The sequence below is a fragment of the Cimex lectularius genome, unplaced genomic scaffold (genome assembly GCF_000648675.2).
Source record: "Cimex lectularius strain Harlan isolate CLEC.00 unplaced genomic scaffold, Clec_2.1 scaffold147, whole genome shotgun sequence".
NCBI classification, from domain to species: Eukaryota; Metazoa; Arthropoda; class Insecta; order Hemiptera; family Cimicidae; genus Cimex; species Cimex lectularius.
In genome coordinates this window covers 983,763-1,038,421 of record NW_019392851.1, presented here as the reverse complement: position 1 = coordinate 1,038,421, position 54,659 = coordinate 983,763, and the positions used below count along the sequence as shown (strand labels likewise).

General features: G+C 33.6%; 9 protein-coding genes across 11 annotated transcripts; 4 read left to right on the top strand and 5 right to left on the bottom strand.

The window, feature by feature from the left end:
• Nucleotides 1-1,800: 1,800 nt before the first annotated feature.
• On the bottom strand, nt 1,801-3,167 carry LOC106670506 (splicing factor 45). The gene has a single exon (XM_014400943.2). It carries the CDS (start codon nt 2,939-2,941, stop codon nt 1,871-1,873), a length of 1,071 nt encoding a protein of 356 aa, XP_014256429.1. The 5' UTR covers nt 2,942-3,167; the 3' UTR covers nt 1,801-1,870.
• A 3,339-nt stretch (nt 3,168-6,506) lies between these two features.
• Nucleotides 6,507-11,922, top strand: LOC106668739 (tetraspanin-33-like). 2 transcript variants are annotated; one of them, XR_002910631.1, is made up of 8 exons: nt 6,507-6,875; nt 6,978-7,184; nt 10,253-10,426; nt 10,485-10,616; nt 10,681-10,728; nt 11,177-11,293; nt 11,351-11,494; nt 11,575-11,922. XR_002910631.1 is itself a non-coding variant. In XM_014397760.2 (7 exons), the coding sequence occupies exons 1-7, from the start codon at nt 6,789-6,791 to the stop codon at nt 11,420-11,422; spliced, it is 837 nt and encodes a 278-aa protein (XP_014253246.1). In that variant the 5' UTR covers nt 6,507-6,788; the 3' UTR covers nt 11,423-11,922. The 2 variants fall into 2 exon arrangements, 1 of the variants encoding a protein (XP_014253246.1); XM_014397760.2 differs by having other exon boundaries at nt 11,351-11,922.
• A 1,385-nt stretch (nt 11,923-13,307) lies between these two features.
• Nucleotides 13,308-17,900, top strand: LOC106668734 (lysyl oxidase homolog 2). Its single transcript, XM_014397731.2, has 8 exons — nt 13,308-13,716; nt 15,280-15,423; nt 15,478-15,759; nt 16,022-16,141; nt 16,199-16,327; nt 16,827-17,085; nt 17,147-17,399; nt 17,454-17,900. Exons 1-8 carry the CDS (start codon nt 13,560-13,562, stop codon nt 17,571-17,573), a joined length of 1,464 nt encoding a protein of 487 aa, XP_014253217.1. The 5' UTR covers nt 13,308-13,559; the 3' UTR covers nt 17,574-17,900.
• Nucleotides 17,811-22,456, bottom strand: LOC106668736 (general transcription factor IIH subunit 3). The gene is made up of 8 exons (XM_014397746.2): nt 22,136-22,456; nt 21,884-22,067; nt 21,637-21,828; nt 20,212-20,335; nt 20,017-20,139; nt 19,822-19,957; nt 17,969-18,005; nt 17,811-17,900 (listed from the first exon to the last, which is right to left on the bottom strand). Exons 1-8 carry the CDS (start codon nt 22,140-22,142, stop codon nt 17,837-17,839), a joined length of 867 nt encoding a protein of 288 aa, XP_014253232.1. The 5' UTR covers nt 22,143-22,456; the 3' UTR covers nt 17,811-17,836.
• Nucleotides 22,457-22,636: 180 nt separating this feature from the next.
• On the top strand, nt 22,637-28,259 carry LOC106668725 (nucleolar protein 14 homolog). The gene is made up of 15 exons (XM_014397707.2): nt 22,637-22,948; nt 24,734-24,883; nt 24,951-25,074; nt 25,150-25,451; nt 25,512-25,669; nt 25,742-25,818; nt 25,883-26,380; nt 26,527-26,702; nt 26,758-26,910; nt 26,980-27,144; nt 27,207-27,361; nt 27,426-27,609; nt 27,668-27,816; nt 27,885-28,031; nt 28,094-28,259. The coding sequence occupies exons 1-15, from the start codon at nt 22,772-22,774 to the stop codon at nt 28,194-28,196; spliced, it is 2,718 nt and encodes a 905-aa protein (XP_014253193.1). The 5' UTR covers nt 22,637-22,771; the 3' UTR covers nt 28,197-28,259.
• A 1,664-nt stretch (nt 28,260-29,923) lies between these two features.
• LOC106666938 lies at nt 29,924-31,793 on the bottom strand. Its single transcript, XM_014394491.2, has 2 exons — nt 31,347-31,793; nt 29,924-30,495 (listed from the first exon to the last, which is right to left on the bottom strand). Exons 1-2 carry the CDS (start codon nt 31,567-31,569, stop codon nt 30,023-30,025), a joined length of 696 nt encoding a protein of 231 aa, XP_014249977.1. The 5' UTR covers nt 31,570-31,793; the 3' UTR covers nt 29,924-30,022.
• A 157-nt stretch (nt 31,794-31,950) lies between these two features.
• Nucleotides 31,951-36,760, bottom strand: LOC106669717 (mediator of RNA polymerase II transcription subunit 8). The gene is made up of 3 exons (XM_014399383.2): nt 36,347-36,760; nt 32,165-32,678; nt 31,951-32,098 (listed from the first exon to the last, which is right to left on the bottom strand). Exons 1-3 carry the CDS (start codon nt 36,509-36,511, stop codon nt 32,019-32,021), a joined length of 759 nt encoding a protein of 252 aa, XP_014254869.1. The 5' UTR covers nt 36,512-36,760; the 3' UTR covers nt 31,951-32,018.
• A 465-nt stretch (nt 36,761-37,225) lies between these two features.
• On the top strand, nt 37,226-42,397 carry LOC106669703 (putative inhibitor of apoptosis). 2 transcript variants are annotated; one of them, XM_014399370.2, is made up of 8 exons: nt 37,226-37,816; nt 40,623-40,794; nt 40,859-41,028; nt 41,250-41,348; nt 41,411-41,568; nt 41,628-41,735; nt 41,796-41,881; nt 41,946-42,397. In XM_014399370.2, the coding sequence occupies exons 1-8, from the start codon at nt 37,385-37,387 to the stop codon at nt 42,137-42,139; spliced, it is 1,419 nt and encodes a 472-aa protein (XP_014254856.1). In that variant the 5' UTR covers nt 37,226-37,384; the 3' UTR covers nt 42,140-42,397. The 2 variants fall into 2 exon arrangements, with proteins under 2 accessions (XP_014254856.1, XP_014254849.1); XM_014399363.2 differs by having other exon boundaries at nt 40,859-41,193.
• Nucleotides 42,398-43,639: 1,242 nt separating this feature from the next.
• LOC106668611 lies at nt 43,640-51,242 on the bottom strand. The gene is made up of 7 exons (XM_014397521.2): nt 50,938-51,242; nt 48,569-48,849; nt 46,771-46,934; nt 44,674-44,866; nt 44,386-44,612; nt 44,015-44,102; nt 43,640-43,957 (listed from the first exon to the last, which is right to left on the bottom strand). The coding sequence occupies exons 1-7, from the start codon at nt 51,077-51,079 to the stop codon at nt 43,877-43,879; spliced, it is 1,176 nt and encodes a 391-aa protein (XP_014253007.1). The 5' UTR covers nt 51,080-51,242; the 3' UTR covers nt 43,640-43,876.
• Nucleotides 51,243-54,659: the final 3,417 nt, after the last annotated feature.

Below are 54,659 nucleotides of genomic sequence, written 5' to 3'. Positions count from 1 at the left end.
GGGCATATACAATGATGAACCCATCTGCAGATTATGTAATAAGGAAGAGGAAACAGAGACCCATATCATCTTCAAATGCGAAGCAACAGCTCAATTTAACCTAACATATGGAAAAATCTTAGGGAAACAAATTTGGTAGCAGCAATAAAAGTATCAGGTAACAGTCAATGACCTGTACTTTTAATGAGAAGGGTTGAGTCTATTGCACTGAACTAAGGAACTAGGAAGTATGATAAACCAGAAGGCTGCAGTGCCTAGGGAGCATAAACCCCACTCCTAGTATCCTTTTTACCATACCATACCATAGCTAGATAGATATAGAGAATGCTATATTGCTTACAAATTATTTTTATTCCTCATGAACCTTAAATGTTATTTTTTAATGTATTTTAAAACTGTATGAATGATTTATGTAGAATTTCTGCCGGTGCATTTCAGCCTGTAAGGAGGAATTGTAATTCTTGTAAAAAAAATTCCGCAGTCATAAGCAGATAAATTTGTTGGTATGAAATTTTAAGTATTCTTCTGGTTCCCTGATCAGGCTTTCGTGGTAAGTATCGCAACCTTACTTAATCGCAGTTCATTCTTGACCCGTGTTCATAAAAAAATACATAAATACATTATTTTATTGCCTTAAAACCTGCAGGTCCCTGATATTCTTTGGACTTTTACAATTTTCATTGGTTTATGTAAAGCCAGCATTACACAACTATATCTTTGTTGAAAATCAAATTTTGCAGGTGAACTATGAGCCAGGCCAATCATTCAAAATATTAATAAAGAACTTAAAAGAATAAAGCATATCCAGATAAAAGTTTAAAATTAACATTTCTAAACTAGGTGCATTATTTTCAGTAAGCAAAGGCCCTTGGTATAGAAAATCTTTAGATTGATCTAAAATGGTCACTTACCAAGGAATAACATGAAATGTGTAGCTTAATTAAATTATTAAAAGTTTCAACAAGAACTATGTTATGTTTAGGGACAATCAAACTAGAGGTCATTTTGCAGACAACTATTTTTTTCATTTGTTTTCCAATCTTTTATTACAACATATAATTTGGTAATAGATATTTGTACATACAACATATTTGTACTTCCTTGCATATTTGCGTTGAGGGGAGCCCCTAATCAATATTATTCCCCCCTTCACTACCTACTCCTCAGAAGGGATGGGTCTGTTGGACAAGGCTTGGGCAAGACTATTGGGGTGATAGGAGACATTATGTAAGAACTTGGTAAATTTTTGGACAAAGGATATTTTAAGGTTGTTGAGGAGGGTAGTATGGTAGACTAAATGGATTGAAGACATTGGATATCAGAAGATTTAGTGGTTCCCATAGTTCCATACTCTACATCCAAAATTGGTTGTAGTAGCATTTTGTACATTGTACGTTTGTTTTTCATCGATAGCTTGGATTGCCATCCTATAAGTTTGTACAGCAGACTGTAACTTCTATTTAGGTCTTGTCATTTCAGTGTTGTATTCCATGCTAAGTATGAGTCTAGGTGGAACCCAAGGGAATGAACACAGTCATATTTGGAGTAGAAGGTTGTTAGAGATTTGCTTCAGAGTGTAAATTTGACACGCTTGCTTTCACCGGATCAGGGTTAGAAAATAGCACAGCTGTGATCAGCAAAGGATACAAGAAGGGTGTAGTGGGAACATCTGCAGTATAAAGGAAATAGAGGAACCAGAGAACAGTATTCAGAGTACAGACTTACTTTTCTCAATTTCACTAATTATAGTTTTAATTATTTTTAAAACATTTGGGATGGCAATAAATACACAATTTATACATATATACCATGTATTAAAAGAAAGTGTGAAAATTTGAATATATACAATATTGTAAACAATTGAATTGAACTAATCTAGAAGTTGAAGCGCATCGAGTTTCTCATGAGGATAGAATCCTGCCTGAACCTGCCTTCCACCAAAAAACCTTCCGTTGAGATCAACAACTGCTTTGATTGCAGATTCGATTCTCTTGAACTCCACAAAAATCCTAACGGCTTGTTCCGCTACGACATCTGGCCTTTCATAAATTATAACACGTATGACATCTCCGTATTTCTGATTACACTCGTCCTTGACTTCGGGCTCGAGGTCATCGTCGACTTCACCTGGGCCGACCATATTCCTCAAAAGTACAACTTTAGAAGGCGTCTTCATTATTTCAGTTATCGAAGATATCTGCGGAGTCGATTGTGCAGGAGGTGGAGATGGTGGTTTGGGAGGTGGAGATAAACTCGGCACTACCGGGGGCGGAGGCATCATGTCTTTTTCATGTACGATTCTTCCTCCACGTTTAGATGTTTTTTCCACCTGCAAGGCCATCGCTATTCCTTGTTCTTTTTTACCCAATCCTTGGCCTTCTTTGAACCCGTATTTGGCCATGATTTTGGCAGCAACTGATGCACCGCTTGTTTTTGGTATGACATGTTCTACAAGAGAAGGTGGGGGCGCTATCGCAGCACCTAGATTACGAGGTTTCTCTTCTTCTTCTTCCGGTTTGTCTTCAACCGGCTCAAACCGGCTTTCTCGACTCTTCATCTTATCCTCTCTTTTCTTCATCCTCTCCTCGTCCTGCTTCTCCTTCTCCCTTTCCCTCATCTCTCTGAGATCTTTCACCACTTTCTCGTAATCGTTGGGCCAGAGAGGGTCGTACTCCTCACCAGTGAAGTCCCAATCAAGCTCTTCGCTGTAATTTGTACGGAGGTAGTTTTCTTTCGTTTCCTCTTCGTCCTCGTCCTTCTTGGAATTCAGATCGAAGACCGGGGCCAAAACGCTGGTCGTTTTCTTCAGGTTGTCTCTTTTAGTCGAATTGGTCGCTTTCTTCAATTGGAGGTGAGACTGGAAGAGTTTTATCCCGGATGACCATCCGGCCACTTCGTCCGACTTCTGCCTCAGGGTATCTAAGTCGTCGTAGAGAGACATTTTCGAAGAAAAAAAATTAAATACAGTCGTTTAAATTTTCAAACAAACGACAAAGTCGTTAATAAAGAGAGGTTACATTATAATTGAATCGACAGCATGACATTATGTGAACATCAAGCATCGATCATCAGTCGATCTCACAGGTCACTGTCAGGGTAGATCCTAGTAATGGGAAGGACGTCACCATCACTAGAACCAGTACAATTATGGAGTACCCTGTATATAGGTACCCTATATTTAGGTCTTCACATTTTTTTATAAAAAACTAAAACACATTCAAACCTTGTTGATAGAACTTAAAAACTTGCTGAAAGAAAGCCATGAGAATATTACCAGATTAAGTTATTGAAGAGAACGTATCGACCACTTGAAGTTCAATATGATGTATGATCAGTATTATGGTCAAGGGGTAGAATAAAAACCCAATATTGTAAGTAGTTATCTGTACCACAAATTAGTAATTGTTTGTTTTTATAAAATAATTGTTAATTGTTTTCAATTTGTTTGAAAATATAGGTACTGATGATGACTTTCAAGCCTGGATGAAAGCTTGGCAAAGTTGAAATTTTGTTTTTATTCCCTTGGCCATAATACTGATCATACATCAAATTAGAACTTAAAAACCATCTGTTAATTAAACCTTACAACATCTATAATATTTTTATTTATTTATTTGAAAGGTACAAATAATGCTTTAACCCCCCCTACATGTACATATCTTAAAAATAAATTTAGTTTTATAAACATAGCAAAACAATAATAAAATATACAAAAGAATAATGACAATAATATATTCTTTAAAATATATAATCGAATGATGACATCACATTAAGAAGAAAAGCAGAAAGAGAAAAAAAGATAAAAGGAAACAAGGAAAAGAAAAAGAAGATGAATAAAAGGAGATGATTCATGTTGTTTTTAAAAACTCCGATGCCATGGACCTGAAACAAGTTAGGGAGAAAGCAGAACGTACTACGCAGGGAAGCAAATTCCATAGTATTGCAATTCTGAACAATAAGGCTAAAGTATTATAGTAGTGTTGAAGGCTTGGGAAATGATTGGTGCGTTTGGATAAGGAATATGGGGAAAAGTTTATATATATTTTGATAACATTTGTTCATCATTTTCTTCAAAAAAAATTAATAACAAGTGTTTAATCACAATGGATGTGTTCTTATGCAATCAAAAGATGGCATATGAAAGTACAGACTTTAAAAAAGCCTGGTCTACCGTCTAAGTGAAAAGCGTCAGAAGATTCATGAACAGGATAACAAACATGGTGGTAAAAATGACACGAAAAGTTCATTTTAATAAATCTTTAAAACCATTCTAGAAATGAGAGATTTTTGGAAAAATGCAGTGCCAACAGTTAGAATGAAGAGTTTTAATATGTTACAGTAATGGATCCAAAATAAGACAAGGCTAGGGGCATCAGTGGCCACAATGGTTTAGGCGTAAGGTAAAGGCCCCGGGTTCAAATCCAGCGGCCCTGCATACTTACAAATGGGCTATTTTTCAAAAACACCGGCACCCTGAGGGTTGATATGACCTCTGCTGTTGCGAACCCTCGTAAAAAAAAAAAAATAATAAATAAGACAAGGAGTAAAAGCAGAAAAAATCCAATTTTTTTTTCTTAACCAAACCTATGGGACACTTCACCCTGAAAGTTAAACATTTTACCTCCATGCTCAAATAATTATTCACTCAGGAAGGGACTGAAAGGGACAAAGATGGATTACTGCTTGACATGTATAATCTAAGATAGCCAGGCAGTATTAAGGAATTTTTTGTATTCCTTGAGCTCAAAGCTGGAAGGAGGGTGCTTGAAAGATTATGTGGATGCAAGGAAAGAAGATAGAAGGATTGTAAAATTACTACAGCATTTGAAGGAAATAATAAGGCTTTGTTGCTAGAAGGGTGAATGGGACATTAAATCCACTTTGGAAATATTATAAATTTATCTCCCCGACACTGAAACTTAGTCTAGTTAAGATTCTTATTTTACCATTTTTTACTTCTTGCAGTTTTATCTACTCCTTTTATTTAGACACATTTCTACTAAAAAAAATTAGAACACTTTTTAATAATTACACATTATTTGTATTAAGTTTACTAAGAATAGAGCATATCTCAAAACATGACAAGTTCATTCTAGGTATTAATTTATTTGATTCCATTAAACTCCGATCTCTTATTAATTTTTTAAAATTGAAAATAAGCTCTACCCATCATACTTATTCATTATATTCAGCTTTAATTCTTCCCGTAGTTTAAATATATTTAAAAAGTACAGACACCACAGAGCCAAATTTACGAGTTATCATTTAGAGTTGCTGGGGCACATCAGTGGATTTCCCTTCTGCGGCATATTAGCTCGTCCCACCCCTTCAAGCTTTCAGTTGTGAAGCTTACAACGTTTTTTGCAAATAATCCTTGATTTGATCAAACTAACTCAACATTAATTTAATTGTTGGTTTAATGGTTAATCATGATCTTTCACTTTATAAACTAGAAAGTTTGAGAATCTGGCTAATTATTTGAAAAATAAAATACAAATTGTATCCTTTAATGCTGTTTTGTTTACACTGCTTCTCTTCAAATTTTTATAAATGATGTCTCAGATTGCTTTAAATATAAATTATTTGCTGATGATTTAAAGATTTATAAACTAACTACTGGATAAAGCAGTACCTAATCTCACAAGAAATCTCCTCATTTCAAGGGAGCTGTTTAAAAATTAAACCCAAAACATAGAGTTCCTTAAGAATTCCAAATCTCCTGGTCCTATTGTATGCTTTTTCCAGGTCGAAGAAGACAGCTAAAGCATATTATTATTATTATTATCATTATTTTTAATTATTATTATTATTATTTGGACAATGTGTCAATGGTGGTTTGTAAAATCCTTCCTATGTTTTGGAAATTTTTTTCCAGACAAGTAAAAGCAAAGTTTATCGACATACTATATGTTCATCTACATTATCAGCCAGACCATTTACCGCAATAGCAAATAAAGTGACACTCAGAACTGAACCCTGAGGAATCCCATTTTCTTGAATTAATGTACTGGATAAGGCGGTATGTAATCTCATCTGGAATTTCCTCATTGTGAGGAAGCTTTTTAAAAATTAAACCCCAATCATAGAGATCCTTAAGAATTCCAAATCTCCTGGTCCTATTGTATGCTTTTTCCAGGTCAAAGAAGACAGCTAAATCTTATTATTATTAATTATTATTATGATCTGATTGTTATTTTCTTTTTCTTCTTTCTTTTATACTTTTCTTTTATACCTACTTCTCTCCTTCATTCATATTCAACTATGTTAATGTCATAAAATTTTTGTTTATTATTATTTCTTACGTTATATTTTTTAACCTTTCTGCTATTTAATTAATTTATATTTTTCTATTTACAGTAAAGGGGCCAATCCCTATAGTTAAAATGTTTTTGATAAATATATTTCTATTTCTATATATAATAGTTTGAATATTGATGTGTACAGCGGGGTAAACGTAACCGACCAATCTAGATAGCGGGCCTGGCTTGCGCTTGTCAGTTGCATCTACTGTGTAGCACACTAGCACTGTTACAGTGTAGAGACTGTCAAACAAAAAGCTTGAAATGACAGGTCGCCAGGGATCTCGTGTTGTGAAATCTTAAACCGCTGACATAAGTGTTAACAAATTTGCCGTTGAACAAATTCCCTGCTGGTCAACGTTGTCATGCCCAGATGCCGATTTAAAAAGGCTCGCATCTTCGGAATATCGAATAGGAAGAGCTAACCTTTTTTTCCTCTCACTTCCGTCGTATTCTTCGCCCTCCCTGTTTGGAATTCGAGGAAAGAAAATGAACCGGAGGAGAAACCCGAGCAATTTCACCTACATCAGCCCTTGCGTCAAGTATATGATCTTCATGCTTAATTTCCTCTTCTGGGTGAGTCAGAGTTCCTTTATACAAGACAACTAATTACAAGACAATTTACATGGGCTGGTCCCACAAGAGAATTTTTTTTAACAGTTAATTATTTTTTTTTAGCTGTTTGGAGGGTTGCTAATTGGCATTGGGACATATGCTTTTGTCGATAAATGGCGAGGTACAGGGGGCCTGTATAAAGTCAATACAATTTATGATATATTACTTGACATATCTCTAGTCCTTATTATATTCGGGGGAGTTGTTTTTGTCGTAAGCTTCGCCGGATGCGTCGGAGCCCTAAGAGAAAACACGTGTCTCCTTAAATTTGTAAGTTCATTTATAAATAGTTAAATATATCTCTTGAATTTTTCTTCTACTGCTACTAATCTCATCTCCTATCTGTTCTATCAGAGAGTTAAAGCTTCAAATTCTCTTCTTTCTCAATTTCAGTTGATGTACCACAAGGCTCTATTCTTGGACCTTTACTCTTTTCCATGTTTACAAATGATCTTCCATTAGTTCTTAATTTCTTCCAATTTCATCTATGCTGATGACACTCAGCTTTACATTCAGTGTTTTGTAAACAACATCGCTGAAGCTATCTTCTGCTCAGCCATGATTTCATTCCCCAATCTATGATCAAGAAATAATGGCATTCTTTTAAACCCTAACAAGTCCCAGATCTTATTAATTTCCAATAAACCCATTAATAAATATTGCCTATCCCTCCTTGTATCAACGGCTCCCTTATTAATTTTTAACCAAAAGTTAAAAGTCTCAGCGTTATTTTTATCTCCAAATTTACGTGACATGACTATGTAAGCTCTATTATTAAAAAGATCTACTCAAGCCTCCATTCTCTTCGACTTAGCTTTTTTACTCAACAGAAAACTAGTTCTACTTATTTAGCGCTATTTTTTCACTTCCTTATACTTTTGTGTTTTTTTAGCGACCAGAAAAACACCTTTTCATTATTTTTATTTTTTTTTACCGACGTTTTAACCTTTATTCAGGTCATCTTCAGGGCCTAGGTGAATTATAAAACATATGTTGATTGAAAAAATACAATACATTTGTAAATAATATAAATTTTAAACCAAATAATATCATTTTTTTACATTAACAGAGACACATACAGCATTAATTACAGAACAGATATATGCAAACTCAGCTATGCCCACATCATAAAGCCAATAAACCATTAAACTTTTCCTTAAAAAAAACTATATTATCACATATTGATAATATTATTGTTGTTATTTTAGCCTGTAGATTGTTATTAAAATTTATTTTTTTATGTTGATCCACTCTATTCCAAAGACAGACAACCAAAAACACACTTTCATAAAAACTCTTAAGTGTTTAATTTTCAATGGGCATAGCAGCTGAAGAAGGGGAGTGGGCAGCACCCCTTTTGTTTTGTTTTAATAAAGACTACTTTTTATGGAAGTGTGTTTTTGGTTGCCTACGTCTATGGAGTAGCGTGGATCAATGTAAAAAATAATGATTAAACTGTATTTTTAAATTTCCCTTTCCTTCAATATCATCCAATCCAGAAAATCCCCATTCTCGACTTCCTTTGATTCAAATAAAACCGCCTATGATCAAAGAAAATTTCACAAGATTTATTGTGTTCCCCACCCTGTCACAGTCATATAAAAAAAGGAATACAAATTCACGTTTCACAACAATTTCACACGAAACAAATAAGACACCACAAGAATAGCACCCCACTTTATGTGAATATGAAATACTTGGTTCATTATTTACATCTTTACTATTTTTTCCAATCAACACATGCTTTGCAATACACCCAAGCCCGGAATGACCCGAATAAAGATCAAAACGTCAGCAAAACAATGAAAAAGGTGTTTTTCTAAAGTACTTCATTCCTGACCACTCCTCACCACTTCAACTAATTATTTCCTTAGACTCTCAATCTGCTCATCACCTTCAAATCGCTTATCATTTCTGCATTAGACAGTGTTATGATTTTAAACCAAGAAATCATATTTCTTCCTATATTAACTTCTTTAGTAACCTTAACATACTAAGCAATTATAAACCTAGAGTTTTAATATACATATTTATAATTAAATAAAATAAATTTCTTCAATATCTATAAGTATTAGAAATCGTGAGATGCGGTCTGGTGTGATGTAGGTTTCAGAAAAACGTTTTCTTTATCGTGCCAACGTTTCGATCTTTATTGAGATCATCTTTAGGGCTCAAAGTGTTTGTCTTCTGTGTACTTGTGCCATTGTGGGCACTCTCAACACAACACGCAAGAATGGCACAATTACACAGAAGACAAACACATTGAGCCCTGAAGATGATCTCAATAAAGATCAAAACGTCGGCACGATAAAGAAAATATTTTTCTGAAACCTACATCACACCAGACTGCATCTCACGATTTCTAAATAAATATCGATTAACGGCCATTAATCACCACACAAATATCTATAAACTTTTTCCCTACATTCCTTATCTAAATGCACCAATAATATCCCAAGCTTTCAACACTCCTCTAAAGCTTTAGCCTTATCCTTCAGAATTCAGAGGCAAGACTATGGAATTTGCTTCCCCAGTTATGCTTCCTTGCTGGCTTATTTCAGGTCCAAGGCATCTGAGTTTTTAAAAACGACATGAATCACCTCCTTTTCTTCCCTCTTCCTTTTCTTTTTCCCTTTTACTTTTACCTTTTTCTCTTTCTACTTTTTTTTCATAATATGGTTTCATCATTCAGTTATAAATAATTAATATTTTAAAAATATTTGTATAATAATAATAATAAATAAATAAATAATTTCACTAATTTCGTGGTCCGCTTGACCAATTAATACATTACAATTAATTAAGGTTTTTAGTTGAGATGAAAAAAAGTTAATGGCACGAGAGGGATTCGAACCCACGACCTTCGGCCCATGAAATTAGTGAATTTAATTAATTAAATGAAGTACACTTCACTAAAGCTCTCCGTCGCCATTTCAGTTGTCGTCGAGAATCCAAACCGATTACACGACATTTGAAAAATGGCAAAAGGAGGGAAAACTCATAAGGTGGGTTTGAGATGGGGAATTGATGTCCGAGTGGATCGAGGTCACGATAGCTCAGGTGGTAGAGCAGCGGCGTATCTAAGCGAAGGTCATGGGTTCGAATCCCTCTCGTGCCATTAACTTTTTTCATCTCAACTAAAAACCTTAATTAATTGTAATAAATAAATAATATTATTGTTCTGTATATTTTATTATTATTATTTTACTATGATTATAGAACTAAATTTACTTCTAAAATATGTACATGTAAGGGGACTTAAAGCCTTATTTGTGCCTTTATAATAAATTAAATAAAAATTTGTAGGATAATCCCAATAATTCGCTTGTCTGTTCCAGTATTCATTATGTCTGTTGATATTCTTCCTCCTGGAAATGGCGATCGCTATAATCGGCTTCGTGTTCCCTCACACCATGCAGACTATAATTCAAGATTCTTTTACAGTTCAAATAATACACAAATACAGGGATAATGACGATTTAAGAAACTTCATAGACTTTGCGCAAAAGGAGGTAGGTAAAGAAATGCAAGGATGCAAATTAAATAAGTCTTAATAAAACTTGTTTACAGTTCCATTGCTGCGGCCTGAGTTCAGGAGGGTACATGGATTGGTCGAGCAATGAGTATTTTAATTGTTCTTCCCCCAGTCGAGAACAGTGTGGAGTCCCTTATTCTTGCTGCATCAACGCAACAAACATTGCTGTAAATTATTTTATATTTTTCATTAAAACACAGTCTTTAAAAACTTGATTTTTTCTTATTTCAGGGTGGTTTAATTAACATAATGTGCGGATATGGAGCCCAAAATCTTTCAGTTAGTATATCTCATTTATACACCCAAAGATCACACTTGTATTTTGTTGTTTATTTCAAACTATATGTACATATTTTTATTGTTATATTAATTACAACATAGTTATTTTAATTTAATCCAAATTAAACGAGTTTTAATAAAAACAATATTTAATTATGGTTTGAAAAAAAAAATCACCAGAAAATCATTTAGTAATCGAATAAATTGTTAAATTTTGACTTTTAAAGTTAAATTTTCCGTCTTTTTTTTTTTAAATCATAATCAATTTTTATTTGCCTCATGAATTTCTAATTTTATGTAATTTGGTTTACATTAAAATAAGTACGTTTTAATTAATACAATTTTAAGAATAATATAGTTTGAAATAAACAACAAAATATGAATCTCAAGTTTAGTTATCTTGTACATAATAAAAAATAGTTTTTATTTATGTATATTTTAATTTTAGGCTGCTGAAGCGAGTAAAAAAGTGTGGACAAGTGGCTGTATCGAAGTCGTAAAAGCATATGCGGAGAGGAATCTGTACACAATCGCAGGTTTTGCATTGGGCGTAGCACTCAGTCAGGTAAATGTAAATTGTATAATAAAAATAATATTTTTTTAAATAATCTTTGGTTTCCAGCTGTTTGTGATATATCTCGGGAAGACCCTCGAAGGACAGATAGAGCTACAAAAGTCGCGATGGACGTCGTGAAACATAGTTGCCTACCGCTAAATCTTGACTGATTTTTCTTTTTTGTTTCCATACCTTTCTTCAGAAGTCTACGTATGAACAGAGTTGAAAAAAAAAAATGAAGATGCGGTAGGCATTCATAAATACAAAAACTAATGCTTTTTTATTTTCAGAAAAATGGTAGGCTAATGAATTCTCTTTGTCATTCCCTTGTTTCCAGTGAACAGACGATTTTTTTTCCTCCGTCTTGTCTTTTCAGGCAACTATTTGTTATTGAATATTTATTATTAATAAGAAGTTTGAAGAATAAGACTTAGCTTCAAAAAAAGAAAAACCCGTGTTTTTCTCATATTGCAAAAATCTAGTTTTAAAGTAATTTTTAACAAAACGACTGCTAAATTTTTGATACCAGAAAATATAGTGTAATAATTAAATATAATGTTTAGTGTAAATGCCAATACAAAAACGACAAACGTAACAGCTTTTATTTTACTACTTAACAGGCGTGGGAGACCAAGTAGCTTTTGATTCAAATAATTTTCATTTTCATCTTAATAAATTAAAACCATACATTTTAATATACTAAACAAAATCTTAAAGCGTAACAATTTGGTTATAAATTTTTAAAAAAATGTTTACTTTATTTTTACACATATTTTTGTACGTAACAGTAGATGATTTTGATTCAAAAAAACTCAAAATTCAAGGGATTAATTGCCAGAATAAAAACCTGGTGATCTGAGCTTCCAATTACCCACTTAGACTTATTTCCATTAAAAAAATAAATATTTTATTATTATTAGCTTTAGTTATCTAGTTCATTTCTATAATTAACAGTAAATGTACAAACTTGACATCTCTCAATTTACAACTTTGCAAATCATTTAATTTTAATATTCAAAGTATGATATAAAATCTATTATTTTAAAGTCGAGTCAACAGAACAGAAGGATGGAAAAACTTGGATTTACATTATTTAATCTCTCATTTATGTTAAGATTTTTTGAATTTTTAAAGGTTCAAAGAGTCTGCCGTCCTTTTGCAGGATGAACTTGAATTTAAAGGGGAATTTTTAGCAATACAGTCCAAAGAAAAATGCTGAATATAATTATTATTGATTAGGATTCCAATTTCCAATATATGTCTATAAGTTTCTTATTTGTAATATTTATGAATATATTATATATTATGTGCTTTAAGTTCTATCTAGTAAGGAGAAAATAACATTAAAGGCAAAACAAAAATTCTTTACAGCAGAAACAAAATTGTGCCAAGAGTTTTAAGGGAACATTTTAAATATTTGTACAAAAAGTGTATTTTTGGCTAAACTACATTAATGAAACGTCGAGAGTGTTTTATACGAGTATTAAAATTTTCTTCTACTTGCTCTTAACCAGTATTAGCCAACATTTGGTCTTTGAAGGTTAAAATAATTGATCAATAAATGGTAAAATAGATGAACCCATTTAAGAGAGTAGATTCGATGTTTAGTTATTATTATGTGTTATTTGTTTTTGTGTTTTGTTTTCATTTCAAAAAAGGCGTAAATGATTCTTCCGTCCAATCTATAATTTTTAGAAAGAAGAATAATGCAACTTGCCTTTAAAAGATGTTACTTGTTGAGATCAAATGTGCATGGATTATCGTTTTGTGTGTTTTTGGCGGAGTCAAGTTATTTCTAGATTGTATACCAGTAATTGATAATTATATATAATATACCCTTATTTAGCAGTGAAGAGAAATTGTAAATATAATATTGCGTTCATACATATTTGATTTATAAAGTTTTCAGTCTTGTATGTAATATACTATATTATTATGTTATGTTTATATACAATGTGTTATTAATTATTGTATGGAATTATATAATAAACTGTAATAGCCAGATGAATTTGTTTTAATTTTGTGTTAAACGCTTTCAATTAATATAGTAAAATCGGGTCAGTTTCTCAAAATGCAATTATTTAATTGAAACGCTTTGATTTCCGGTCGGGATTTCGCAATTCAATCTCTGTTAGATAGATTAAATGAGTCAAATAAGAAGGCTCCCAAGGCCCAGTGTGATCATCAAAGATACAAATCAGTCGAATTAAAAGTACTCCTAACACCAGTCTCATTCTTTCATCCACACGGTCATGATGGCTCTCCCTGTCTAACTATGAACCCGTTACCACTTTTATTGGCTCTAATATCCATTCTGGACTTTTCTGAAGCCAAGTTTCTCAAAAAGGGAGACTTGGTGAAGAAACTCATGAAGAAAAAGTACGTTAGGGAGGGAAGCCTAAGGCTCGTTGGAGGTCGAGGGAAATATGAAGGTAAAATTTTCCTTCTTTGAATTCTTACAAGTTTACAAAAACAAAAAAAAAATTGGTTCACACTTCTTATTTATATTATTTCTAATTAAAATTAATATTTTTATTATCAAAAGTATTGGTACTACTTTTATTTAAACCTTTTTTTTTTCTGAAATTAAAATATAAGCTGTAAGCTTATATTGCTGACAAGATCTTAATATGATAATTATTTAATTTTTTGACATGCTTCTAGAGCTCTATTTATACAGATGTGTCATCTGCTTCAATCTAAATTGAATGTGGGGCACTTGTCAGGGTTAAAAGTTGAGAGGTTCAACTAATTAATTGGTTCTTTAGTTTTGTTTGAATCACATTTCAATGAAGAAAAAGAATGGTTGACATCGTTAAAGAAGAAATTTTCAAATAAAACCATTACTCCTTTAAAATATAATCTTAGCTTTTACTTTAACTTAATTTTTAAGGTTTAAAACATTAAATTTATACATAAACAAATTTCTAATGAAACAGTCGCTTTGTTAAAAAAAAATTATGGCCTGCGTACTATGAAGAGTATTGATCTATTGTTCATCTCCATTGTTGTCAAGAGCTCATTAAGTTATGCCAAAGCTTTTTCAATTACTTCTGTGTGTATCCTTCAAGCCTGGACTTTTCCTCTAAGTAGGAATCTCAGCCTGTATAATCCTTCGCAATATCTGCACACGCTTGTTTCTGCAGCTCTGAGTTCATATGACTGTGGAGTATGCAGTGTCCAGACAGTTGTTCGACTATTCCAGCCCTAACACATCTTAATTCTAGTAGTTCTACCATTAACTTTTTAGTAGGTTGACTTAATGAATTTTTTTACATGTCCTAGAATGCAATCCTGTTTGACAGAGGGCTTATTATTAACCAATGTTTGATGGATCTACATTTGGGAAGTTAGGTATGCCGCAAAAGGGTTCAAGGCTGATAGGTGTTCTCACTGATTTTTGATGGCCTTTTCATTGCTCCTCTGCCCGGTTGCCATGGACAGAAGCCTTAAACCTTTGAAACCATGGTAAGGTCTAGGATGAGATGGACCCGTCACTTATCGTCCGTAATCATCCAGACTTGCCTATTTTCACTGGTTTTGTGAACAAACTGAAAAAAAGATAACATAATAATCAGTGATGATAAAGTTGCAAACAAAACTTAACTTATTGACAAATCATTCGACTTTATCTTCCTAATTTGCTAAGTAAAAACTTCGCTAAGGATTTACAAATTGTTTTTACATCACTTATAATCATTTGGATGGAGGAATTCACGCTTTATTAATTCTGACAGTTATAATTTGCCCCCTTAATAATTTTGTTATATTAATTAATTAACTGGTGAAGTTATATAATTAATGTATTCTGCACTTGTAATTTATTAAGATTTGAGGCTTTTAACAACTGAAGATTGTGAATTTGACAGACAAAACAAGCAATAAGTAGAGCAGGATGATCAGAAAAAAAATAATTTGAATAATCATAATTGTTATTGTATTGGTTATTTATTTTATATAATCGCTTGGAATCCTATCTGACTTTAATTTTAAAGGAAATGTTGAGATATTTCACAAAGGTAGATGGGGCAATATCTGCGATGACGAGTGGGATTTGAGAGAAGCCAGTATTGTCTGTTCAAAACTCGGATATGAGTTGTCCAGACCTACATACGCTTCTTATTTTGGCGAACCAAGAGGTAAGACAGCTGAATCAGTATTTTAAATGTATTTATACACATCTTACTTTTTAGGAAACTACTTAATGGATAATTTATACTGCGACGGATCGGAGAAGAATCTTTCCTCTTGCCGCTTCGACGGGTGGGGTAATCATGACTGTGAAAAGGATGAAGCTGCTGGTGTAGTTTGTATCAACAACGAAAAGACAAAAAGCATTATAATGTCAGACGCGACAAATACAGTAAAAATTGAGAAAGACAAAGTCAAAACGAAATACGGAGATCTGCAATTGAGACTGGCTGATGGGAGGACCAAAAATGAAGGAAGAGTCGAAATGTTGTTAGATAGCAAAGGTACATTTAATTTATTAATTTATCATCCAATCTTTTTTAACAGCTTGTTATTAATTGTTCTTTTACATAAGGAAATATTCATGAGTAGTGTATGTAACCAAAAATGGAATTTTTGAACACTAATTGCTTAGTAAGTTTTGTGGTCAATCAGCCATAAGTTTTTTAAAATCTGAGCTGTTCTAGATTAAAAAATATAAACATGATCCTAAAGCAATCTCACCAATTATTTTACTTTTTTTCACTTTATTATATTTCATGTTAGGTGAGCAAGGATGGTATGCTATTTGCGGAGACGGCTGGCGTCTAATTGAAGCCAACGTTGTGTGCAAACAGCTCGGCTTAGGGTTTGCTCAGACTGCGACACAGAACCATTTTCTTGGAAGTAAAAGGCTGAAATTGAAAAACAACGGCCGATATTTGACTTTTTAACTTTTTTTAGATGGAATTCTAAATATGACAATGAGTGGTGTGGAATGTGTCGGAAATGAAGTTTCCCTTTCTGAATGTACAATACCAAATAGTTTTTACTGTCCAGGAAATTTCTTCGCTGGAGTTATATGTACAGCAGGTCGAGATATTTTTTCTTTATTTCTGTACATATAGATATAAAAAAAAAGTTAAGTTTTTTAAAGTTAAGTCATTTCCGATCATCCTAATCTGCCTCCCTCCCTGTTTTGGTGTCATATCAGTGCCAAAATACATCTTAGATCAAAACGGCGAGGATAGAACATTGATTTCAAATTTCAAATCTACAAGTTCATCCTGCAAAAGGAATCACATATATTTTAAAAAAATTATTATATATTTTAAAAGCTGTATTGATTATTTTATTATTGATTTCATTGTTATTCTTTGCCATTCTATCCAAAATTCAACAAGTAACCTTTCATAATTGATGGCTTAGGTCTGACACCTAAAAGTAAAATAAGGAATTACAATCATTATAAAATTTGTTTTTGAAAATTTAAATGTTGTATATAACAGCAAAACTGTTTAATTATGTTATCTCAGTTATAGCCAAATAATCGACAAATTTGTACTTAATTATCTTTATTTTTATATTGAAGAAATGGCAGACTTGTCAATCGACAAAGACGAAATTGAAAAGAGCGCATATTTAGAAGACAGGCTCATGTATTTGTTACAATGCGCCATGGAAGAGAACTGTGTCGGGAGTTCAGCGTATATTAGACAAAAAGATTCTGGATATTGGCACCTAGAAACGAGAAGGCTTTTGCGGTTCACTGCAAAGGTGACAAACATCGGTAATGAGGCTTTCAGACCTTTCTTGCCAAAGAACCTCTGGCAGTTCCATCAGTGCCACATGTAAGTGAAGAAACTTTACCAAAACAACGCCACCTAAGTCCAACTTGGCTTTGTTTTAAAGGCATTTCCATAGTATGGAGGTTTTTGCGACTTTTGACATTATTGACCAAAATGGGTTCAAGATCGCCGAGGGGCACAAAGCTTCTTTCTGTCTAGAAGATAACGAATGTGCCAATGGCGCAAGGCCTGAATTTGCTTGTGCAAACTATGGCGACCAGGGGATATCGCCAAACTGCTCAGATATATACAAGCACAATATAGACTGCCAATGGGTTGACATCTCTGATATGGAAACTGGGCAATATTATTTCAAGGTGCTGTCATATTTCAAATCTAATAAACATTTTTTAACTTCAATTTTTTTTCAGGTGAAAATTAACCCCGAGTTTAAAATTCCAGAGATGCGATTCGATAACAATGAAGTCACATGCAATTTACTTTATACACCAAGTTACGTGAGGATTTTTAATTGTGCTCATACAATGTGAAAAGAAAAAGTTGTAAATGAATAAAATTATTAAGCACAGAATAAAATGTCTTAAGTAATCCTAAATTAAGCATTAAAAAACAGTGTGTTTTCTTACAAAAGAAGCAACAACGTTATATAATATTAAAAAAAAACTAAAAGAACACAAATTTTGTTTACAAATCATTTATTGTTATTGTATATACATGAATAGATTTAAATAATAAACAAAATATTTTCAATATGTAAAAAAATATATACATCGGCACACAAAAAATTGGTATATCACATAGTTTTTTTCTTTTTTTTCTGTTTTGTTGGCAAATGTGTTGGGTTTTTAAAAAGGGTGCTGTAAAAAAAGTAACCATTAATAAAAAAAATAAAAAATTTAATAGATAAAGCAAGTTCTTGACTTACTGGCACATCAGACAAATCGGTGAAAATTTGCAAAACACTGTAACAAAATTGAAAATTGTAATTTGAACAAAATAAATCTTGAAAATAAAACAACAATTATAAAAATAAAGTAAAATAAAAATTTAAAAAAGTCTTTAACACATCGTCTGCAGAGCCCGTAGGCTATCATAAAAATATAAGTATTCATTATTTTTATTTGAAATGGTGAGATAAAGAATGCAAAACGAAACTGATGTTTTATCTTTTATATTACAAATGGAAACAAACCCAATAAGTGTATGATTCTCAGAAATAAAAATTATGCAGATAAAATAATAAAACATTCACAATCAACAATTAAAAGATAAAAGCTATAATGGTAGGTTGTAATATCCATTTTTCACTTTTACGTGTTTATTAAACCTGGTTTTAATTTATTAAAACAAGACTCATAGAGGGGACCGCAGTAGCTGAGTGGTCAGCATGTTAGGTTCTCAGCTTGTAGACTCCGTGGTCATGATTCAATGCTGCCCTTGACCTTTTTATCAAGCTTCCTTCCCCAAGATGTGCGTTTTTTGTTGCATTGCATTTTTCGTTACTTTCTCTCTGGCTAATATTGGCAGATAATTTTTTAAATTATTTTCAATGATTTTTTTTTTAAACATAATAAATATTTAGGAAGAAATAATTCTAATAAAAAAGCTAAAATGGTTATTTATAATATATATTTTCACTATTCCGATAATATGTTCATCAGACCTAGTTTTTAATGAGTTGTATTTTCATAATCTTCCAGTCACTCTTAAAGAAATAACTAATTTAAAAAATACTGCGGAGCCAATTAGTCAGTGTGATAGACTCTTGGCTTGTAGATCCTGCCCACGGTCATGGGTTCAAATCCTATTGTCGCCTCTGGCCTTTTTTTCACACTACCCTTCCCCCAGTAAATGAATACATATAATATTACATACGACTGCTCTGTGCTCTGCCTAATACGCAAGGATATTATTTTAAACAAGAGAGAGAGGAGAGAGAAGAACATAACAGGAAATGTTAAACTTTTAAAAAAATAATATTTTGGTCTGAATTTTTTTTTCATTTTATTTAATTTAGTTTTTTTAATGGGGGCTAATGACTACAGCCACAATACACTGTGAAGGCATGGCCTATCCTCAAACTAGTGAGCATGATCCCTTTCTTGCATTTTAGACCATCAGAGGCCATTCTCAATCGTCCTCGTGTCTGAAGATCTATATCTTATAGTTTTGGCTTCCAAACTACCGAAGAATGCAGTAAGTAGAAAAATTGTTGCCTTCCAAAATCAAAATTTCCACTCGCATTTTGAAATTCAGACTGGCAAAACTCCGAAACCATGAGAGTAATTATTATAAAATTTTCAGAGCTTGTGAGGGTTGGTTTCTAGATGGTCCCCTATTAATTTCATCCCAATTGGATCAATGGTATTGCCTGTGCATGCGTAAAAATAAAATCCTGTACACAACTCCATCTCCCAAAGCATTTGTTTTAGGAAAATTTCAGGAATTAAGCGGATTGCTTTCTAGATGATCCCTTATGAATTTTATACAAATTGGATTAACATATGTGCGCTGAATAAAATATGAGGAGCTATACTGCCCACCCACTTGGGAGATGTTTTTTCAGTTATATATTTTAAGATCTTTATGATTAGATATACTACACCTTCAGACTAACAACCTCTGCTAAAATTCTGATCTTTTTTTAAATTAAACGGGAGTGGTCACTCACATGTGTGAAAGGCTTGTTTTTTGACAGCGGTCAACAAAAATTAATCACACCCATGACTACTGCTTAGAAAATGTATTAAAGAAAGTGTACATAAAAACGCCATATACCTGAAAGGCAAACTGAGCAGACAAAGCCCACATCAACGAGCATTCGATGGCAGAAACATGCTGCTCGGTAATCAACGTGCACTGGTGGTGGCAAAACTAGCTTTTTCCTAATCGGAGGTTCTGGCAGAAAAACCCACTTGAAAACAAAAAATAATATTTCAAATTTGAACCAGAATTCAATAACGTGTAACTTACCAGTAAATACTGCAATAGGCCTTGAGGTTGAGGTATCTTAAGATAGATTCCACCAGTGATATCACAGCCTTGTTGAAGAATCGCTAAATCATGTTCAATGCTCAACACATCTAGAATGACGTTCTGCAGAAGACGTTAAAATTAATTATTTGAGCATTTTTATTGATTTAATCAATTGCTTAAAAAAAAAATTACTTCTTTCTGTGCTGTAAAGAAAACATTCATGTAGTTCATGTATTGGGATGTACTTTCACCACTTCCTGTTATAACTAGGATTCTCGAATTCAATTTATCCCCTATTGGCAATTCTCGTACTTTTCTATGAAACAAATGATGATTAAGCATATAATCAATTAATTACACACAATTTTTTCAAAATGAAAAATTTGTGTCAGAGGCGAGATTCGAACCCATAACCTTCAGCTCAATACGCTATTGCTCCAACCACTTGAGCTACGTGACTTCAATCGTCCATGCCACAAACTTCTCATTTCGATTTTTATTCAAGTGGTTGGAGCAACAGATCATGGGCTCGAATCCCGCCTGTGACACCAACTTTTAATTTTGATTTAAAAAAAAAAAATCTAAAATTCCTTAAGTTATGTATAACATATCCTGAGCATATTCCATAAATGTTTGTTTTGCTTACTTTACTCTAGCAAAATGTGTACAAACATTAGAACATGATGATTGCTAATTTTAGGTATCATTAACAACACACATAATGTTTGTCTCTCAAAGTTTCTGTTCCAAAGTTAAACCAGATTCTTTCTTGTAAACTAAAGGTATAAAACTCAATTCAGGCCAGAAAGTCATCCCATATAATAATTTGTTCATTAGAATACCTCAAACTTCACTGAATGTAGCTTTCACAATCAAATCAGAACCATAGTTACACATATGACATAATGATTGACATTAAAGATTAACACAGCATCTTGAGCACCGAGAAGCAACACTCAATTTTAAAGAAGCTTTAGCGCATGACAATACCATAGAGGTATTCCTCCTACAAGCTGAAGTCATTCATTCTTTCATTTGCGAAAGCTTTATATCCAACTAGCTTTACGAATTATAAACTTTTAAGATAGACTTAAGGAACTTAAAAATGAAGAATGAGAAAATTTCAACAGCAATGCTCTCAATTGAACACACATGGGGCACTCAACTGAGATGCTGATGCCTTAAACAAATCTTCCATGGTGGACGACTTTACAACTGACCTTTTCAAATGTGGTTAATTAGAGGTGAAAAACACGAAAAGGTAACACTGGGAACCAAATCCACAACAGCCAGATCTGTGATAAATTGAGAGGCTGAAACCTTAGTCCAATTGCAGTCCTCCAGTAAGCTGGAACCATTAGTTCGTACAAGAGAACTTGATACTCACTACCTTTTCAGGTGTGGTTTATGAGGTCAGAAACACAAAAAAGTAAAGCTGGAATCCAAATCCACAAGTCAGATCTGTGTTAAATTGAGAGGCTGACATATTAGTCTTCCAATATGCTGTTATCATTAATCTAAAAGGCTTTAAGTACATGTATAGACATATCTGATGTACTAGCAAGTTTGTTTGTAAATTTACGTTTCCTTTTATGCATTCTTGTTTTAATAACGTACCTTTGTGCGTAACAAAGTGCCATTGAACACGCACCGGCAAGAAGTGAGTCTCCAAGAGATGGTTCAAGCCTGGCAATGATTTCTTTCACTTTCAGCCTTATTCTACGCTCAACATGCGCAAACATTTCATACTGCCCGTCGTTCTGTCCTGTCGGCTCTACTTTACTGTCTTTATCTGAATAGATGTACTCGCTACAATGCAAAAATTAATCAACTAAACATAACAGGCTGTAATAAAATGTCATACCTCATTTGTGCATGACAGGCGATAATCGCCAGTTGGTTGCTCTGACGGAACATAAGATGACAGTTAGCGAAGGCGACTATAGCTTCGAGAAGCTGATGGAACCCACGTGGAGTGGCGCTTATCACCCTCTGAACCGGATTAAAATCCAAAATCATAATAAGGAGACTCTTCTCCTCCTTCAGGCCTATAACATTCCAAATATGAACTGCTGTGTTGAACTAATATAATACAAAGTGATGTACAGCCACTTACGTTCCATTTTTCTTTGTTGACTAGTGCTTTGCCCTTAGATTGTATTTAATGTTTGTATTTTATAATATAAAAATAAAAACACCGGATAACTATCCATAGAAGGAAATGTAAACAACTTAAAATTACCTCCAACCCAACTTTTGGTTATCACCATAACAAGTATCCCTCTTAGGCAATATTTTCCCTTTTACCGGACTACATTCGTTAAAGTTGCCAAATTAAAAATTATTGTCTTAGAAAATATTTTAAAATGTATTTTTCCAGAATCAATCTATTAAGCTTGTTTGGTATTTGACACAAATATTTGAGTTTTATGTAAAGTGTATTTGATGGTTTTATTAAGGTTCAATTTTTGTGTATTCAATCTTGAAATAAATAGCAGTTTATTTATTTAATTGGAAGAAATAGTTACAGTATTTTAAAGAAACAATGTACAGTCTCAATTGGAAAAAAAGGTAAATTCATGGAAAAAATGATATGTTGACTGCAGACTGCAGAGTGCAGAACTGCAGATGTTCGAGGGAGGCACGTGGGTCTGCAAAGCACCAGTGACTGTACCTTGACAGCAACGGACTGACAACAATCAACAGTGCTAAATCATTCTATTTATTTTAGTTTTTTAAATCAAGATTCGAAATGGGAAAGATGAAGGGTAGAAGTCTTTCCGACGCGAAATTGGCCGGAAAGAATGGGCGCAAAGCTAAAAACCCTTTTGAAGTGCATGTCAACAGGCAGAAATTCAACGTTCTCGGTAGGAAAATGAAAACCGACTTTGGCCTGCCAGGGGTGTCCAGGGCAAAAGCGTTAAAAAAGGTAAAATTACAAAAAAAATTAAATAGTTTTAATTAAAAACACATAAGCATTTTTTTAAAGTGTTTTCAGGCAAGAGTTCTCACCTCCATATTTGGATGAAAAACCTGATAGATTTTAAGGATTTTTCTTAACCGTTTAGTGAAATATGTAAACTTAGGCAGAAATGGCATTAAATCCACATTTATACCTGACTTTACACTAAACTATTAACATTAAAAACTCTTGAGAGATTTTTTATTGAAAAGATGAGCCTGTTAAGTCTGGTTGGTTCCGACCATTTTGATCTATCAGACATGCTTCAGCTTTTCGCCATATTCAGTAGTGTATTTGTGCAGTACATCTTTTATTTTAATGTGGTGCATTTTTATGCACATTTGCACTGTATTTCTAGTTAGTTAGGGTTCTGCAACAACCCACCACTGAAGATGGCCAAAAGCGTAAAATCTACAGTACAAGAAAAAGTGATGATAGGTAGACCGAAATGATAAGAAATAAAAAAAGCTACTCCATTATCTGCCTATTCACATCTCAAGGAAAAATCTACAATTATGGAAAAACATACTTCTAAATTTCTTACACAGTCTGACGATAAGCACTGGTAAGATCTTGGCAGTCAGTTGGTTAAGATTTACCTGATTACTGATTTACATAAGCACAAATATGCAGGTAGAGAGTTGAGCTGATTAATTCTTCCAGCCCACCAGCCATTCCAGCTTTTGTAAGTTACAGTAAATTACCTTCGTCCAGCCGCTTAAGTTGGGCTCCCGGGGTGGCCAACAGCTAGATCATTTCAGCCTTCAACGCATTTACATACCATTCACTCTGTAAGGATAATACTCCTTTATCACTCTTTACACCTATTATATAACTAACCTCATTGAGCGTTGGTGTGGTAATCGATATTCTGCCATTCACCCTCTTACACTACACATTCATGTTAATTAAAACATTTACTCTCAACACAATAGGACACAAAAATATCAATACTATATACAATAGACCAACCCTGTTTTATCTATAAATCAGAACAGTTTCTCTTATATTCTCACTGTCATGCTCAAGTACAATTCTCATTCGGGTGCATTCCTACAAGCTCTCTATATGGAGCCATGGAATTGCACCTTTCAATTAGGCGAGACACATCGAGCAACTTTTCTCTACATGCGGGAGGCTTTAGCCAAAAAGTAATTGTCCACGTCAACCTGGCCTTAATCTGATGAGGATGACCCCTCTTCTATGAGTTATATTCTCTAAGGGGCACCTATCTACAGTGGTCTTGATACATGAGTTTTCTGCCAATCCGGCCTACTGACAAATAAGATTTATCTATTTTTGAATTCATTGTATGTATCTTTAAGTACAGTTGAACCAGCAGGTGATGATGTTACTAAAACACGTTTTGACTTTGCACCATCTTCAGTGAGGAACATCTTAATTTAAAATAGCATAAAACCGAAACCAATTTGAGTAACATCAAAACCCCACGAGCATAGATATAATAAGTGACCTAGTGCTGGTTCAAAATGTTCACCGACACAAGGCCAACTTTAATGGTCAGTTGAAATCAACACCCACCATCAACTTTAATGGCAGTGATAACAAAAATATCACATCAGAATGTTTGGTTGATTTATACATTTTATGTATTGCCTGGGTTTATGTGGTGTGCTGCATCAACATTACAAGCTAGATTGGCTTATTTAAAATGAATAAATGAGAAATTATATATGTTAACACAATTATAGACTAATATACATTAATAATCAGTTTTTTTCTTTTTTGTAGAGAAAAGAAACACTTTTACAAGAGTATAAAATTAAAAATAAATCAAACCGGTTTCTTGATAGAAGAATTGGTGAAAAGAATTCAGCCATGACAAAAGATGACAAAATAATGGCTCGTTTCACAGCTGAAAGGATGAAAACTTTTAACAAGGTAATGTCAATATTCAGAGATGTTTGTGCATTAATTTGTTGTTTAACGTTACTGTTGTTCTTTAAAGAAAACGATTTATAATCTCATAGATGATGAGGTTTTAACACATAGGGGTAGAACTTTAGCAGAAATTGAAAATGATGATCCAAGGAGTGATGATGACAATGAATACGGTCCAAAAGGCCTTGATGGTATTTATCAGGTTTTTTAAACTATTTTTTTTTTTTTTAATTCTATGATTTATAATAAATCAAAGTGATTTGCAGCACAATTTGTGGAGGAAGCGCATTTTGGTGGTGGCTTATTGAAGAAAGTGGAAGGTGGTAGGGCGACGGTTATTGAACAGTTGATAGCGGAATCGAAAACGCGAAAAGCTGAAAAGGCGCAAGAAAAGGAAAAAAATATTGAGGCGACTGACAAGCTCGACAAAGAGTGGAGAGACCTTATGCCATTTTTGGCTTCAAAATCAAAAGCTGCCGAAAGTGCAGAAGAACAGCCGGCGAAGAAATTCAAAAAAGACGATTTCGACGTTTTGCTCAATGAGCTCAGATTTGAAGCTCGAGGAACTGTAAGTTTGCGATTAATTTATAAACGGCCACGCATTGTATTGTAAATTATTATGTTTTAGCCTCAAGATCGGTTAAAAACTGAAGAGGAAATTGCTAAACAAGAAGCCAAAAAATTAGCAGAGTTAGAAGAAGAACGTATAAGAAGGATGAAAGGTGATGATATGAAGGAAATCCTTCCTACTAGCAGACACAGAAGTGCTGATGATTTAGATGATGGGTAAAGTCACTATTTTAACCTTTCAACTTTTAAAAGTAATGCAATTATTTAATTTTAATTTAATTGTTTCAGATTGGATATAGAAGAGGAAGAAACTTATGTTTTGACTTATGATAAAGATGGAAAACCAGTTGGCTTAAACAATGATGGTATAATTTGCAACATTAATATTTCTGATTCATATTAAGTTAATCTAATATTCTTTAATTATAGATAACATGTTTAAGAAGAGAACATTAGACTCATTTGCAAATGGAGATGGTGAGTGTGATTATGATGAAGACGATGACGAGGAAGAAGAAAGCGAAGATGATGAAGAAAATGGGCCGGAAGACTTATCCGATCTTAAAGTAGGTCTATATGATGAAGAAAACAAAGAAGATAAAGAAAACGAGAGCAATGAAGAAGAAGAAGAAGAAACAAAGGAAAGTAAAAATATAGAAGAGGAAAACTTAGAAACTGATACAAAAAAGAGTGCGAAAAAAAATGAAACAGACAACACAACAAACAGAGAAGAGAAATGTTTGGAAAGCGAGGCAACCAAAATGGACGATGAACAGAAAAAGAAAAAAGTCACATTCAGCAACGAACTTAAAGTTAAAAGCTATATAAAAGATTCTGAACTGTTGAAAAGACCTGATAAAATGAAATCAAAAAAGGACGAGGAAGTTATGGAAAAAGCAAGACAGGAACTCCCTTATACTTTCAGTGGTTGGTACTAATATTACTTATATTTCATCAATTATTATAATTACACTTGAAGGAAAAAGTAAAATTTTACTACTAAATTTTAAGTTAAAAAATTTATTTACTTACTTTATCATTTTGAAACATATGCCCATATGTTCTACCTCTAGTTCCTGATGAGTATGACGGGTTTTTAACATTGATGAAGCCTAAAACGCCAACAGAACAGACAGTAGTGATTGAAAGGATGATAAAGTGCAATCATCCAAGCCTCCTTAAAGAAAATCTACAAAAAATGGAACTACTTTTCAAATATTTAATCTGTTATTTTGACGAAGAACACTCGGTAAGTTCTCCCTCACACTTTTATATTTAAAAATTTAACTCTTGTACTTTATCAGGAAGTTTGGACATTACTTGACTATCTTAGTGAACATCTGTACACGCTGGTTCATTTTGCTCCAGCAAATACGGCCAAGACTGTCATAGACGCATTGACAAAGAAACACTCTTCTTATAAACAAAAAAAAGGAAAATACCCAAACTTAAGTACTGTAAGTTTTTTTTTTTTAGTTTAAAACACTAATTTAAGAAATTGTTATTAATAATTTACATAATTTCAGCTTGTTCTTTTTAAATTGATAACTAGACTTTATCCAACGTCTGATAAATGGCATTTAGTTGCAACTCCTTGCATAATTTTCATATCAGAATTACTTAGAGAATGTCATGTGACAAACAAACGTTCCGTATCTTCTGGTATGTTCTTAGTTTCTCTTCTATCTCAGGTAAGAAAATGTGTGGCTGTAATATATAAATTTATATATCAAATATTGTTTAATTGTTTTAGTTTGTGCGATTGTCTAAAAGGCTGTTGCCTGAGGGGATGAATTTTCTGTCTGGGATCATCCACATGTGTTGTCCACCAAGTTCATCGACGTTCGTCACGATGCCGTTCAAAAAGGAGAATAAAATCCTCTTTTTACAACAGCCAGTGACAGAATTGTAAGTTGGTGTGATTTTAATGCTAAGAATTTTTTTTTTTTTTTTATTTGGGCTTTTAATTTAGGGACGTGGAATACAAAATGTATTCAAGTGATTTGACAAATGCCACTAAAACTGATGACAGCTTTCGTGTAAGGTGTTTGTTCACTTGTCTTAGACTTGTGCAAACTTTCGCAGATTTATATAAAGATTTAATTGGAGTTTCACTCTTTCTTCAACCAATTTTAAACAATGTTAAAAAAATTGAGGTATATTTTTTATTCTCTCTCAATAAAAAATAAAATAATAATATACAATTTCATCCAGGTTGATAAATACCCTTTAAAAATTCAAGAGATGATCAGTTCAGTAATAGAACGTTTGCAGCATTTTAAGGAAATTGGTTTCTCTCCGATTACTTTTGAAGAGAAAAAACCAAAAGCTCTTAGGCTCTATGAGCCTGACTTCCAGCCTGTGTAAGTACCCAAACTTAATTTGGTTTAAAAGTCAAAAACAGAAATTAAATCAAAAAAATTTTCCACAGGTTTGACGGGAAGAAGAAACCGGGAAAATCATCGGAGCACACAAAGCTGTTGAGCAAATATAAAAAGGAGATGAAGGGCGCCCTGAGGGAGATCAGAAAGGACAGATCGTTCCTCGCTTCTATCAAATTCAAAGAACAGGCAGAAAGGTATTTTCTTCAGGAATTTTTCAATATTTTCAATTCAAAACTGACCAAATTTCTTTTTCCAGTGATGCCGAGAGGATCAGGAGGGTGAAACAGATATACAGCTGGGGTGCAGAGCAACAAGGAGAGTTGAACAAGCTAGAGAGGAAGAAGAAAAGTAAAAAATGAAAAAAATTTTCTTTCTAAAAAAAAATGTATGTGTATAAAGTTGATATTTTTTTTATCAAATATGTTGTAAAAATTGTGAATAGTAATCATACATTATTATATTAATTTTACTCAGTGGTATTCTTTTATGTACACATATACTTTCTTCTTCATATCTACTCATCCTGTTCTGCCTATTACCTCTGACTTTTTTGCCAGATAATTTCACCCTTTCAGGATGGTCAGCGCTATCAATCATGCTTTTGCTTCACCAAGTACCTCACCGTAAGAGTGATATCGCACTCTACTCTCTTTACATTTAGATTCAAGTTCATAGAGGAGTGCATTGCAAGTTATTATTTTTAGTGCTAGTGAGAGCGAAAAATCTAGAAAAAAGAATGCTGTTGTTTGTTTTAAGCAACACACTGCTTCTTTTAACTTCAGTCTAAAAGTGAAGAAACTAGGCAGCAATATCACGCTCACAGTACCTAGGCAGAGATAGGGTTGAGTATGTGCACGTTCTTAGTATCTCACTGAGGGAAGCAAAAGTGTGATATCACGCCCACCCCGATTTAAAGGTTTTCTATCTTTACCAATTGATCTGTGTGTTGTTTGGTCGATCATATCCTATATCAGTTTTAATATGAGAAAGGCTATGTCAGAAGTTTTTTTCTATCATATGACTTTATTGTGACGTTTGATGTGGTTGATTATGTTTGTCAGTTTGCTTTCTTTTGATTTTATATAGAATATTATTTCTTCAAATTTGTTTTTTTTTTTAAATATTTCTTCAATTAATAGTATTACTACGAAAAATCCAAACACCTCACATCAAAAAGTGCACTGAGCCCTCACATCCTCTAGGAGAAGAAATCTGAAAAGTGTATTCGCTTGGAAACTGGTGGATGATCCAAGCACATGATGAATAAGCCCTTGTCTATTGTGCTCGTCTGTTTTGTCCAAAATATTGCGTTTACTTGTAAGAAGCAAACGGATAGTTTCAATTTTTACCGAACTTTTGAACAAGTTCTCAAGAGGCATGGACTGTAAAAATTCTCGAGCAGGAGAGAATAATATATATTATGGTGCCAACGGGAAAATTTCTATGTAACGCACATTTTTTTTTTTTTTCGAGACTAAATAATTATATAAAAAATATGTATAATATATTGAGTACTATAGTTTTTGTAAATGATCATGTAAATTTCAATGCAATTAAAATTCTATTGTATTCTATATCAATGGTATAAATTTAACAAATATTGTGGTAGTGGACGAGGAACACACTCCATTTTGATTAAAGACATACACATGAATACGTTGTTCTGCATTTTACCCATTGGAAACAAGCCATAGGTCAGCCATTGAATAAAAAAAAAATCCGTTTGCTGGGATCGAGTCACAGGTCAAACTAGATGTACATATTTGGGAAATTAAGTCTTCATTTCCTAGGTTGGGAACATTCGTACAAAGTTTGTGAATATGAACAAAAATTGGATGTATTCAGTTCTAGTGTGAGAGAAGCCTTCTTATTGATTGTATACATCTACCAAGAATCTGCCTTCAGCCTTTCCTTGATAAGGGGAAATGCATAAGCACATACTCAACATTTACAGTTTAATATTCCATCCAATAATTAAATAAATAAAAAATAAAATCAACAAAGAACACTTGGAAATATGTCTTTTATTGATTAAGTTATTGAAAGTGTACTTCGCTTCAATTTTTAATAAATAAAACACCCAGAATTTATTTTATTAATCATATTTAATACAAATAGTGGTCAGATTGATTTATTACAGTCTGCTACTGTTACAATGAATATTGTTTTGAATTAATAATTAACGTTAGTCAATCGGCTCATAATACTTCCACCATCTTCTCCATTTATCAGCCTCCCTCGGGTTGATTGTTTGGTTCTCAGCCTTCTTTGTTTCCCACCAGTCGTTCTTCGTGTCTTCCAGATAGTCGAGCTGGTCCTGCTTCGCCGGCTGGTTCCTCTGGTTCCACTCCTTCCAAATGGAGTGGTTTTTTTTATTTTTGTAAACATGATCATAGACGACAAGCAGTAAAGAGCCGACACTCACAAGAAACGCTTTCTTGGCGAAGAGTATGAGAGTGAAAAGGGCGAAAAGCGTCAGTTTCAATGTTGGGAGGAAGTGGCCCAGTTTGGAAATCACCATTATCAACAAGGGCACGAGATATTTGTGCTTCCGCTTTCTTTTTTTCTTTTTGGCTTTTACAAATATGTCAGGTTGAGAGTAATAATTGGAAAATCTGTCCAAGGAATGCTGATTATCATATCCAGGAATAATACTTTCTGGAAAATAAAAGGGTAGAATTATAAGTAAGTTTATATTGACAATTGTTTTTAATTTTTCAACAATAGTAGCTCGGTTGGTATCAATTATCCCGGTCTGCATATTCTTGTCAGTTGTCAATAATATTTTAGCTATTACCATCGTCCCAGGTTCTGTCACACCAGACCCAAGATAATTATACGTTCCAGAAGCTCGGTATAGAAGTTTGTCCAAGGTGATAATGATGATAAAAAAAAGAAATAATTCAGACACCCCACTAATTTTTGGGAATAATGAACCTTTGACTATATACTTTGCACTGGTAATGAGTTATGTGAAAAGGCTTGAATATAAACAGGAAATTAATACAAAATAAGATATACAAATGAGTTTAAACAAGTTGAAAATAAACACAATACACTTATTTAAAAAAATTTAAGCCTGGTCTCCTCCAATGTGTTAAAATTTTAAGTCTCAGCATTTTCTTATTCCTTGTTTGTTTTTTTGTTACAGTTAGTCTGTGGTAATGTGCATTATTTTATCAAATGCATCCATAAATAAATAAAATATGAAAGATTAAAGAATTAAAAAGGAAACATACAAACTGACCAGTCAAAATGGCAAAAACACATCTGACAGGCAAAACACACATAAACATTGGCAGACCAAGATGATTAAATTATAAGCTTAATACCTCACAGACCTCAACACAATTTAAAAAGGTAATATATCTCAATAAAAAGCAACACTAGAAAAAATTAACAATAAAATTAGTTTTACTTAAACAGCCACATTGACATATAAATGAAAGAAATAATTGTTTTATTATAACTAAAAAGCTTGTACATAAAAATTTTTTTTAGTATCTTACCAGAAAATTTATTTAATATTTGTGGATGCTGGCGTTCAAAATCATAGTTGACGAAGTGGTTTTCGCCGAGATTCACCAAATCTTTCATGTCATCACTATAACCGATCAAATTCGATATATCACTCCGGACCGAGCCGACTTTAGGAAAGAGGTTCAGAATTAATAGGAATAGCATCCTCAGCAGGAAACAAATGAAAATCACAAAAAGTAAAACATTCCGCATCTGCCCCTCCACAGTGCATTAGCTAAGAGTTACATCAGATAAGAAGTGAGGACGTCTTTCATGACAAACTGCTTGATAGCTTTTTTTTTCTTCACCCTCTAATTACGCTTAAGTTAATGTATGTAGTTTTAAGATCAAATAAGGATTGTACTTTTGATGGCCTGTTGAACATTAACTTTGATTTATTCAAGATAAACATGTTTTAGTCAGTTTTATTACAAGGTAAAATTAAAATACCAATTTATTTTTAACATTTAATACAGTTTTCATATTTAGATTTTTTTTTTTTTTTTGTTAAAATACGGTGTAATATAAAATGGCAGTCTAATAAAAAAGAAAAGACAGAAAATAAATCTTAAAATGTCAATTTATTAAATAAATATTTATTCCAATAATATATACATGTATATGATAAAATTAACGCTATATAAAAATGATTTGTATAAAAATTATCTGGCATAAGGATGCATCTGACTCGCAGCTTTGATATTAGTTTTAATTCCACTTGCAACTTTTCCCATAGGGCCCACTATAAAACAGAAATAAAATATTAAAAATAAATAAAAAGTAATATAAAATAAATTTGTTTTAATACTTTGAGATGGTATTTGAGTGGCAGGAAGAGGAGCTCCGCCTACTGCTCTTCCAGGAGGTCCAATCATGTTTGGAGGTACAGGTCCTTGCCCGATACCTTTAAGGCCTTTGCCCATGGCAATGGCAGCGACCAGCGTATGCGTATCAGCGAGCGACGATGTGATCGTTGGTCCTGCCCTGGAAGTACTGTCTGTCTCCCATTCCTCTCTCGCTTTCGACACTAACTCCCAAACGTGTCCGATCACTTTGCTGTAAGCGCCCATCTGCTTCTGTACTGTCTCAAAAGACAAGCTAGTCGCCTTGTGCTCGAGCTGGAGCATCTTTTGTTCGACCTCCGGCTCTGACTTCGTCCTGAGGTAATCGGGGACGAGGTCATGGGAAAACGTGGGCACACGGTGTTCGGTTATCCGGAGAAGCTGTTCGTCTCTCTCGGGGCTCAAAAGAATTGGTAGCACTGTCAAGTTTCTCAACGAAGGGCATTTATCATGTCCTAACATTTTTGATAAAGATACCAACTGGAAAATAAATAAATGTGATGTTGATATGCTACAGCATTATTAGCTAAAATAACTTTCTTCTTTTCACTCCTTCCTTCACCCTTGTTTTGGATTGGATTTTGTTCCTTTAGTGACAAAGGTGCAAATAAAAATAGGTAAGGCCTCAATTAGGAAAATAAATATTCGTTGTTTTGAATATTTATCTAACAATGATCAGCAAGTTTAAAAACAAGCAATAGTACAAAAATCTTGAATCGCTTTTGCCCCAGATGATTTTCAGTTTCCTGCAAGTGAAGTCACAATGTGGAACTCATCCATCCGTTGCAATTACACCTACAGTTTGATTGAAATTTCAGAAGTGTTTAATCAGGATCAGCCTGATTAGAGCTGATGAACTACAGATGGATGAATAAGTTTTTTGTTCAGTTTTCAGAAAAAGAAATCATGAAATATATTGTTAACAAAAATTGAGTTAATTAGTAAATTTTTTAAAATAGTAATTAAATTTTTTCGCTGATTACTCTACAATTCTACCGCTTGTACTGTAGGTTGTTGAACAATATACTACAGCACAGAATTTTCATTAACAGAATGTCTTCGACATCATGATATGAATCCTATTTAGTGTTAATTACATTTGTGTAGTTGGTTAATCATTATTTGGAGATCGTGACCACATCCCATGATCTCCAAATAATCGTTAATTACATTTGTATATCCAGTGGACTTCCCAATCCCGAACATTGTTGGGAAGTCCGCTGGATATACAAATGTAATTAACACAGAAAAAGGCTCATGTGATGATGTCAAAAACATTCTATTAATAAAGAAAATTCCATACTGCATTATATTAATTAATACAGTTTGCTTAATCTAGTAGAGTCAAAACTATGAATGTCTATGGGGTGGGAGCTGCTACTCGCCAAGAAAATTAGAGTTCCATTTACTAAATTCGTCCATTGTCTTGACTAGGCCATTAAACTCAACTAAATTGAATGTGTTCAGATTGGTCAAGTACTATATTATTCAACCATTCAACTAAACTATTGGCAGGGTCTGAACCAGGCTTACAGTATTTTAATCTAATGGAGAGTGATTCAGCTAAATGTGTCTGAACAAAATTTAATTAGTAATTTAATAAGTGATTTAGTCTAGTCAATCCATTTTGTTCTATTTTTCAAGCAAGTAGTACTCCCTACTGTGCTTCACTGCTCAGTGGTTCATGGACAAGTGGGAACCTGTTGTTTTAGTCCATTTCATTAGTTGCTGAAAAAATGTTGAGTTTACCTGGAGCAAAGAAACAACTTCAAAACGTGTTTCCAAATATGTAGAACATGCTTGTGAAATATTAAGTCCCAACATTTTAAAAAGAAACAAATGAAACATTTTTGTATCCACAGCTTTTTTCTTCATCAAAAAAAAAATTCTTCCAACTCTACTAAAATAGCCATTACCATAAGCTTTATTAGTTTATTCACTTTATTGCATAGCAGCCTGTTTCATTTTACCAAACACCACTCACTTGTGCACCGTACACGATTATTGAGCGAACAATTTGGGCGAAGCAAGCATTTAAGTCACTAAATTATTAGCCACTTGACAAAATACTTGTGTAGTCTGAACCAGCCTTAACAGGGCTTGCAATTAAGAAAGGATTATAAGGGTGAAAGTTGAAATTTGGTTTTTTAAAAAAAATATGCCCACCCCCAACAGGGTAGGTAGGGTTAAGTTCCCGAAGTTTCAGTTTTTTCAGTATTGAGTATGCTGATAAGTCAGAATTCCTCCAATGAAGCATGAAAACGGAAGATTAGAACTTCTTCACAATTACTGATCACACCTGTGCTGTTGGAACATTGTTAGACTGTCAATAAAGTTTTTCAAAAACCTTGTTTTTCGGGTCTTTGCCTCACTGATCGGGTCAAGTTCCCGCAGGAGTGTGTCTTTTCTGAAAGGAGTCTTTTTTTTTACCCTGAACCTTTACAACGGCAATACTATCCATCTCGAGTCCTTGAGAGTTGCTAAGTCTCATTCATTGTTACTTTCCTTTTTAAAAAACAAAATCTGTGCTGTTGCTGAGAGAAAATGTCAGATTCTGAAGAGGTAGAAGCTATCAATGTATTGTCTTTCTTTTTCATTTTGTTGGCTTTAGGTTTAGCAATTGGGAACAGCTGCTTATATTTTTTGCCCTTATTCATTTTTTTTTTTTTGCAAATTCTTTTTCCAATTGCTCTTTGTTGGTATAGAAGTAAGGAGGATGCTCTTCAGACCTATTCCTGAAAATTTCCTTTTGATTTTAATTCTCGGCAGAGGTATGATTTCTTCAGGAGAAGATCAAAACAAAACTGAAGATGAACCATGAGAAGGGCCTGGAGTAGTCGATCATAACTGCTCATAAAAAGTGATCCTGAAGGAGTGGGTCAGAGTCCCACAGCAATCTTTCTTGGGAGTATGATATTCACGCTGATGCTTGCTGCTGGTCCCTGACATTCATGCTGTCGAATGTTGATGATTCACTCCTTTCATTCACAGTAAAACATGTTCATTAATTCCTATCACAGAAAGTCCATTCCCAGTACCTCCAAAAACCATCAGTTTTCATTCATCTAGTTCCATTTCCTCATCCGTTTCTTCCATGTCTTGATAATTTACATGGCAAGCAAATTTTCATGCTTGAAGATAATCAAAAAGAAACGTTTATCGACTTTAGAAATCCATAGATTATGTTGAAAGCTGATGGATTGTTGCTTATTAGGACAGATTCTAAGTTTATTGGTTTTGAAATTTTGGGACTTTGCTCAGATTTTTTAGCAGTTTGTCTCTTTCATTTTCATATTCTGGACATTCAAAAATTATGTGGGAAGGATTTGAAGGGCAATCGCAAGTGGGACAGTTCGGAGACGATGCCAAACCGATTCTCTTCTTGTAGCTACCCCATAAGCCATGATTTGTCTTCAGTCTAAAAATAGTAGAATAGAACTCCTTTGACATTCCTTCTGGGCTATCGCCTTCCAAAAACCATGGTTTTTCTTGAGCTCAGGGAACAGTGACCTGTAATAATTGCCAACATTTGATGCGTTGTATTTTTCTTGGCACAGATTTCTACAAAACTTTTCCAAAATGTTTTTCCCGTCATCTTTAGGAATTTTAATGTCAAGGGTTGGACCTGATGTTGCAGCCTCCTTTGCAAGTGCGTCCGCCGTTTCATTTTGCCATAAGCCTGCATGCCCTTTCACCCAACACAATGCCACCCTTTTTCCCATGATTTTTGTATCAGGCATTTTCCTACAGATTTGGGCAAAAATATAGTTTCAGCATTTATATTCTGGGGTAATGTTATTTATCCTTTCTACAATGCTTCGACAGTCTGTGAGAATACAAAATTTAGAATCACCCAATTTTCTAAATTTTGTATCCTCACAGACTGTCGAAGCATTGTAGAAAGGATAAATAACATTACCCCAGAATATAAATGCAGAAACTATATTTTTGCCCAGATCTGTAGGAAAATGCTTGAGACATTTCAGCATTACATTCATTTTAATTACAAAAAGAATGATCCAATACAGTAAAGGATTATCATGGAACATAAGGCAAGTACAACAAACACTTAGAAAAGTTGAACAATAGTCGGTATATGTTCACTCAACCCAACATTAACAGTGTAATTTTTAAAAAAGGATCTTTACCTGTCCAGACAGAAGAGCGAAATTGTCCAAAAACGTTGGCCAATTGAGATTTTCACTTTCGTTCTCCAACTTGAATATCATAGCACCTATTGAATTTTTCAAATCGTTTACTTTCATGGATATCGACTCTAGAGCCGTTTCCATTTGTTTTTCTTCCCTCTGCATCTTCAAACTTCAAAGTGTCAGCCTACAAATCTCTAGAACGCGGGCCTCTACCAAGCCACAACCCAAGTAACCTGCCGTAAAGAAAGGAATTCGTCTGGAGGTTAAATTTAATTGTAGTAACAATTTACAAACTGTGACGAATACGAGTACAAAAATCACCAATTATAAAGAAAAAGATTAAATAAATTTGATCGAAAGTCGAATATATTTGTACAGACAGTCTGCAATTAAGCTTTTATAAAGTAATTAAAAAATATTTTTCATTGTAGGTTTAAATTTAGAAATTTCCTTTTTTAATTGAAACAGAATAGCGACGAAATAAAATTACATCTTCGTTATTATATTTGAAGCTAAAAATCTTGCATTTTTTTGAGTAGCATTTATTTTAAAAATCGTTTTGCCATTGAAGTGGTTAAGATTATAAGAATATCTACAAATATTTTCCTGGAGTAGAATTATAAATTTATGTGTTTATTATCGTTTAAAATTGTATAAACTTAAACAAATCTTATTACTCTATCTTTTCTTTAGAGAAACAACCCTAAAAGTTTGTGACTGTTCGTTAAAATTGCCCGCAGTCATTGCAGATTTGTGAAGTTTAAGAAAAAAATGTATTTTTCATAAAAATTGTAAAAAAAATTAGTAAATACACTATGGCTAAGAATTTTATCTTTGATAATATTCTAAATTCACCATCAAGTTAGACGTCAGTTGACACTTTCAAGGTCGGTAGGTGATAACCATTGCAGAAGTTTGAAGGTACAACAACGAAAGTTTTATGTCGGGACAGTTTTATGATGCAATTTTATCAAATTGACTTGATCCGCTAGTTAACGTGCGCGTACCGGCGGTGAGAGGGAAAATTAACAAAAAATGAATTCGGAAGAGAGCAGGCTCAGGACTTTCTTGAACTGGCCGGAAAATGCTCCGGTCGACAGCAAGAGGATAGCTAGAGCTGGCTTTTATTACATGGGGCAGGGTTTGGAAGTACAGTGTTTCCGCTGTGGGAGCAGGATCTCCGATTGGAATTACGGCGATAAAGTTATGGCCAAGCATAAAGCTCTCGACCCCCGATGCCCTTTCGTCCAGAACCCTACCAACTCTGGAAACATCCCTTTGGTCATCGCAAGGCTCTCTCTTACCTCGCCGACAGAGCAGACCGAGGTGAAGAAGAAGCAGGAAGACAGGGTCTTCTTCTACGACGAGAAAGCTCGACTTGAGTCCTTCGCGACCTGGCCTTTCCTCCATGTACCTCCTGCCAGGTTGGCCAAGTCTGGCTTCTTCTACCTTCAAGATAACGCCAAGGTATTATTTTTTTTTAGCTCTTTGGTACAACATATTAGCAACTAGTAGATGTGTAGTATCAATTTATAATAACATTATCGAACTGATTTGCAACTAAAAAAGTTTTGCATGAGCATTTGGATTGTTGTGATCCAAATTGACCACTTCCAAAAACAGTTTGAACAAATGATTCAAGAGCAATATTTATTGTGCAACTAGTTGGAAAGTTGTTTGATGACTAAAACATATACCTGATGGTTGAGGAATTCTAGCAGTTCACCCATTGTACCTACATCCACTTGACCTTACTACCTAATGGTCATGGCTAAGATCGTTCAAAGTTCTATCAAAGCTCCCTGATACTACCATATATATGTTCAATTTTTTAGTTGCTCATGTCTCATATAGAGTCAGCGTTGCTTGGTACCCTTTTTTCCCTGTGGAAATATATCGCACACCCTTCAGAAAAGTGACACAAGTCAAAAAATTCTAAAAACCGGATTATTTAGTGTTTTTTTTTAAGTATTCGGGTTATTTGTGATGCTACAGGAAAAATGGCACAACAGTAGGTGGACTCTTTATCTGCTTTGCAGCTCCATGTGTCACCTTTGAATTGGTGGGAACGCACTGTCTCTATTCACAAAAAGTGGCATATCTTAGTTCTGTGTCGAGATTTATAACACTGGTGTGAGTATTCAATAAGAAAAGAGATTTGCACAAGCATTTGAATTGTTCTCTTGAATTGTTGTTGAACAACACAGATTGCCTACTCCCAAAAACAATTCAAGAGTAACTTTATTGTGCAACAGTCAGAACTTGTCAACTTGTAGGAAAGTCTTGATTGAGATGATTAAAACTTATTTACTATCTTACAATTAATTGAGGTTTTCAGCTGAGATAAAAAAGTCAATGGTACGAGCGGGATTTGAACCCACGATCTTCAGCTTGATATGCCGCTGCTCTACCACTTGAGCTATCGTGACCTCGATCCACTCAGACACCAACTTCCCATCTCAACCACACCTTTTGAATTTTCCCTCCTTTTTGCCATTTTTCAAATGTCGTGTAATCTATTTGATTCTCGGCGACAAATGAAATGGCCATGGAGAGCTTTAGTGAAGGTATACTTCATTTTAAACTTATTAAATTCACTAGTTTCATGGTCCGCTTGACCAATTAATATCTTACAATTATTTAAGGTTTTCAGTTGAGATAAAAAAAGTCAATGGCACGAGTGGGATTCGAACCCATGATCTTCGGCTTGATACGCCGCTGCTCTACCACTTGAGCTATAGTGACCTCGATCCACTTGGACCCATCTTCCTGCTTGTGCCATTGACTTTTATCTCAACTGAAAACCTTAATTAATTGTAAGATATTAATCGGTCAAGCAGACCACAAAACTAGTGAACTTATTTACTATGTTTATCAAATAGGACATGCTCAATGGCAGAGCCTGATGGTTAGGGAATTCTAGCAGTTCACCAAAATCTTGTTTTCTTTTCATTTTGGATTTTTTCATTTCTGTTAAAGCTCTTTGATAATTCCATATATATGTTCAATTTTTTAGCTATTCATGTCCTAAGTAGAGTGAGCGTTGCATGGTAGCCTTTTTTCCCTGAGGACATATGTGGAAACGTCGCACACCCACAAGAAAAGAACACAAGTCCAATTTTAAAAACTGTGTTATTTAGTTTTTTTAAGTATTCGGGTGTGTGATGTTTCAAGCAAATGACACAACTGTAGGTGGAGGTTTCACAGACAAGAAAAATCCTCACAATAACAGACAGCCAAGCAACTCTAAAAGCATTAGCTTGTAAAAAGATCACATTCAAAATAATCAGAGAATGCATCTAAAATCTCCCAAACTTGAGAAAATATAACTTTGCAATGCTATGTTGTGTACCAGGGCACAAAGAAGTTTTGGGTAATGAACAAGCAGGCAAACTAGCCAGAGGAGGATCTGGAAGACCTGAACCTATACTTCGGATAAGTTTGAACATAGACTCCATTTCAGAATGGGTCCACAAAACACAAAACGAAAAGTGGACGAACTCCACAGGTGCCAGAAACAGTAAACTCATGATTAAAGAACCCTCACCAAAACTGGCTAAGACATTACCGGAGCTAAAAAAAACAAAAAAACACTCAGTTATAGGACTAGATACCAGTCACACTGGCATCTGAGAAAACACCTACACAACATGGGTGTATTCAGTGATCTCATTTGTATACAATGAGGAGGAAGAAACTGCCACTTATCATATTATCTTTGAATGTGACATAATGTAAGGTACAAAGAAGACGGGAAAAAGAATTGCAACAGTGACAGTCAGTGATGTACTATTTCTGAAGAGAAACATTCAAGTCAATTAGAATTAAGGAACGAGGAAAGGCTTAGTGCTGTAGAGCTTGGGCAATACAAAACCCCCACTTCCTAGCATTCTGTTATTATCATTAATCAAAAAGATGGGTTTTGGATCTATATAACCGCAGATTATTAATATGTGTATGCCATCAGTCTGCTAGGGTGACCCTTTGAACTGATTTATCAGGATGTGTATGGCCTCAACACCTCCCACATTTTCTCCTTCCTCTTGAGATATTGTAAGACAATCACAAATTGAGGATAAAGTAAGCTCAGACCTGTCTTTATAAGGGGGCTTTATAAGTACATACACAAATACTTAAGGATGTCAGTGTTCACATTCATTTTAAGCTTGATAGAGGTCTACCAACATCCCTAGTTCCTTTGTCAGGGGCTATGGTTATAAATTACTATAATTTTGTCACAAAGTGTAATATTAATACTAGAATTTAATTTTAGGTTCGCTGTGCGTACTGCGGTGGTGTGATTGAGGATTGGAGAGAAGGCGATGAACCAGATTTAGTGCATATAGAACGTTTCCCAAACTGCTCTTACGTTAAAGAAATCATAGATAAGGGTGTTTTGGTGAAATCTGGTTCATTGACATTTCAAGATACTTGCGATGGAGACAGTAAGATTTTTTTCAAAATAAAATTGTGTTTTACATATTTGAATTTTTGTTTTTTGTTATAAAGATGAAACATTCAGGGCGTTAGGAATACAGAGTCACAGGATACCCAAGACACCTCGATACTCGACATACGAATCTAGGATAAGAACGTTTTGCCAGTGGCCTGAAAGTTGTGCTCAAACGCCCTCTGACCTCGCGCAAGCCGGTTTCTACTTCAAAGGCCCAGGGGACGAGGTACGATGTTTTCATTGTGATGGAGGGCTGCACCATTGGCAGAAAGTTGATGTGCCTTGGGTTGAGCATGCCAGGTGGTTCGGTGAATGTGGCTTTTTGGCACTTGTCAAGGGACCTGAGTACATCGAGGATGTCAGGAAATCATTCCCTGCAAGGCTTACAAAAGTAATTTGTTAATTAAATTGTATTTTTGATATTTAATCAAACAATGCTTTTTTCAGGAAGAGGAAAACGTTCTGTCGAAAATACCGAAAAGTTCGGTTAGGAATACAGTTACAGAAGAACAGCTGAGGGAGTTCATGAGTTCTCAAGTTGCAATAGTAAAAGAATAATTTAAGTTTCTCTTTCTACTAGTTTATATATATATTTTTTTAATTTTTAGATGGCACTCCAAGTGGGTATTGAAGCATCACGCGTTAAATCAGCAATAAGGCACAAATTAGAGACAACTGGGCTTCCATTTGAAAATGCAGATAATCTCATAGTCGCAGCCCTTGAAGTACAAAATGAAGAAAATCAGTCGATGGATGAAGAGTATTGGTATGAATTTTGTCGTTATTTAAAATTTTGTTTTTATTGCATGTATAATTTTTTAACAGGTCGATACCGACAAATTCCCCTGTTCCAAGGGTTCGAGCTATCATGCCAAGGCTGGAAATATACAACTCGACTGCATCTGATGAATCTGAAGACGAGGAAGAACAAATGTACAACACCTCGTTGTCTTCTTTTGTATATACTCTATTTAATTTCTATTCGTTTTTCAGCTGCAATGAAGAGAGGAGAAAAAATAATTCCCAAGTTATTCAAGAAGTAAAAATCGAAGAGGACATCAAGCCAAAAGAAAACCAAGGTAATTCATATTGGCTTTTAAAAAAAATTGAAATATTGTTTTAAACGATTTTGTCAATTTTCAGAGATATCTTTAGAAGAGGAAAACAGAAAATTGAGAGAGGCGAGGCTTTGTAAGATATGCATGGACATTGAAGTCGGCGTTGTTTTCCTTCCTTGCGGTCATCTTGTTACCTGTGCCAATTGTGCCCATTCCCTCAAAGACTGCCCACTCTGCCGACAACTGATCAAGGCCACCGTCAGAACATTTCTCTGTTAAATCCATTTTTAAATGCCTTATTTAAAACACAAAAACACAATATCAATTTTATGTTAAATCTGTGATCGTTTAATGTAGTTTTTTTTATGACAGTTTTCCGTAATCGACTAACTGTCAGGGCATAATTAAGCTTGGGCGACTTAATGCTTTAATCTTTACCTCTATTGAGAATTATCCTTAGATTCTAACTATCAAACCTTACCAATTGACAAACACAAGGTTTTATTGTCTAAATTAATAAATTTAATTGATTGTTAACTTTTTCTGTTTTTATTTCTTTGCCCCTTAGTTCCAAAATTGCACTATGGCCTTAAAGGTAATGACACATGGAGCAGTTTTGACCAAAGCATTATCAAGATAATAGCCAAGTCGGTGAGTTTTAGCATTGTGCTGTCATGTTGCGTGCGTCCCGCTCACTACCACCTGTTGGTTTTGAAATTAAGTCAGTAGTGGTCAATATGACCCTACTAGTCGGTTTTGAAAATACCTGATGTATTCAGCCAGCCATGAAGCATGGTGTTTCTTTGTGCAGTTCATACCACTACTTGGTTTGTTTATTTTTTTATTTATTTTTTATTTTATTTTATGGAGTTCCAAAACAAAAAATAATTACAAAAAATGTATAAGTAAATTTTAAAAAATTGTACTGCGTTGAGGGACATGAGCATGCGAGAATACATAATGAAAATCACAAGTGTATTTATTTATCTAATAATAATATATTTTGAGAAACACTGGGAATTTAATAGAAAGAGCATAGGATTATTTTAAAAAAATGGTAAATTTATTTCTTGCAGATTGTTTTCTTGTAATTGCTCTCTGGGAACTGTAAGTAGAAACTTCTTGCAATCGGGAGTTATTCTCAACTGATGCGATAAATGCTTCATTGAACCGCTTCTGTCTCATAAACCTGGGAAAACCAACATGATAAACGCTTCAGTCAAAACAGTTGTGTATGTCACTACCCTAAGTTGTGATTGTAAAGGTATAAAAGTTGAAAAACTTATTTTGGCAAACGATTTTTCCAACCCAACACAGAATGTCAGGAAATAAGGTATATTTATTATTGTTTTATGTTTCTACTGGTGTAATGAAATAACCAAGTTTAAAAAAGCACATTTCACGCTGGAAAGATTGCATTTGGCGAAGCAGATCAGTTAAGAATGAAATAAAAAGGCAATTTAAAAAAAGTTGTTTTTTTCTGTTTTTCCAGATTTGTTCAATGTCCTTATTCAAAAAAGCTGCTATTTATTAATAACACTATGAAAACAATTAATAACTAATGCCTGGGCTAGTTGCTATCAATTTGTTAGGCTTAATTATAATAAAATAAAAGTTTAAAATGTTAAAAGTGAGTGGTCATGTAATCACACTAACTATTCAATCTAATCCTGGCAATGTAACAAAAAATAAATTAATTAACATGAAATAAAATTGAAATTAATTTATAAAATAATGGAAAATCTAAATTGACAATCAGGCTCTTTGGTTCAATTCTAATAATTATTACAAAAGATATTTATTTAATTAATATATATGTTAAAAATAATTTACAACTTTGTATGTTCATATGTAATTTACAGTTATATAATTATTATAATCAAATAGTTACTTTATGACTAACATCACATTGGGGAATGTTGTAAGGATAGAATTTTACTATAGGAAAAACAAAAAATAAAATCCTCATCACAATGCTCTTCCCCAGCTTTCGGTTTTCTCTTATAATCCTTTTCTTCACAATTCGGTATGAACATAGGTCTTTGTCGCCCTCAAATCGTGTTCATGGAAGGCTCGACAATTTTGTGGGAATCGTAACTGCAAATAATCAAATAAATAAATAGTAGAATATAAGTTATAAAGAAAATTTTATACCTCGCAGTTATAACCGGAAAATGCGGCATCGTATAATTCGTTAAAAGGGGTTCCAGTCTGTCCTGACAAGAACCAAGCGGATATCACGCTAAAAACAAAAACAAAAAATTATCGAATAGCAACATCGTGTGAATTGCAATTAATTAAGGTTTTTAGTTGAGATGAAAAAAAGTTAATGGAACGAGCGGGATTCGAACCCACAATCTTCGGCTAGATACGCCGCCGCTCTACCACTCGAGCTATCGTGACCTCGATCCACTCGGACATTAACTTCCTATCTCAACCCCACCTTATGAGTTTTGTAATTATTTAATTGGTCAAGCGGACCACGAAATTAGTGAATTTAAAGAATCGTGTGAATGTTTCCTTACCTGGTTATTTTCGTGATAACAGGTTTCACCATAAAATTTGTATGGTGCTCTTGCCTATTAAGCTCACACAGGAGGTACTTGTCACACATGTGATGTTGAGATGAGTACTTGTGCGCCCTCCATGTCCTGAGGAAGCTCTCGAAGAGCTCACTATTAAATAAATTCACGAGCCTCTCTTGTAACATTTTGTCATTTGGATCATGCTGTCTGGCCAACGCTATCAATTCCTAATTTAAAACATTTGTATTAGATGAATGTGCATAGATTTTTTTTTTAATCTGTAATTACTCTAAGTTTTGAAAACAAGGGGCGGACAATAAGATCCGACTTTATCGGAAGTGATAATTCCTTTTGGGCAATGTTGTTTATAACATTGCTGATTGAATCTTCGATATGTCTTCCTGGGTGGAACATCTCGTGCTCTTTGTAGCCGTTTTGCCTCAACAAATTGTTCACCATTATAGCTAGCTGCATTGTATAACTGAAAACACAACAGTGAAAAATTATGAAACAAATTTTATGAGACAATTCTAGCATTTTGTTAAAATATATATTTTTTATGTATTTTTATTTTTTTCAAACATTTGTATAAATTAACTTTAAGAAATATTCAGGTAAGAACATTGGAACATAACGAAAAAATAAATAACTGTGCACTATTGTATGCGATTCAATGTTAACTCATGAAAATTATAGTTAGTATTAAAAGTAATATAATATACGGTTACACAAATAAAACCTCAAGGATCTGAATTGCAGAAGAGGGATTATCCTCATTGGATTAAGAATAGGCCATGCTAGGTTGACACGTGGACAATTAGTTTTGGGTCAAAGCCCATGTGTCCAGCATGTAGAGAAAGGTTGCTCTATATGTCCCATTTAATTGAACGGCCATCCTTGGCTCCATATATAGAGCATGTAGGATTGCCACCCAACATGAGCATTGAGCTTGAGCACATCAAGTATCTGGGTTTCAAGAAACAGCTGTTTTCTTGTATATAGTACTTGATTTGATATATATATATCTCTTTCTTCTGTGATAAACATTCAGAGTAAACCAAAAAATGTATAAATTGTATAGAAGAATCATAACGTAATTGTCAGGTAATAGTGTAAAATAAAGTAATTTTAATAAAATTTCATCATAACTACACATGAAAAAAATTTAATGTAAAATTATATTAATTTTTTGTTTACTTAGTTTTATTTTAGTTTTTTTGCCTTTCTATTATGGGAAAACTCAATTTTAATAAGGCTGACATTTTCCTTGTATATGGGATTTTCCCTTGGCCACACTGTTGTTAAATAGGCCCATAGTTTTATGCATTAATTTGACAATAACCGTATTGATTGGCGGTTGTCATATTTCAAAATTCTATGCTTGGAATGCTGAAGATGGGCTTCATAGCCCAAAACGGCCATCTTGAAATAAATTAAATGTACGTGTTTTTTTTGTTTGTTTTTTTCAACCTGAATAAAATTTTAGCATATACATGAAAAAAAATTATATATGTCGCCTATGTACATACTAAATAAATAAACTTTACTATTTATAATTTTATTTTTTTAATCTATTATTGTTACATTATACTATATAATTAATGAAGGTTTGTTTTTGTTGGTGTAACCATCCCCAGATTTGTTATATTTGCAAATAAATCGCTAGAATGGATAGTGTCAATAACAGGACATTTTCTAATATGGGAGTTAGTTCAATATCCTTGGTTTTTTATGTTTAGACTTCTAACGACCTTTCACCTAGCAGCATGAGCTACCTGATGTCTCTCCTTTGTTGTATGATTTGTTCAAAATATTGTTTATAAATAAAAATATGTAAGGTGAACGAAATGTTCGGCAAATATTTCGGGTGACTTATTTAGTCAAGAGAGCAAGGAAAGTGAGAGTAAACAATCCTAACGGTGCTCATTCTACAAAATGGTTGTTAGACTCCGCCGAGGCGAGGGGGTCGATGATCTTGGACGCTCTCCTTCCTAAACTACACCTGTCCGCCTGCCTGTTACGCCGGTTATTTCCCTTGATACGAGTTCTTGTCCGAAACATCCTCAGGCCTACAATTACAATTAAAGGGGATTTAAAGAAAATTGTAGAAACGAGGAGTCAGGGCGGAAATGGAGGGCCTTAGCTAATTGCCGACCAGCGGCGAAGAAAATATATCAACACGCAGTTGGTGGAATTTCATTGTTTTATTGGATTTTAAAAAAAATAATGGAATGGTTTTTTGCTAGAATTTGATCGAATTTGGCCGAAATCGCAACACGTACAAAATTCAATCAGCCGTAATCTGATCAAATGGATTAAGATCTCTTGTATACATCCACCCGCATCTTGTATATCAATACAAAAACAAACAGTATTAGGACTTACACTTTTTCTGCTTCTTCGTTTGGAAGGGCTTTGAGAAATTTGGTAAATTTGGAGACGAGCATCTTAAGCACTTCCTTCCTCGACGTCGGATTTTCGACGATTTCCAAGTAATTGTCCAGCATCTCCAACGGGTTGCTTATCGATCCAACGTACTCTATGACACTCTTAAAATAAAAAAATTAAAAAAAACTTTAATATTGAATTCATTATATTGCATTTAAAACAACAAGAAAATTGCCTGGTTGAAACATAATTTGGATGACTGATCAGCCCAAATCAGGCCTTGATTCCCCTCGCAATATCAAAATTAGAACATAATTTCTGACAATTTTATAAAAAATAATACTGTGTCAATACTTCAGTAAGAAGCTGATAAGGGTTTAGTGTTCAGGACTGAAGATAAGAAGTATAAAGCTTTGGAAAGAAATATCTGGATACCGGCAATCAGAGAATCCCCTTTTAAAATTTTTTTAATATGAATCTCCGAAAACTTAGAATTTTAACAAGTTCCTGTTTCAGGACACCGCACAGATTCAATAAGCGTGCAAAATATCGTCGTCAATTAGCAAGGGTACAGATTCTGCAAAGAAGTAAAAACCTCGACTATGGTCATCTGGTGAAAACGTTCGGAAAGAAATTTAACCAGGTAGTTTTTTTATATAGCAATTACAATAGTAAAAAAGGGGATTAGAGCAAAACAAGCTGATAAATGTGTGAAGGACTCACCCAGTAGTGAGCATCCTATAGAACAGATTTGGCTTTAAAAAAAAAAACTACTATTTATGGAGACTATGGATCTGGGAAGTGGAACTGGCTTGACGGACCAAGGCATTGGATGTGCGGAAAATGATTGATGGAATTTTTTGTAATAGGCTTCTGGAACAGTGGTAATAATAAGGTCTCGGATAGAGAGTTATGTACAAAAGGGCAAATAATTTTTCCGAGGACTGTGGATGCGTTGGAGTTGGAAGACTTGGCTGAACCCCAGAATTCGATACCACAACTGCAAGGGTTTGATGGTGTACATCAAGCTTTTGTAGTTAAGTGGAAGTGGGATTGTCGAGTAGTGGAGAGTAGTTTGCAATGCTTAGTTCGTTCCGTTTCGGTCTTGTGTGCGGATTCCAAATATCGTACATGTTCGAAAGGAGGTAGTGAAATTCCGTTAGGTGAACAGATGTAGAGTAATCAATCAATCTGAGTGTGAAGTTAATCCGTTCGCTCTTCGACTAAATATCACAGCAAATGGTTTTGATAGTTTCTAAATTCGGCGAGGGAAAGAATTGCTGTATCGTCCGCAAAAGTTAAGAGAATTGTACTGGGAGGAAAAGAATAAGGAGGAAATAGTAATAAAATTCATGGATGGAATTCTTGAAGGGCGTAGTGGCACAATCCTAAATAACTGGTAAAATATGCTAAAGTTTTCCTTTTTAAAGTAATTAATAAACGTTGACTAGAGTCTAAAATTATTTGATTCAACATCAAAGGCGTATATTGTATTATGAAAAAATAAATTAAATTTTTGAATTTGTGTTAGTAGTAATATCATCTACCTCCTCTTCTGGTAAGTATTAGTGTTAAACCATTATGGCTAAGTTAATGCTGTTTGCATTTTAATGTTAATGTAAGGAGGAACTCATAGTTAAGAGGGGCAGTTGGTGGTCCAGTGCAATTCACCGTCGCATAGCTAACAGCCAAAAATCCTTTCGATTCTTCCAATCACATACAAAACTAGCTACACATGTAATCATCCAACAGACTTCACCGTTGATTGATTAAAGCAAAAGAGTTGTTGGATTACCTTGACAGCCGGGTGATGTTGGACGCTCTTGACATAATCAGTCTCTTTGATCAAGTCCCAAACGAGGCCGAGGGCCCCGACGATTCTATCGGTCGCAGACTCGAAATCCTTATGGCCCGATGCGTCTTCGATCATAGGGTCGTCGCTGTGCTTATGGCCCTGATTCTGATTCAGTAGCATCGGAAGGAAAGAGGCGAGAAGGTGCAACGGAGGTGCTTCTCCTTTGCCGTCTCCTGCCATGGCGCTCGCGAAAGCATTCAAAGCTCCGTTACCCCCGAGACCTGCAAAATTCGATTTATAGAAGTGAAATATGGTGATATAAGGGAAATTCTCAGGAGAGAAGGTGGTAAGATAGGAAAAACACATTACTACATTACATGTAGTTTGTCCAGTTTGGTACTTTACAAGCCTTAATATATTATTATTTATCGGCAGACGGTTCACCGTGACGCATTCTCAATGTTTGTATATTCTTTTGTTCTTTATTATTCTTTTAATTTTAATAAAGCACTATTATTAAAAAATATATTATTATTTGGACATCGTGAGATGGGGTCTGGTGTGACGTAGGTTTTATAAAAACATTTTCTTTGTCGTATCAACGTTTCGATCTTTATTGAGATCATCTTCAGTGTTTTGTGTTGTCTGCATTTTAACAAAAAAGTTCTCTGATTGATAGCCGATGCAAGTTTCTTCTCATTGTTGGCGATGTCCTTCAGAATATCATAATATATTAAGGAGCTAAGTCAAATAAAGGACAAAATCAAATAAAATCTGACAAATCGCAATGACAAAACACATATAATTTTATAAATATATATTTTGATCAACAGATCGACCTCGCTTAGAAATTTTCAATAGTTTGGCATATCCCCCTTGGCTTTACACGCCTCAAATTAAACAAACTTAGAAAAAGGTCCCAAACGAGGAAATAGAACACAAAGCAATTTGACAGACAAAACAAAGCAAGCGACGGTAAGCAAACAAGACGGTCTGAGATGCTGCAGACTCTTGTCCTCCCAGGCCTCAACAGGCTTAACATAATAACATAATATAAAATATAAAGGTTTTTAACTTTATTTGTAACTAAAGTAAATTCCTGTCATTCGAAGATTATAAAACGATAATATACAAGTGCAAACACAAGTTCGATATTAAAAGTATTGAGATAAAGAAAAACCCTTTGATGCTCGACGGATACGCAATAGGTTTAATCCAATAATCTTATTTTTTTCGAGAGTCGTTAAAGTACTCGTCATTTCTTAAAATATTATTCGATCATTAATCTATTAACGCTTTGAAAACCGACAATATTATCTGTTCGAGTGAGTTTAAAGTTAGACTAGTGAAACCTATAGTTTCACTGTTTAGATTTTCAGCATTTGGCCATCAGCAATTTGACAGTGCCTTATTTTGTCAATTGGTTTGATTCAATTTTCGGAATCATGGCGAAGGGGTGTTACGGCTTAATAGAACCGTCTTCACGTTTTAAGTGCGGAAAGGGCCTGATCGATCAAGTTCAACACAATATTTCACGGGAAAAATTATTCAAGAGCAATTAAAATGTCTTTGAAACTTGAACCGTTTAGCTCGTCGGTATTATTAATTAATTTTAACAATTGAACTATTTGTTTTAGTTAGATAACTTATCTTTTTATTTAAACTCACGCGCACGTACCCCAAAAAATTTAAACTTTATTTATTTTTACTTAAAAAAAAATTAAACTGTCCAAACGATTTAATGTGTAATGTAATTAATAATCGACAGCAAAGTACCGAGAAACAAGGATACGAAATGGATTGGCAAACCTCGAAAATGTAGGCATAGTGACTCACAGTAAACCAAAAAGAAAGCAAATAAAAATTATAAAGCGATGGTGTAACAAATACACTTAAATAACAAATGTTTTAAAGAGATCAATAAACTTAAAAAATAACAATATAAAATTAATAAAAAATATTTTAATTGTTAAATACCAGTTTCTAAAAAAAACAACTTGTGGACGTACAACAGATTACCAATAAAATTCACTCAGAAAGTGAAATTTGTATTGGCAATATATCATTATTATATATGTATAAGTTATGATGTAATTCATAATGATAATTTAGGAACTGCAAAATTAGAAAAGTTTTAAATAGTTTTTTTGGTTTATTGTTAAAATTGAAGTGCAAATTATTAACAAAAACCCAAGAATTTTTCTTTAAAATTAATATCGCATTTAAAATTAAATTTTGTGCTCACTTATAAACTATAGATATAATATTTAAAAAACTAAATGCAATTGAAATATACAATGTAGGACTTTATATAGACAAAAAACCATACGGAAGAAGTTTTTTTTTTTTAATAGTAGGTTGTTTAATACCTTCAGCGATTTTGCCCAAGACGTCTCCGTTCTTGAGTGACTCCTGAAGGAAGTTGGACGCCAATTCGGCGAAGTCCGTCTCTTCTGCCCTTACAGCCGATAGCAAGAAGGATGCGATGATGGTGCTCAGTCGTATCCTCATCCTGTGCGACGGGAGAATCCTTAAAAGGGGAAAATGTTATATGTGTCTGTCTTCTTCGACCTTTTTGGCCCTCAGACGTCGGTATGCCAACGAGAACTGATTCGGTCTTCGGATTTTACCTGTGGGACTGTTCACCTCTTGGGCTCCCCCGCTACGACGGTACCGGCTCCCTTCCAAACCACGTCATTATAAATTTATCTCAGGGCGTGCCTTCCACGTGAAAAACTAAGAATTTGGCGATTTCCTGATAAAACTTTAAATTAAAAAAATACAAAAATAAAACAACCAGGCAATAATTAAAATTGCTAAAAAATACCAAAATTTATACTTTTTTGTTGTAATATGTTCATTTCCAGTCAATCAATACATAAAAATAAACCGGTTTTATGTTTTATAGTTGGTTAAATAGTTAATACATTCAAACTACTATCATTAATTTAGAAATTTCTTATCTGATATATCGAAAACTGTAACTCTAAGTTAAGCTTTTAGGGGCTGCGTTATCTAGAATCCGTACCACACATTTTTTCTATTTAAGAAATGGCTAAATAATTTTCAAATCATTTTTAAAACTTAGCAAATAATGGATAAAATGGTTTGAAAAGTATATTTCATTTCAATAGAAGTGAACAGAAAATTCTGGATTTTTCATCTTAGGAGGGCCTTAGGCTTTAAAAGAGTATAAGAGATCGATAAGATTTGGTTAAATATATATCCAAACTACATAACGGGTTTACAAAAATTGCAAACATAACACTGAATAGTTGGGGAAAAAATTATGAAGAGATGTGAACAGAAAATTCGGGACGTTTTGTCTGGGAAAAGCCTTCGGTTTTCAAACAGTATATTTAAATATATCCGCCCAAGATTTTGCTAAATAAACATCCAAACTAACTTAAATTGTTATAAAATGTGCTAATATAACAATAAAATGGTGAGGGAAAAATATTATGTCAAGAGATGTGGGCAGAAAATTCAGGACTTTTTGTCTGAGAAAATCCTTCGGTTTTTAAACAGTATATTTAAATATATTCACCAAGATTTTGCTAAATAAATATCCAAACTGACTTAAATTGTTACAAAATGTGCTAATATAACGATAAATTGGTTGGAAAAAAATATTATGTCAAGAGAAGTGAGCAGAAAATTCGGGACTTTTTGTCTGAGAAAGCTTTTGGTTTTAAACAGCATATTTAAGTATATTCACCAAGATTTTGCTAAATAAACATCAAAATTAACTTAAATTTTATAAAATGTGTTAATATAACGATAAAATGGCTGGAAAATAAAATATTATGTCAGGAGAAGTGAACAGAAAATTCGGGATATTTTGTCTGAGAAAAGCCTTCGGTTTTTAAACAGTATATTTAAATATATTCACCAAGATTTTGCTAAATAAATATCCAAACTGACTTAAATTGTTATAAAGTGTGCTAATATAACAATAAAATGGTTGGGAAAAAATATTATGTCAAGAGATGTGGGCAGAAAATTCAGGACTTTTTGTCTGAGAAAGCTTTTGGTTTTAAACAGCATATTTAAGTATATTCACCAAGATTTTGCTAAATAAACATCAAAACTAACTTAAATTGTTATAAAATGTGTTAATATAACGATAAAATGGCCGGAAAATAAAATATTATGTCAGGAGAAGTGAACAGAAAATTCGGGATTTTTTGTCTGAGAAAAGCCTTTGGTTTTTAAACAGTATATTTAAATATATTCACCAAGATTTTGCTAAATAAATATCAAAACTGACTTAAATTGTTATAAAGTGTGCTAATATAACGATAAAATGGTTGGGAAAAAATATTATGTCAAGAGATGTGGGCAGAAAATTCAGGACTTTTTGTCTGAGAAAATCCTTCGGTTTTTAAACAGTATATTTAAATATTCACTAAGATTTGGCCAAATAAACATCCATACTAACTTAAATTTTTACGAAATGTGCTAATATAACAATAAAATGATTGGAAAATAAGATATTTTGTCAAAGAAGCGAGCAGAAAAATCGGGGCTTTTCAACTGGCGACGTTTTCAATCATTATTCATTAATACATAAAACAAATTAAAAAAGCTTGAAAAAATATTATTATAAAGTGAGCAGAAAATTCGGGACTTTTTATGATAGGAGGGCCTTTGGTTTATTTAAATAGATTCTTAGATGCTTAAATGTTTACAAACATTGCAATTATAACGATAAAAAGTTTCGAAACAAGTCGAGGTTTTAAACAATATATTTATCCAGATTCACCAAGATTTTGCTAAATAAATATCAAAACTGTCTTAAATGTTTACAAACATTGCAACTGTAACACTCAAATCTATTTTTAATCCTAGAATTGCTGTGAAAATTCAAGGCTTTTCAACTGAGGAAGACCTGGGTTTTTATGTAGACTAACTGAGATTTGGCTAAATAAATATCCAAATATTCTTAAATATCTACAAACGCTACAGATATAACGGCAAACCAATATATAAAAATTAGTAATTGTATATTACGAGAAGAGAAGTGATACAAAAATTCGGAATTGTTCATCTGAGGATGACATTAGGTTTAAACTTAATATCATTAAATTATTGCAAATAATATATGATATAAAATATTGCAATTATAACGATAAAATATGTCTAAAAAAAAACTTTTGTCAGAAGTGAACTGGAAATTCGGAACTTTTCACCTAAACATCACTAGGCTCTCAGGTTTTTAAACAATAGATTTAAACAGATTCGGATTTGGCTATATTGAAACATTCTTAAATTCCTAAAAACTGGAAAATATAATATAACGATAAAATAAAATAAAAAATTTGTTCTTGAAGTGAATTGAAAATTCGGGAATTTTCATCTAGGAGGTTTTTAAACAATATATTTTAATATTTCTTAAAACTTGTACAAAAATCTGACAAGAAGGTGTTGATAACCAAAGGGCTGGACAGTATTAATTAGTTTTATTTGTAGAAAAACATCACGTACATCTGATTGGTCTGTAATTTACGGCGAAGTTGATGACTTCGCGTCGGAGACTTCGATGCCCGGACAATGGAATGTTTGACTTTTCATTTTCCATTTTAATATTTTACTTCAATTCTACACAAGATTTTTCAATACATCGCCGCTGCTATTTGACAATTGCGGTGTACAGCTAGCGGTGTACTGTCTTGATCATTGACCGGAAAAAGTTAGGACGTTAAACTTTTTTAATATTTACATGTCCCTGCTCTTTTCTCCTTGCAGAAGCTTCAAAGGATATTACGCGAGTCCTGGAATAATCTATTCATCCATATTACAAGTAAAAGTTCTAAGTTGTAAAATTCTAAGCCTATGACAAAATAAGATTGATATATTTGTCTTTAAAGCTATTTCCAGGAGACAATTTTGAATATATTCTTCAATACTTTCGTTCTAAGGCTGTAAAAATAAAAAAATTTCCAGGGCTGCCAAAAAATGATAAATCTTCAAACTGAAGTAAATAACATATAGTACAAATGAGAATATCGGAAGTGCAAAACATAAACTAAAAAATAATTATAATTTTCTAGAATAACTATTTTGTTAACATACATAGACAAAAATTGAC

Coding starts and splice junctions, on each gene's coding strand:
- LOC106670506 (XM_014400943.2), bottom strand. CDS start 2,941: ATGTCTCTCTACGACGACTTAGATACCCTGAGGCAGAAGTCGGACGAA.
- LOC106668739 (XM_014397760.2), top strand. CDS start 6,789: ATGAACCGGAGGAGAAACCCGAGCAATTTCACCTACATCAGCCCTTGC. Junction 10,427..10,484: donor TAGACTTTGCGCAAAAGGAG/GTAGGTAAAGAA, acceptor ACTTGTTTACAG/TTCCATTGCTGCGGCCTGAG. Junction 11,294..11,350: donor TGGGCGTAGCACTCAGTCAG/GTAAATGTAAAT, acceptor TTTGGTTTCCAG/CTGTTTGTGATATATCTCGG.
- LOC106668734 (XM_014397731.2), top strand. CDS start 13,560: ATGAACCCGTTACCACTTTTATTGGCTCTAATATCCATTCTGGACTTT. Junction 15,424..15,477: donor TTATTTTGGCGAACCAAGAG/GTAAGACAGCTG, acceptor CTTACTTTTTAG/GAAACTACTTAATGGATAAT. Junction 16,142..16,198: donor ACAGAACCATTTTCTTGGAA/GTAAAAGGCTGA, acceptor AACTTTTTTTAG/ATGGAATTCTAAATATGACA.
- LOC106668736 (XM_014397746.2), bottom strand. Junction 20,336..21,636: donor GCACTTTGTTACGCACAAAG/GTACGTTATTAA, acceptor TTTGTTTCATAG/AAAAGTACGAGAATTGCCAA. Junction 19,958..20,016: donor GCCTATTGCAGTATTTACTG/GTAAGTTACACG, acceptor TTTGTTTTCAAG/TGGGTTTTTCTGCCAGAACC.
- LOC106668725 (XM_014397707.2), top strand. CDS start 22,772: ATGGGAAAGATGAAGGGTAGAAGTCTTTCCGACGCGAAATTGGCCGGA. Junction 25,075..25,149: donor CGGTCCAAAAGGCCTTGATG/GTATTTATCAGG, acceptor AGTGATTTGCAG/CACAATTTGTGGAGGAAGCG. Junction 27,362..27,425: donor CAACAGCCAGTGACAGAATT/GTAAGTTGGTGT, acceptor CTTTTAATTTAG/GGACGTGGAATACAAAATGT.
- LOC106666938 (XM_014394491.2), bottom strand. CDS start 31,569: ATGCGGAATGTTTTACTTTTTGTGATTTTCATTTGTTTCCTGCTGAGG. Junction 30,496..31,346: donor AATATTAAATAAATTTTCTG/GTAAGATACTAA, acceptor TTTATTTTCCAG/AAAGTATTATTCCTGGATAT.
- LOC106669717 (XM_014399383.2), bottom strand. CDS start 36,511: ATGCAGAGGGAAGAAAAACAAATGGAAACGGCTCTAGAGTCGATATCC. Junction 32,679..36,346: donor TCGCTCTTCTGTCTGGACAG/GTAAAGATCCTT, acceptor TTTATTTTCCAG/TTGGTATCTTTATCAAAAAT. Junction 32,099..32,164: donor CACTCAAATACCATCTCAAA/GTATTAAAACAA, acceptor TCTGTTTTATAG/TGGGCCCTATGGGAAAAGTT.
- LOC106669703 (XM_014399363.2), top strand. CDS start 37,385: ATGAATTCGGAAGAGAGCAGGCTCAGGACTTTCTTGAACTGGCCGGAA. Junction 37,817..40,622: donor ACCTTCAAGATAACGCCAAG/GTATTATTTTTT, acceptor ATTTAATTTTAG/GTTCGCTGTGCGTACTGCGG. Junction 40,795..40,858: donor AGATACTTGCGATGGAGACA/GTAAGATTTTTT, acceptor TTTGTTATAAAG/ATGAAACATTCAGGGCGTTA.
- LOC106668611 (XM_014397521.2), bottom strand. CDS start 51,079: ATGAGGATACGACTGAGCACCATCATCGCATCCTTCTTGCTATCGGCT. Junction 44,613..44,673: donor CCTTGTTTTCAAAACTTAGA/GTAATTACAGAT, acceptor GTTTTAAATTAG/GAATTGATAGCGTTGGCCAG. Junction 43,958..44,014: donor TTTCCGGTTATAACTGCGAG/GTATAAAATTTT, acceptor GATTATTTGCAG/TTACGATTCCCACAAAATTG.